General features: G+C 42.8%; 3 protein-coding genes across 3 annotated transcripts in view; 1 reads left to right on the top strand and 2 right to left on the bottom strand.

Annotated features, from left to right (window-relative positions):
• Positions 1-24897: 24897 nt before the first annotated feature.
• On the bottom strand, positions 24898-40773 carry LOC308321899 (uncharacterized protein; the record flags this gene model as incomplete). Its single annotated transcript, XM_080772994.1, has 7 exons — positions 40683-40773; positions 39142-39209; positions 38033-38215; positions 34617-34976; positions 25844-26015; positions 25609-25757; positions 24898-25085 (listed from the first exon to the last, which is right to left on the bottom strand). Exons 2-7 carry the CDS (start codon positions 39173-39175, stop codon positions 24898-24900), a joined length of 1086 nt encoding a protein of 361 aa, XP_080629120.1. The 5' UTR covers positions 39176-39209; positions 40683-40773.
• Positions 40774-44720: 3947 nt separating this feature from the next.
• Positions 44721-67161, bottom strand: spint2 (serine peptidase inhibitor, Kunitz type, 2). The gene is made up of 13 exons (XM_080772993.1): positions 66923-67161; positions 64679-64849; positions 62210-62570; positions 55734-55904; positions 51994-52077; positions 51773-51841; positions 50421-50477; positions 49563-49724; positions 49054-49122; positions 48057-48217; positions 46479-46590; positions 45682-45799; positions 44721-44819 (listed from the first exon to the last, which is right to left on the bottom strand). Exons 1-13 carry the CDS (start codon positions 66986-66988, stop codon positions 44729-44731), a joined length of 1692 nt encoding a protein of 563 aa, XP_080629119.1. The 5' UTR covers positions 66989-67161; the 3' UTR covers positions 44721-44728.
• Positions 67162-69861: 2700 nt separating this feature from the next.
• The window catches only part of ppp1r14ab (protein phosphatase 1, regulatory (inhibitor) subunit 14Ab), a gene marked incomplete at its 3' end in the record, with an annotated part of 13363 nt that continues 11135 nt past the window's right edge, over positions 69862-72089 (top strand). Inside the window, exon 1 of the mRNA XM_080772992.1 lies at positions 69862-70138. Coding sequence (XP_080629118.1) covers positions 70066-70138 — 73 coding nt within the window. The 5' untranslated portion in view covers positions 69862-70065. The remainder of the gene's footprint in view (positions 70139-72089) is intronic.

Genomic DNA, 72089 nt, shown 5'->3' with positions numbered 1-72089 from the left:
GAACCGAACCGTGGGCTAAGTGAACCGTTGCACCCCTAATCAAAACCGATCGCATCGCGCCACAGGCTGGCAGCCTCCTATTTTAGCCGACAAGACAAAAAAAATCTTAAAACATGAATAACTCTTGATCTAAAATCATTCCGTCCAATTCTAAGCAAAGAGTACGTGTTAAATAATGGATTAAATAAACCCCCCGGGCGTTCGGGGTTATTTGATTTCTGAAGCAAACTGTATTGCTAAATGCATTATCCTCATCCGATTGGTTTCCTGAGTCTGACTCATCAGACAATCTTCTTTTCTTTTTTCCGGCCCTGTTAAACGGTTAAACAGTTGAGTATGAGTAAATAACTCCATCCGTGCCCACGGAGTGGCCCACGGGCTACCAAATTAGGCTACCAATAATCGCCTGCAGCTGGCGCTGATTGTTTGATTGAATTAGCACTTTATTAGAGAGTTTGCAACTTTGCACGGACAGTCCCAAAGTAGCCTGCCGCTGCGCCGCTCCACGCCGTGTGGATTAAATATTGGCAATGCAGAATTTGCGATGTCAAATCAATCATCAATGCTTGTGTGTGTGTGTGTGTGTGTGTGTGTGTGTGTGTGTGTGTTGTGACGTGCGGTGCGCTGTGTTATACTGTCAGCGTAGTAGTAGGCTATAGATATAAAATGGTCCCATTTCATGGTAATTTACAAGACACAACAGTGTGGTGTCTAAACGTAACCGTCAGGCAAGGCAAGCTGTACATTATAACAATAACATGCTTGCTGTCAGTGCCTTCCTCAAAGAAAAATGATTGGGGGAAGCGTCTGGGTCGGGCACATATATTAATAATTAACACATTCTGGGCGGGAACCCCTTTTGGTGTTAGCATTATGTTATGCTTTGGCTATGAGCTTGTAGGTCTGCTATTTTTGAAAAATCAAAGAACGACTGACATAGAAATAGCTCTTTCAGAAAACTGTCAGGATGTGGAAGACATTTTTTAAAATCTGATCTCAGGTCAAAATGGGTTACGGTCGGGCCTTGTGCAGAAGGGTGAAATCAGCCCTCAACCGCTTCTGCCAGAAATATGGGGAGGGGGATGCCTTGCTCCGTAGTGTGAGGCTTCCCCTCCCCTATACTGGGCTTGGAATCCGGTGCTGGTGGGTCTCCCTCAGTGTCGGACAGTGCTGTTTTTGGCAGCAAATTTCTATTTTAGTTTTAGTCATAGTCTCTTGAAGAGTTTCCATTTAGTTTTAGTCACCCGGAATGTTTTAGTGTTAGTCTAGTTTTAGTCGACTAAATGTCATAAGATTTTAGTGGGCCTTGATGCCGTCGTAATGACTGATTTTACACTTGCTGAAAATAGCCGATCTACAAGCTCACAACACAAGATCGGCTATTTTTCAGCATGCAACCAAGTGTAAAATGACTCGTACTGGATCTCTTCTCCACTAGACCCTTCCTAGCATTTTAGTCTAGTTGACGAAATTGTCAATATATTTAGTCTTATTTTATAGCTTTAGTTTTCATTTAGTTTCCATTTGGTTTTTGTCATTGGAAAAATTAAGGTAGTCGACGAACATTTTTCGTCTTAGTTTTAGTCGACAAAAACAACACTGGCTCTGTGAGGCAACACTGGTCTCTCGCTCAGTATCTGATTGAGGGTGATGTAAGAACTGATCATTTACAAACCTACTTTAGGCCTAACAAATGTACTAAATTGCAAGCATTAGTAGTACAAATGCTACAAGCTACACATTTACTCCAAACTATAGAGCGTCACAGTCCCTCCCCCTTTCAGAACGACGAGTGGCCCAGGAAATGAATCGCAATGCATTTTTCTTAAAGTATTTATTTAAAGACGGTTACGCCGCGGACAAAGCCAACTCGGATCGTGACAAATCATGACAATGAACACAATGGGCCGATCAAATCATTAGAAAGAAGAAAATAAAGGCAGGAGACAACACCATTTGTTTTGTTTTTTTCTTCTTATAAATTATTTGATCGGCCCAAAACATTGTGTTCATTGTCATGATTTGTCACGATCCGAGTTGGCTTTTGTTGTGAGGACAGACTTCTTTCTCCCTCGCTGCCAATAGAAATGTGGGCAGGGACTTTAAGAGAATGTGAGAACACAGCAGATCTCCAAGCCAGCAAGCTTGCGTCATGGTGCGACATCATGATCTTGTAGATCTGTCATTTTTGGTGAACGAAACCATCAAACGAAACCGTTAAATTAACACTTCTGTAGCCAGCTAATAATTACTTGCGCAAGCAGAGCGCGCAAGTAATCATTTCGCTTGGTCTCTTCGAAGTGAAGCCAAGTTTTTTTCAACCGTAAGTCTGTGCCTGGTTTGCTGGGACCAGTTACAACATTACGTCATCGCTGAGAACTGGGACCGTATGTAACTGGTCCCAGTTCTCAGCGATGACGTAATGTTGTAACTGGTCCCAGCAAGACTTACGGTTGAAAAAAACTTGGCTTCACTTTTTGGAACCAAGTAACCACAGTATACTGCTAATCAAATTACAACTACATACTCTGTATGTAGTTGTAATGTGATTTGTAATTTGTAAATCTGTGCCTGGTCTGCTGGGACCAGACTACACAGATGACCATATCTCTTACGTCATCACTGAGAGCTAGTCATACATATACACACCGTGTACTCTGGTCCCAGCTCTCAACGATGACGTAATGTGGTATCTGGTGGGACCAGATTACACAGCTGACCATTTCTCTTACGTCATCACTGAGATACAAATCCAACTACAGATTTCGGAAGTATTTTAGATCATGTATATTTCAACAAATTTGAAAGTATTATTACAGAAATTGAAGTTAGAGACACATATTACTCTGATCATGATTTAGTATTAATATCACTATAGTACAAAATGAAATACATTTAAAACAATTGACAATTTACAATAAGTAATAAAATAATTATACTGTATAATATATTTTAATTCAGTTTATATACCTTTTCTTTTTCATCACATATCAATGATTCATTTTTCCGTAAAAAAGTAGTTAGGTAGCAAATAGTTACACGTAATGATTATACATTTCAAACGTTCCTTCACAGAGATACTGAGATGTGATAGTTTCCAGCGGTCGAAAGTACTTGCGCGCTCTGCTTGCGCACTAGTAGGCCATTTATGGCCTACTAGTGTGCAACAAGCAAGTATGCACTCGGCAGAGTGCAGTTCTAGTTAATTAACTATTTTAGCCTCTGCCTTATGCCTTCCATTCTGAGCGGTTTTGCTTGAGGCAAAAATGACCCCTGGTCTGTGAACCGAAATTGAACGCCACCAACGTTAAATGTATCTGATCTCATATCTAAGTCATCCAAAACATAAACTTTGACTGCGAGGTGGCCCAAATAAGCCGTAAAAAACCCCAGCTTGTTTTAACCCAATTGTGCCCAAGACGTCTCCAGACGTCCTTGGAATTAACCCATTCTGACCTGAGATCAGATTCTAAAAATGTCTTCTACATCCTGACAGTTTTCCATTCTGACCTGAGATCAGATTCTCAAAATGTCTTCTATGTCAGTCGCTCTTCGATTAAAAAAAAATAGCAGACCTACAAGCTCCTATATGACCTATGAGCTTGTAGATCTGCTATTTTTAAATAGCTAAAGCATAACGTAATGCTAACACCAAAAGGGGTTCCCGCCTAAAATGGGTTAACTTGACCCCCGCTACCACAAAGGTCCATTTGGTTCCATTTCTACACTTGCATGTAGATAGGTAGGTCTATATTAAAGGAAAACATAGCTCACTGTATTATCCACAAAGGGCTCAACTGTTAAATAAAAAGGAGAATATATTACTCTATTCATAATTGACTAAGGCTTAAAAGACTAAAGTAAAGCTTTTTGTCTTACTATGAGACCTAGCAGATCATGTCTGTCTGTTTGTGTGTCTGTGTGTCTGTCTGTCCCGCTATCCAAATATGGAGTGTGTTGCATCAGCAATCACTCAGCTCCATATATGGGCACAAAAGGGGCCAGGTCCACATTGTAACGGTTTCCCAGTTGGATGGTTATTTGTCTTAGGGGTGCCAGGTAGATTTAGTCTACCAGAGAAGTGTTTCTCCTTTTCTTATGAGTTCTTCCTCATCTGGGTTAACCACTGGTGAAACCGACACAGGACTTACATATTAAAATGTAAACCCTTATACCAAGAAATAACACACAACACACTTTGTCAACTCAGTTTCAAGTTATTATATTGAATTTCACCAAACCCAAACACACACAGTTCATCAGTTCATGAAACATTTAAGACCCAATAGTTTGCAATGTTTGTAAATAAACCAAAATAGCCAAAAACAGGTAGTCAGCAACTTAAAGTACCATCCATGGTTACACACGTAACCTACGCTCGAAACCACCCGTCAATTCATTGCGTCTCACACTCTCAGTTAATAAATAAATAAACGGTGTATTGTTCCAGATCCACGCAACGCCGACGCAACGTGAATGTTAGTAAACAAAAGTATAGTCCGTCTGTCCGAGCAGCACGGCTCTTTAATCGTCTCCAAAACAACAAAATAACAAACAAAAGAGGCTTGAAATAATAAAGGGGGAAATACCACTGCTCCGTGTGTGATAGGTGACAGGGACAGAGACAGGTCAAGATGCGGGGATCGTTGTAGTTGGCCGTTGATCGTCCGTGGGAATGGTTGTTTGTAGCTCTGCAGGTTGGTTCACGCCCGAGGCTACGCCACTTTACGGAGCAAAACGACACGGAACACACTCGAATCGAGGGACTAACTTCCTCGTTCACGATTCACATGACAGGTCCACCGCAGACGGGTTTTTCTCTCACACTGCCTGTCTGCCTCCACACTCGCTCGCGCACCGGCGCAATCAACGTGGCATTTTAGAATAGGTGGTTCCCAGGGGTGAGTGACAGGTGTCACGAACAGACGGCTCGGGGACCATTTCGGGCCGTCACACACCTCCCCCCCTGAAAAAAGTAAGGTCCTATCCTTACGTCCATTTACTTCCCATATCGTTTTGGGCTCCTTTTCCTCAACTGGTAACGACCAGTAAGGGCTTTAGTCTCCAGCAAACTTTCCTCCTCATCCTCCTCTTCCTCTGTCGTCACAGGGTTCTCTGAGGGGAGAGAGATTTTAGTTGGGGAGACTTCAGAGTCCGGAAAACCAAGGAAGGTCTCCTCGTCGCTTTCCTCCTCCAGGATATCCAGAACTTTACGGCGCTCCAGTTCCTCCATTTCCTCTGCCGAGGGGTAACAGGCCTTAAGGCGTGAGACATGGACAACACGCATGTCTTCACCTGTTTCTTCCTTAACCGCTCGATAGTTCAGAGGGCCCAGCTGCTCCACAATCCTATATGGACCTTGCCATTTTGGGGCTAGCTTGGCTGTGAAGGATTTTTCCTTCTTTGAATACGGGTGGGTCCTTAACCACACCCGGTCACGAACGTGGAATTGAACTTCCCGTCTCTTCTTGTCGTAGTTCCTCTTCTGTTTCACTCTGGCTTTTGTCAGATTCTCATTGACAAGAGCTTTCAAGTCGTGAAGCTGAACTACCTGGTCGTAGCATGCAGAGTCTGGCGTAGCGTTCTGAGGTTGAAGAGCCTGGTCCAAGGGTCCACGAAGAGGACGACTTAGGTTCAACTCTGCAGGCGTCACTCCAATAGACTCTTGCACGGCTGAATTAAGAGCAAAGCGGAACTCATGAAGGTGCTGATCCCAGTGCTTATGCTGGGTCCCTACGTAAGAGGCAATCATCGTCTTCAGAGTTCGATTCACTCTCTCTGTGAGATTTGTTTGAGGGTGATAAGCTGTGGTCAGTTTATGCTTCAAGTTCCACCGTTGGCAGGTCTCCTCGAAGAGGTCTGAGACAAACTGAGAACCTCTGTCTGATAGGATGAAGTCTGGTACTCCCCAGCGCGTCAAGATCTCCCTTGTGAGAATGTTGGAGACAGTCTTTGCAGTGGCCTGACGAAGACCAAAGAGCTCTACCCACTTGGAGTAGTAGTCAACAAAAACGAGTAGATACTCATTTTGTTTGGAGCTCCTTGGGAATGGACCCATTATGTCCACTCCTAACATTTCCCACGGTTGGGAGACAATGGTTTGCTGCAACATACCAGCAGTCTTCCGGCCTTCAGGCTTGTACACTTGGCAAACTGGACAGTTTTTGGTGTGGGTCTTGACATCCAAGCTGAGGTTTGGCCAGTACAGTACTGACTGAAGTCGTTTGTATGTTTTGAATCTGCCTAGATGACCTGCTATTGGGTGTTCATGGAAGTGTTGTAAGAGTGATAGACGGAAAGGTTGTGGAATGTATACTTGGTAGAGGGTTCGGTGGGGCAACTCCAAGATACGGTAGACTTTGTCCTCGATGATGGTCAACTTTGTGGTAGGGTTGATGACCTGTTCTCCCTCATCCAGAATTTTCTGGTAGATGATCTGTGTTTCAGGATCTTCCTGCTGTGCTTTCCAGATAGTCTCGTCTGAGAGAGGGAAGTCATCCGTAGGCGAGTCTCGATGGCTGGACAAGACTGTGGCACAAGTGGGTTTAGAGTGGTCAACAGGATCTACCGGAGCTCTTGAGAGTGCATCCGGGACTGTGTTGTACTTCCCCTTCCTGTACTCCACTGCGAAGGTGAATTCTTGTAAGCGGAGTGCCCACCTGATAAGTCTGGTACTGGGGTTGTGCGTTTTGAACACCCACACAAGTGACGAATGGTCAGTGACGACAGTGAAGAACCTGCCTTCAAGATAGTATCGCCACTTTTCCAGAGCCCACACAACAGCAAGACATTCCTGCTCGGTGGTTGAATAGTTGCGTTCAGCTCTGTTAAGGGTTCTACTGGCGAATGCCAGCACGTCTTCAGTACCCAGTCCAGTCCGTTGCGCGAGTACTGCTCCTACACCGACATCGCTGGCATCGGTGTATACCACAAAGGGTAAGTCAAAGTTTGGGTGTCCAAGTATTGGAGGGGTGACAAGATGGTGTTTCAGGGTGTCGAAGGCAGTCTGACACGCAGCCGTCCATTTAAACTTTGCCCCTTTCCGCTTCAAGGCATTCAGAGGATCGGCTGTGTGCGAGAAGTTGGGTACATACCGGTGGTACCAGCCGGCCATGCCCAAAAATCTCTGTAGAGCCTTGAGGTTTGTTGGTACAGGAAAGTCCTGGACTGCGCTGGTCTTTCCGGGATCCACCTCGATTCCTTGTGCTGACACAATGTGTCCAAGGAACTTCAGTGAAGTCTGGCAGAAGTTGCTTTTTTTAATGTTGACAGTTAAGCCTGCTTCCCAAAGTTTGTTCAACACTTCCTGGAGGTCCTGGAAATGTTGTTCTCTGTCCTGGGAATAGATTATTATATCATCAAGATATACAAAGCAGTTTTTTCCCTTCAGCTCACCCAATGCGGTCTCCATGAGTCTTTGGAAGGTGGCTGGCGCGTTCTTCAATCCAAACGGCATAACTTTGAAGCGGTAAAGGCCTTCCGCACAGACAAAGGCAGTCATGTCACGGCTAGGTGGATCCATTTCAACCTGCCAATATCCACTGTTAAGGTCAAGAGTGGTGAAGATGACAGAGCCAGACAAGGACTCCAAGATCTCGTTGATGGTAGGCAGAGGGTACGCATCATTTTGGGTGACGCTGTTTAGCTTTCTGTAGTCCACGCAGTACCTGTAATCTCCTGTCTTCTTGGGGATAAGGACAACAGGAGAAGCCCAGGGAGACATGGACCGTTCAATTATGTCTTTGGCCAGCATATCCTGCAGAAGTTCATGTTGGATGCTGTACTTGGCTGGAGACAACCGATAGGGCTTTTGTTTGATGGGCACAGTTTCTTGTGCAAGATGAATTTTGTGCTTCAAGAGCCCAGTGCGTCCCAGCAGTGATGTACATACATCAGAATTTCGGCGTAGCTGTGCCAGCAGTTTGAACTCTTCAGACTGTTCCAGCTGAGCTCTTTTTACTGCGAGTTCAAGTAGATCCTCAACTGGGTTGTCATGGGTGGGCAGAAAGGGAGGGACAGCAGAAAAGAATGCGACAGTAGCACGCCAATCCTGCAGCTTTGCTCCTTCTGACGAGAAAGAGTACTTCTTACCGGGGTTATGAGGGAACCAGTAAGAGTTGTGGGTGACATTCATCTGGATACCGCTGATGTACATGAAGTCAAGTCCCAACACAGCAGGGAAAGCAAGAGTTTCGGGAGGTAGAATGACTGAAGGGATCGTGTAACACTGATCATGCAGTCGAAGCTCAACCTCACTCCATCCAAGTGGTTGCTTGGCTCCACCATCAGCCAGATACAAAGGACCTTCAACCCAAGGGTGAAGTTTTTGGTTTTTGGTCTTCACTTCGGTCCACAGCTGCTCATTGAGTAAGGTGTAGGATGATCCAGTGTCCAGAATGGCTTTTCCTGTCCCCAGCCCAACAGACAGAGGTAAGACCAGCTGACGTGGTATTGGTCGATGGGGAGGGACTATGGAAGGATGGACATAAGAGTTTTCTCTGGGTCTTTCTGGTTGTGTTAAAGCACTGAGTGTCGGTTGGTTTGTCTGTTGCTGAGAGTGAGGATTGGATGATTGGTTTTTATTTGAGGACCTGTTCCGGTTTTTGGGGTGATCAGGTGGTAGCAGAGAGTAACAAGAGTCCGGCGCATGTCCCTTCTTATTACATCTCCAACAGAATAGTCCAACATTGGATGTGGACTCTGACTGAGAGGGTTGGCTTTGGTTGGTTTGGTTGGGTTGTTTGTTTGTCTGCTTGTTTGAGGGTCTGGTGCGCAGGTCGTATTGTTGTTGACATTCTCTGTCCTTTTCGAACTGCTGCCCCAGCCGAACAAGTGAGTCAACCGTAGTTGCTCTCTCTCTGAGCTGGCTAGCAAGAAGAGGGTTGATATTTTTGAGAATCATCTTGATGACCTCATCCTCCTGTATGTCTGGATTCCAGCGTTTGCACAGCGAGTAGTAGCTGTAAGCAAAGTCCCTGATACTCTCCTTCTCGCCTTGAACACGGTTTCTGACTCTGTCGGCTAACTCATCCGTGTAGTCTTCAGACAAGAAAGCAGAAGAGAACTTGGTCTCAAAGTCAGCCCACGAGTGCGTGTTCAAGCGTGCCACGTTCCACCAATCCCTAGCAGTTCCATCAAGCACATTGCGTAATGTGGCAAGCAATTCGTCATCTGCTAGAGGATTGAGAGCAAGGAAATCACGACACCTTTCAAGGTAAAGGAGTGGATCAGAACTGTCATCCTTTTTCCCAAAAGTAGGAAATTCCAACTTAATTGGCAGTTTCCCTACAGGGCGTCGATACATATCTGTATGAGCAGACGTATGATCAGGAGAGCAAGAATGATGGGTAGAGGTGATAGGTGAAGTGTCAATGAGACCATGATTCTGAGGGCAAGGATGCATAGTAGAGTGCATCTGGGAGGGTGTGGCATGACCTGTAGCCAATGGGTTGGAGAAGGTGGCTTGTTTTTCAGGGGGTGGCAGAGTGGAGGATACCACAGAAGCGGTGTGTAGTGACTGTTGTTTGAGAGTGGTCATGTCAACAGACATGTCCTTTAACATTTTGCTACATTGTGAAAGCTCCATTTGTAAGTGGGTTATTGAATTCATTAGAGGAGTAGTGATTGCGTTTACTTCTTTGAGAAGCTCCTGGTGGTGGATCTGTAAGCGCCACTGAACGCCAGTGATGAGTTGTGTTCTGTGATAATCAAACTGTTTGTCAATAACAATATTCATGTCCCCTTTGTCCTTATCATGTAGTTGTGTTATGTGGTTAGACAGTGTGTCAATGGCATATTTGAGCTCCAATGTGTCTCTTTCCTGTTTCTCTCTGAGTTGTGTGATTTGGTCATGAATGAGATTCTGAGATCTTTGTTGGTTCTGACGCAGACAGAGTACATCTCCTTGCATTTGGAGTAACGGAGGTGGGAAAAGAGGTGGAGGTGGCCTTCGGCCTTGTGCAGGTGGAAGATCAAAGTGTGTTAAGTCAATGAGATCCATATCAAGAATTGAATGGCTGGTGTGGCATCCTTCCTCCTGAACATTGTGAGCTCCACTGATTGGTTGATTGACCGGTTGATTGGCAGCATTAAGCAATTGATTGATTGGTTGGGGGGCAGCACCAAGTGACTGATTGACTGGTTGGTGGGCGGCATCAAGTGACTGATCAGCTGAATTGATTGGTTGATTGAGAACATCAGGTGCCTGGTTGACTGAATCATTGGACTGATTGACTGAATTGTTTGTTTGGTTGACATCCATGTTTGTTTTATTATACTCAGTGTTTTAGAAGTCCCATCTGGGGTGCCACTTTTATGTAACGGTTTCCCAGTTGGATGGTTATTTGTCTTAGGGGTGCCAGGTAGATTTAGTCTACCAGAGAAGTGTTTCTCCTTTTCTTATGAGTTCTTCCTCATCTGGGTTAACCACTGGTGAAACCGACACAGGACTTACATATTAAAATGTAAACCCTTATACCAAGAAATAACACACAACACACTTTGTCAACTCAGTTTCAAGTTATTATATTGAATTTCACCAAACCCAAACACACACAGTTCATCAGTTCATGAAACAATTAAGACCCAATAGTTTGCAATGTTTGTAAATAAACCAAAATAGCCAAAAACAGGTAGTCAGCAACTTAAAGTACCATCCATGGTTACACACGTAACCTACGCTCGAAACCACCCGTCAATTCATTGCGTCTCACACTCTCAGTTCATAAATAAATAAACGGTGTATTGTTCCAGATCCACGCAACGCCGACGCAACGTGAATGTTAGTAAACAAAAGTATAGTCCGTCTGTCCGAGCAGCACGGCTCTTTAATCGTCTCCAAAACAACAAAATAACAAACAAAAGAGGCTTGAAATAATAAAGGGGGAAATACCACTGCTCCGTGTGTGATAGGTGACAGGGACAGAGACAGGTCAAGATGCGGGGATCGTTGTAGTTGGCCGTTGATCGTCCGTGGGAATGGTTGTTTGTAGCTCTGCAGGTTGGTTCACGCCCGAGGCTACGCCACTTTACGGAGCAAAACGACACGGAACACACTCGAATCGAGGGACTAACTTCCTCGTTCACGATTCACATGACAGGTCCACCGCAGACGGGTTTTTCTCTCACACTGCCTGTCTGCCTCCACACTCGCTCGCGCACCGGCGCAATCAACGTGGCATTTTAGAATAGGTGGTTCCCAGGGGTGAGTGACAGGTGTCACGAACAGACGGCTCGGGGACCATTTCGGGCCGTCACAACATATACAGTAACAGCGGGACAGACACACAGACAGACAGACATGATCTGCAGGGTCTCAGCTGCGTTCGCTTCCCGCGTTTGCAAGTCTTACTGGTGTTAAACACTTTACCTCTTATTTAACTGAGACCCTATTGGCTGTGCCCTTTGTACATTAGCTATGATAGACCCTACTGTGTGGAACAAGCTTCTAAAATGGTCTTATCTCTGAAAAGGCATCACCATATTGCCCACCTCTACTGTGAGCCTGGATCTCCACTGTAGGTCAATCTCTTACCCCCCTTTTGTACTCCGTATCACTGAATACTGTGATTGCCAAGTTATTTGTTTTTACAATTTTGGAGCCTAAATCGTGAAACGTTAGGAAGCGGGGTCGATAAGCGGAACCAGAATCACTATCAGACTCATAACAATCCTTTTTCTTCTTTTTTTTCCTTTTTAAGTGGTGCAAACCACTTCAACATCCAGCTTACAGCTCCGTGTACCGTGGTACGTACGTACGTACGTACGTACGTACATACAATGAGCATGGGTGGTGTGCGCATGTGTGTGTAGTGCCATGCATGTGCGCGTGCGCCACTGGTGCCTGTGAGGCTGCGCACGCAGCACAGAAACAGCAACATGTTGTTGCTTTTTATCCCACGATTTTGTAACCCATTTTTCACCCCTGTGTCAATCATCTAATGTGATCCTGGGCTCTACACACCCTCCACCAACCTAGTCCCCATATATGGGGGACAAGGGGAGAGCAACGGCCTTAACTCATGCTTCCTTCATGCCTGAGTGTCCAAGTTGCTCCTTTACACCTGACAGGGGGGAGTTTCCCTGGTTGGACGTAGCGCGTGGTAGGAACACGTTATTCCAACCAGTTCCTTTCCCCTCCATCAGGCGCCCCGGCTGGCCAGGGGGAGGCAGTTTAGTGACCAGGATTACTGCATGTTTTTTGTGAGGGTACCTACCCTAGGGGACACGGGGAGAACATGAAAACTCCACACAGAAAAGATAACAATCCTAATGATACCCATCCCTAGTAGTAACGAGTCCAAAACAGTACAGAAATGGACTACAAAACTACAAGCAGATGTTTACGCATTCCCGGCTTCAGCGATAAAGTCTTAAAAGGGAAATTAAAGTAACGTGGCCGGTCTAAATGGGTTAATAGAACAATGTTAAATTCAAACTAATTGGTTTTCTCTCACTTTCATCTTTTTGTCTAGACTCCCTGCACTTCCCCGTGTGTAAAGAGGTTGCCCCTGAACAGCAGGAGAGGAGCCCCAGTCTGGTCCAGGTGGAAGCAGAGCCTTCACGGATTAAAGACGAACAGGAGGAGCTACTTCGAAGACCAGAGGAGGCTGATATGATAACATTACTAACAGTGAAAAGTGAAGATGATGATGAAGACATAGACCCTGTAGCCGGCACCTCGACTGAACACATGAAAACACAAGCTTATATAGACTACTGGGTACAGACTAGTGATGACCAGCTCGCCTCTTCACACCGTCCCGAATCCGATGCCGAATACAGTGACGAGTGGGAGACCGGGGAAGACCAGTCGGCGGACCAGCTCCCCTCTTCGCAATGTTCTGAATCCGACACCGAAGACGCGGGGGGCAAAAGCTTTAGCTGCACGGAGTGTGGCAAGATTTTCAGTCGGAAGGGGAATCTGAAGAGGCACACGATGATTCATAAGGGGGAGAGGCCCTTTACTTGTAAGGTGTGTGGCAAAGCGTTTGGTCACCTGGATCATCTGAAACGACACATGAGGTCGCATACAGGGGAAAAGCCCTTTACTTGTACAGTTTGTGGCAAAGCCTGCAGTCAAAAGAGTGATCTGAAAACACACATGAGGACTCACACGGGCGAAAAGCACTTTACTTGTGCAATCTGTGGTAAAGGTTGTAGTCACTTGGGCCATCTTAAAACGCACATGAGGACTCATACAGGGGAGAAGCCTTTTACCTGTACAGTTTGTGGCAAAGGCTGTGTTCAAAGGAGCGATCTAAAAAGACACATGAGGACTCATAACCGGGCTAACGACTAACAGCGTTCATCCCCGGCACATACAAATCTGTATTTGGGCCGAAAATGTGTCGCCCCTGCGACACATCCGGGGAACAAAAATAAGTGTTCGGAACTGACGCACATTGCACATCATACTGTCACTGTGTGACCTCATGGCACGAGACCAATGTACGAGATGCACAAATAATGTTTACATTGCATTCATGCATAACATGCGGTGCTATTTGGAGAGGCTAGACACGTGGAGAATGGATATACTGTCAAGCTGGTAATTGTGTAAACCCTATATTGCCGAAAATGTGATCTACAAGAGAGACCTTGCCATCTGTGTCTGCTTTCCATGGAGCAACACCTTGCATCTCTGTGTTCACCAAAACATTGCTGTAAAGAGTAATTGACTCTTATCATAGGATTTGGATCATGATATTATAGATAAGATAATAATGTTAAATGGAACCTAGTATGACATTGCCACACATACTTAAAGTGAAATGCCGTTTGAATAGAGGACACGTTGTTTACACATTAAGTGATTCTTTTAATGTCTACCTCCGTTTAAAACGCATAGCTAAGCCCAAATACAAGCTATTGTGTTTTCTTTACAGCCAGCCAGCCATCCATGCTGTTATTCATTTGGAACTCTGTGCTGTGTCGGCATATTTACTCCCAACAATGTGTTTTTGTTGTATTTTAAACTCATTCAAAGGCAGACTAAATAATAATTTGATTCACCCAATGCCACAATCTTTTCTTTCCGGGCGAAAATCTCCCGGGCCGTGATGTGAAAAACGGCTATCTATGTTATTGTCCCACGATATATATATTTTTAATTCACCCGAAATATACATTTTGAACCGTGACAGCGACTCTTTAGTTATCGGCCGTGAATAAAGCTTGTTCTTATTAACAGCATAATCTGGGAAAATAATCTGAGATAAAAGCATTTGAAAAAATGTACAACAATTTTTATCTGTCCAAACTAGCAGAGCCAGAACGGGTTTGGTCTCTTGAACATAGAATGAAGTGCTGGTGGTAAACGTGTAACTATCTCCTCCATGTATTATTTGTACTCATCTGGAACATTTACATAATGTATCTGTCACTGTTATTGTTTTAATTTTTTAATTTAATTTGTTTTCTTCTCGTTTTATACTGCTTATTTATTTATATTCCTCTGTGTCATCAGTGCCTCATTGGAATAACAATGAGTTACTGTAATAAAAGAAAGAAAGAAAATGCTGTAAAGTAAGCATGATTTGTAAATGAATGGTACATCATTATCAGACCTGAATCTACCCTTAAAAAAATATTGTTTATGCCCAAAAATGTCTGGCCAACCACAAGTAGCAAATCCAATTTGTATCATATTAGGCCTTAAATTGCATCTGAACATATTAAGGCCTATATCCCCCTCCATTTCTAAAATAAATACAAAATTGACAAATACAATGAGGGACCAAGAAGTCCTTTCGGGCTTGGTCTAATCCCCCTCCAAGTCCCAAGCAGCGGTGGTCAAACGGTTTGCGGAGCGGTCTTGATATCGGGAAGGTCGCTAGTTCGTATCCCCGGACCGGCACGTTACAATTACCACCGCTGAAGTGCCCTTGGACTAGAGGTGGTTATCGCCAGGTACCTGGCGAATGGCGATGCGATTACACATCGTTTCCGAGGGTCACGATTAGATTAATCCCGATTAATTGGGCTACGTTACGATTCGATTAATCCCGATTAATCACTCACTGTTAATCACTCAGTCTCAGTGTGACTAATAAACAAAGTGCTTTATAATGGTCCATAAAACAAAAGGAAAAGATGTGTCACTCAATTGAGGTTTTATTTGACAATAATTGCACAAACTGAACAGTGAAATCAGTGCAAAATCTTTGAATACATTCTTTCACTGCGAACAATTTTAACCCAGTCTTTGTCCATACAAAAAGAGGTAGGAGTTGGGTGTGTGTGTACTTCTTTCACAGTAGAGCAAACATTTTTTACTTGTCTTTGCTTCCGGTTGGTCCTTGGAACAAAATATATATACTGTGGCCAAATACAGAACAAGTGAATAAACCAGAGAACAACTTCACAGTTCAACAGTCAGCAGCTGACTTGTCTGCCTTATTCAAAATGAGCAGCTACATTTGGGTGCGTGCGTGGCCTGTGGTTAAAAATACAGAACAGCAATAAAGTGCATAAACATTAAACAACAACCACTCTGGCCAGCAACTTAACCCATTCTGACCTGAGATAAGATTCTAAAAATGTCTTCTACATCCTGACAGTTTTCCATTCTGACCTGAGATCAGATTCTAAAAATGTCTTCTGTCAGTCACTCTTCGATTTTTCAAAAATAGCTGATCTACAAGCTCATAGCGCGCGCTACGAGCTTGTAGATCTGCTATATTTCAATAGCTAAAGCACGACATGATGCTAACACCAAAATGGGTTCCTGCTCAGAATGGGTTAATGTGTACGATACAAAAAAAAGTGCAACATGTATTCTGACTATTCTCAAGAACTGACTTCCTTTTTTAAATATTTTTTATCCCACGATTTTGTAACCCATTTTTCACCCCTGTGTCAATTATCTAATGTGATCCTATGCTCTACACACCCTCCACCAACCTAGTCCCCCATATACGGACTTGAACTCATGCTTCCTAATGTAACTGAAGTCTACTGCAGGTTCTTGTGGATGAACAGAAGCTGGTCCAGATGTTGTGGCTTCAGAGTGCTCCGCTTAGCTGTAAGAATGTCTCCTGCTGTTGAGAACACTCTCTCTGCAGAGACACTTGTGCCTGGTATGCACAAGTATCTCTTTGCCAACTTGGACAGAAGAGGAAATGCCTCTTCATTCTTCTTCCACCATTCCAGTGGGTTTTCGTTTATAGGGAGTGATTTAGCTACTCTATACCTGGCCACTTCCTCCTCAGCCCTTCCATATGTGGACATAGGCTGCTGCGCAGCTGGAGCTCCATTGTAGGCAGGCCCCAGGACATCCTCCAGCAGAGACCTTTTGAGAGCAGGGCCTGGGTGTAGCTCTTCACTCTGGGTGTCTTCTTCCATCCCCGGGTCATCCTCCTCTTCCTCAACTCTCACCACTTGTTGTAGGTAAACACAATGAGAAGAACAGGTAAACTCCATGAAAATAGGTAAACACAAAAGCCTCAATTTCATTTTAATTAATGTCAATATGTTCAATAAACCATTTTATTAACACAAGATTTGTTTTCTACATTTGGATAAATTAAATAATATGCTTTATACATTTATATATAGTGTTAGATAAAATTACCTCAAGAGATGCGACCTCAGCAATCACTCTTCTGTATGTATCCTCTCCTCCTCAGACAGGAAAGTCAGTTGGTTGAAACGAGGGTCAACAGCAGAGGACGTGTGAAGAGTGTCTCTCAGTGTCAGTGGTGTACCTCTTCACGAGATCTGCATGCACAGCCTGCTTAACCAGGGTTGATTTTTTTCCCGGTTTCATGCATGCTCTTGAGGATCATAGCATGCAAAGGAGCAATCAAGGAGATGGTGGGGTTTTTCTCCTCAGACATGATGGTAGTAATGTCTTTCATTGGCTTCATGGCCTTGACAAACACCTCTGCATTAGTGATGTCGGCTGTGCTGAATGTGTCGATGTCCTCCTCCTTTTTTCTCACCTCAGGAGACAGCATGGCAGCAGTGATTGAAGGCTGTAGCAACAGGAACCTTTCAACCATCTCGTGAGCACTGTTCCACCTGGTGCACACGTCTGTCTTCAGCTTCATTATTTTCTTGAGGCCAGGTTGTGTCTTCTGCTTTTCATCAAACACCTTCTTTGCATTGGCGCTGCGGTGGAAAAACGCACAGACACGTCTGATGCTCCCCAACAGCTTCAAAACGACAGGGAGCTTGAGTGCTTTCTGAGCTGCCAGGTTTAATGTGTGGGCATAGCATTTGACATGCAGGAATCCTCCCAGTTGAGCAGCAAGAATCATGTTAGAAGCGTTATCACTTGTTAGCACCAAATCTTCGGTACGAATGTGCCATTCTTCTGCTGCATTCTTTAGGAGCTGCATTACATTTTTACCCGTGTGCTGCTCGGTCATTCTCCTTGTCTGTAGAACGGTAGAAATCAGCTGCCATTCATCGTTGATGAAGTGGGCAGTTACAGTGACATAAAATTCTGTAGCAATCGATGTCCACGCATCAGTCGTCACTGCAACCCGGCTACTACCCGCTTGTTGAAGTGACGTCTCAACTTAAATTTTCGCCTCCGCGTACAGACTGGGGATGACTACGTGTGTAAAAGTATGCCGAGATGGGACTACGTACCGTGGCTCCAAAGTGCGTAACATACGCTTGAATCCGTCGTTCTCCACAACGGAATAAGGAAGTAAGTCCTTCGCAATGAACACGCCGATTGACGCGGTAATTCTTGCTGCCCTTTGTGAGTGCGCGGCCAGCGTTGACAGTGTGTTCGGGATGGTGCTCTGGTTGGAAGTAGAACTCTCAGCATCAACGGGTTTCCCTTTATTTTCCACCAACTCTGGATGCCAGCGGGCAAGATGGTCTCTCATGTTTGTCGTGTTCCCGCTGTATTTCTTTCTTTCTTTGCACAACTTTCACACGGTGTAAGTTTTGTCCAGTGTCGATGTCCCCTCAACATCATGAAAACCAAAATGTTGCCACACACTGGCTTTTAAACCCTAGTATACTAAGTTGACCCCCCCCCTCAAAATAAGCCCAATTGAATGACTTCTATGTAAACCAAGATTCATTGCCCCCCCCCTCTAAATAGCCAGCACCCCCAGTCACAATTTTCTGGAGCCATCGCTGTTGGGATGACTAGGGAAAGAAGCAAGCTCTTATGTCGAAGTTTATCGTTACGTTTCAGGAAATGGGCGAGAGGAAAAGGTGTTCCGGCGCATCCAATTTATTGCTAGTCGCAAGCTCTTGTTCATATTTTTTCATTGGTTATGAATGTACTTTCTCTTTCATAATTTGGGGAATTGGGAATAATAAAAAAAAAAAGCCGATCTACAAGGTCAGAACGCAGTGCGTCGTGACACATTGTGAGCTTGCATATCGGATCATTTTGATACTTTTGCACGACAGGCCTGTACGCCGAAAGAAGTGCAACCGTTTACGGAAAAAACAGGACAAACGTCATATGAATCGCGATACTAGGTGTCACATTCCAAAGACGGACACACACTGATAAAAATCTGCCACTGAGCTTCAGACGATGTCCCCACAATGCTGCACTGATGTCTCACTGCATTGTCTTAACCCATTCTGACCCAAGATCAGATTCTAAAAATGTCTTCTACACACTGACAGTTTTCTGAAAAAGCTATGTTTCTATGTCAGTCGTTCTTCGATTTTTCAAAAATAGCAGATCTCCAAGCTCATAGCGCGCCACTCGGTGGCGCGCTATGAGCTTGTAGATCTGCTATTTTTAAATAGCTATGCATAACATAATGCTAACACTAAAATGGAATGCAATTTTATATATATATATATATATATATATATATATATATATATATATATATATATATATATAAAAAGAAAAGACATTCTCAAAAAGCATGGAAAAATCTGGAATTAAACAAAATCACCAAAAAAATCCATGAAATAAAAAACAAAATAATGTTTAAGTAGTGGAAGTAGCTGATCTACAAGCTCACAACGTGAAGCAAAGTGACGCGTTGTGAGCTTGTAGATCTGCTATTTTCACTAGTTTGGGTCCTGGGAGAGGGGGACGTCTAATCTCTCTTTTTAGGTCACGGCGTGAAACGTTTTGGAACCACTGTCTTAAAGAATATCGTTGCTGTTGGGCAGAAACAGCTCATCTCCATGTATCTTCGCATATCAAGGCCCAATATTTATTCGCCATTTGAGCCACGGTCCACCATTTAATGACATTTAGCCTCCCAGACCCAAAATATGTGAGCTTGTAGCTTGGTTACACACTTCAGCACCATGGATAGCTCCTACATTGTTACTTCAGCACCATGGACAGCTCATACAGTGTTACTTCAATACCATGGATAGCTCGTGCACAGTGTTACACATTTCAGCACCATGGATAGCTCCTACATTGTTACACACTTCAGCACCATGGATAGCTCCTACAGTGTTACACACTTCAACACCATGGATAGCTCCTACACAGTGTTACTGCAGCACCATGGCTTCTTCTCTTGCCTCTTGAAGAGGGCGGACGCTTTTATTTTCACTCTCTCCCCCCCTGTCTGTACTCCCTGCTCAGAGTGTCTATTCTACACGGTCTCTTCGAAAACCCTGAAACTATCAAAACATGGAATTAATCATGGAATTAGTGTGCTGGTCTCTGTACGTGATGGACAACATTTTTTTCATGTAAATTGGGTTCTGGAGAGCCCGCTCAATACCCTGATGGATCTTCCCCCGACTATCAGCGTAGAAGAGGCATCTATTTGGATTATGGTTACAGGATTTCTGCTGATTGGGCTGTGCATTGGTCTTGTTTACCAAAGAATTGGAAAATGGCAACGCTGAACGGAGCCCCTATGCTGCCTGCCATGCCGAGCTGGGCAGGGCACTTGGGGAGATGCATCAGAAGATGGACACGATCTTGGAACAGGCCAGCCCTGCAGATGCATCAGAAGATGGACACGATCTTGGAACAGGTCAGCGCCCGAGAGCCATGACGGACAGAGAGCCATAACGGACATAGAGGTGAAATAGCCATATTGCTATACCTCGCTCTAAACATGAATCTGGATTCCCCCCCCCAATTGACAATCTCCACAAGAAGAGACAGCGAAGAAAGGATCCTCTGCCCCCCCCCCCCCCACCTCAACCCCCACCCTCCCTGACACCTGTTGTTGTGTCTTCAGACTATGGGCCGTGTTCGTTTCCACTGAACTCGCCATGATAACGCAGGACTTTGAGGCAACGTGACATGACCTTGGGGAGATATGCCAGGAACACACACTTACACAAACACATGGGAAATGAACTTTCCACCGAACTGTTCTCATGGACACACATGTCTTACACACAACCGCCTTCTACCCCCCCCCCCCCCCCCCCCCCGGCAGCTAGGTATCTTTTTTTTCCTCCCCCCGCGCAGCCCATCCCTTCGATGGCTTGCGTAGGAAGAGAGCTTTTTTGTGCCTGGCCCAAGCCCCCGACCCTAAACAAACCCCCCACCCAAGCTTCCGTGCCTACACAATGCAACTGTATGTGTTATGATGTCTTCATCCCCCCCCCCCTCCATCTGCTTCCCCCCCCATCCCCCATTCTCTCTTTCTTTCTTTTTTTCCATGATGCAAGAAAGATGTATTTGGCGCTGCACTGCGGCGACATGGACTAGGGCTACGCTTGCATGCGGGCCCTTTGTCTAAGACAAATTTCTTCCTCGGGAGACTAATAAAGTATACAATACAATACAATGGATAGCTCCTACAGTATTACACACTTCAGCACCATGAATAGCTCCTACAGTATTACACTTCAACACCATGGATAGCTCCTACACAGTGTTACTGCAGCACCATGTATAGCTCCTACAGTGTTACACACTTCAGCACCATGGATAGCTCCTACACAGTGTTACTGCAGCACCATGTATAGCTCCTACAGTGTTACACACTTCAGAACCATGGATAGCTCCTACAGTGTTACACACTTCAGAACCATGGATAGCTCCTACAGTGTTACACACTTCAGCACCATGGATAGCTCCTACACAGTGTTACTGCAGCACCATGGATAGCTCTTACAGTATTACACACTTCAGCACCATGGATAGCTCCTACAGTGTTACACACTTCAGCACCAGGGATAGCTCTTACAGTATTACACACTTCAGCACCATGGATAGCTCCTACACAGTGTTACTGCAGCACCATGGATAGCTCCTACACAGTGTTACACACTTCAGCGCCATGGATAGCTCCTACAGTGTTACTGCAGCACCTTGGCTGGCCCAGACAACGAGGCGGGACTTCCCCCCCCCTTACTCTCCGTTGGTTTTTATTTTGACTGAACAGGGGGTGGCTCCCGTTCATAGACTGTAACGGTAGCCACGCCCCTCAGAACATACGCGACTTGTCATTTTTTTTATAAATGGGACCATAATTTTCCAAAAATAATATTATGACATGAGAAATGAGACTTTAAACTAGTGACTGGAAGCAGAAAGTATTCATGACCATGTTTATTAAGGTAATACAGTCTAGGTGAAGTTGGGCCCAAATACATGGGCCTCTATGGGTTTTTTTGGGCCCAATGACAGCGCCACAACAGGCCATTATATGAACATTCAGGAAGTCCCAATTTCCTTAGTGGCTTCACGAAATATCTGTCTGACCGCCCCCCTGGCCCAGACCCAGCTGACCGCAAAGAGAGGGACCTGTGTGGGGAACAATGTCGGAGAGAGGCTGGCAGTTGAGATGTCTGCTCCCGATGGATTCCATGCATGTCCGGCTGACCATGATTACATGTAGGTTTGTGCCGATGAGACATGTTGGCCGATATCCGATTTAATTAATTGCCGTCATGGCCAATAACCGATATCTTATACACACAAGTGTACAACAAAATTAATATGTTGGCATCAATCCAAATGCAATACAAAAAAGGCAATCATAGAAGTTGTTAGTAGTGGCAAGAGTAAAAGCAGTAAGAAAAATACAGTTCATGTACAGTTATTGACGGTAGAAAAATAATGTTGCTCTACTCAAATAACTGAAACTGATTCATTAACGGCAGCGATGCGTCCCCAGTGACTTTCATTAGCCTTGTTTAAGTCTTTCTGTAATCATGTTTTTGTATTTATATTGTGAGAGATGTATTTTTTTGTAAAATGTATTACATTGTTGACAGATACGTTATGATCAATCCCAGCCTGTAATCACCCCTCAGGTGTGCTGTGGTGATGATCAACGGTGATTATATTATGCACCTGCACACTGGCATCACTCCTTTAAAGCGCAACTAACATGCATATATATATTTTTTTTAAATACTTATTATCATATTGTATATGTCCCTCAAGCTTATTTCTAGTGGTTTTAGCCTCAATCACCACTCATATAATCAGTCCATGACATTTATTTTTGTACTTCTGAAGCTGTTTTAGTTGCAGTACCACTATGTCCTCAATTGCGCCCCCGGTGTCATGCAAATGAGTATGCAAATTATTTTCCTAGCCACACCCTCATCCCAGGTACTCCCCTCCCACACCTTGACTCATTATAATATTTCTCCTTGGCAACAGCACAGCAGCATCAGAGATTGGCGAAGCTTCTTTACTAATAGCTTTCCACTGCTGGTCGACGTCTTATTTTGTTTGTCGCCAAACTTTGTTTACTTTTTCCAACGATGGCGGAAGATGCATTTTTATTCGACCCACAATCGGACTCTGAGCCGGATTTATCGGATTCCTCCGACGATGAAGCTGTTGTTCAGCCTGCTTTGAGATCTGCACAACCACTCGGATCTGTACCATCATGGTAAAGTTAGAATACTAATAATATTATATTTGTTGATTTTTGGCTAATGATCGTTTCTATGCAAGTAATACAAATAGAATACATTATATTTCAATTCATCTGTGTTGGAGATAGCATAAACGTCGCATCACTCTCTTAAATTTACATTGAGATTGAGCTGGTCATTACGCACTGGCGAATTGGCGACGTGATATATTCGTGCGAATAATTCGCATTTAAAAAAAAAACAATTGAAGTCCGTGCAAGCTTCCACATCAGTGGCGAATGTGCGAAAATGCGACCGTTTTCGCTCTTTATTTGTTCGCTGACTGGTGTCGTATTTTGCAGAGATTAGCAGGCGAACTGCAACATGCAATATTTCGCATTTTCAGATCGCTTATTCGCTGCTAGCCCTACTGTAGCAAGCACTGGACCAGGGCTAGCCCTACTGTCCGTCTTTGGCTCTATGGTCTCCTGTCCTGGGTAAATACAGTCGCATATAGGCTACTATATGGCTTATGCATAAGCTCCAAAACTGACGACGTTAATAAATCAACATAACGCTGTTTTACCATTCATAGAGAAAGCATTCATGTTGCTGGCTTTATTCTCCTTCTTTCATTCCTGTTCGTTATTCTCGCCTTTATTTTAGAGAGGCCATGTCTTGCCTTGGTGAAGAACAGTTGCTGGGTGAAAAATTGTAAAATAATACAATTACAAAAGTGCCGTGATTTTATGCTCTCTAAGTCCAGTGCTTCATGTGTTTTCATGTGGAACCAAATGTACCCGTTAGGGTCCATTTGGTTCCATTTGTACACTATCATTTAGCTGGGAACGTTGTGAACCACTGCTCTAGTCTATACTCATAATTGTATTACAATAGAAATATACCAGTGATCAGATCGTCTTGTGCAATTGTTGGTTCATCTTCATCGTAGAAGCCCAAATCATGCATTTTAATCTAATTTATCCATATACTAAACCTACATGTTAATTCAGTACGTTTTTTAGTCATTCTGTAACATGAGTAGGCCTAGGCCTAGTAGGCCTATATGATGTTTTCTCTTTTCACTCACACACATAGTATAGACTAGTCTTTGTATTCCTATCCTATGTATATTTAAATAAAGGTTTTTTTTTAGGTGCCAATGTGGTGATAGGTGTCGAACCATGGCGTTAGAGGTGGAGAACAGATGCTGCCAGGAAATACCAAAGGTAATGTGTATAGGCTAGTTACAACTTAAAAAAATGTTTTATGGGGGCGCATATACATAGTTTAGACTAGTCATTGGTTAGACATGGGTTAAGGTTAGGTTTAGGTGTGCTGCCCCGTGGGAGGTTAGGTTTAGGGTGAGGGTTTGAGATAGGTTGCAGTTGTAGGACTATAATGACTGGTCTAAACCAAATACTGCACCCGTTTTATGATCATTATAATTTCAACCATAAAACTGTGAAATGTCCCATAGGTCAGAGCACGTATGAGGCATCTTGACAACAGACCTTTGCCAGACTGCATCACCATACACCCTGGGATGGAACCTGTGTGTTTCAATGTCTTTGTACTGCAACATGCATTGAATGTCTACACAGCAGATTATGGTCCTCTACTTACACGAGGACGGTTGCACAAGTAAGTATTTTAGATGTGTACTTATATACAAATATACTGACATTTGAAATGAGAACGTAAACTTCATTCCAACATACATATTATGTAGCTCTGAAATGTAAACATTATCCAGTAATCAGTGATTCCAGTAAATCTAATTATACCATACCATAAGAGTCAAGTCAATGACAATAACCAATTATTACTATAAAGTTTTATTATCTACTCAATTTAAAATACAAGACAAGGAATCACAAACAACATATATATATATATATAGTATAAATGTGCACAGTCAGTCAGCAGCAATGTTTAATCCCTCAGTATAGGTATTATACTGATACATGCATACAAAATAAAAATAAGTCCCTTTTTCCCCATTCTGTCGTTACAGGCGTTACAGGTATCTGGCATATCGAATGTTTGTGAGTTGGGTTTTCGGCTTATTGGGACGTGGAGTTCGAGTGCCTCTGCCTTCCTGTGCCGTCACCCGCATCCGAAATGAATACCCCGATGACCAGGGCGAGTATGTAGGGTTCAGAGCGCATGCCCTCGATTAAACCTCGACACATAGGCGTCGATGACCTCCTGCCTGTCTGGGTGGTCATATGCAGCATTCAGGTCTTCAGGTATGACAATTTCCCTCACTGCTTCCACATAAGGATTTGGCTCTGGCTGCAGAAGGACCGTGTCAAAGATGAGGTCCATCAAGCCTGTCACATAACCTGTATGGGGAGAAATAAATACAAGTTTGTAAGGCCATTCTTGTTCATATTTGTATGCCCTGCTGCTGAGTCAAAAGGAATTTGTTTATTACTTTGTTTTATTTTTGTTATTTGAGTTTCTTGACACTGTACAAGTTTGTAATGCCATTTTTCTTGTGTGCTAGTCGAAATAATTTTGTTTACATTTCATGGTGTTACTTTCATTCACTCAAGTTCGTAACAACTTGTAGTTGACCTTGCACGGCAAGTGCTGCTAGTGGAGTGCAGTGTAATAGTTTTATTTTTTCCTCTTATGACAGCACTGTAAATTTTATTTTTTTATATGTCATGCTGCTTGAGTCCAAAGGATTTTGTTTACATTTCTTCAAGTTTGTAACCACTTGTAGTTGACCTTGCACGGCAAGTGCTGCTAGTGTGTAGTTCAGTGTAATATATTTTTTTTTTTAAGCACTGTACTGTATGTTCGAGTTGCACTTTATTGTACTTTTTTATAAATAATTATATTTGGAATAAAAATTCGTACCAAATGTGGCATCAACCTTGATTGGCCTCGCTCTGCATTCTCCTTTCCTGGCCTTGGGGAAGGCCAGCTTCCATTGGGGCTTTCCATTTTGACCAATCTTCTGAGGCCGGCCAGAATTTTCATTATAATGAAGTCCAGCAAGGTAGAGTCTGTAAGCAGATTTGAGATTCAAAGTAAAACATAGGTCAGATAAAAAAAATAGGTTCCCTATTTTTATTTTTCCACATCAATTTACCTGCAAAGCATTCCGATGTATTTGAATGCGACGCTCTTGGGTGCAAATTTGATGACGACACTGTGGTAACTTTCCAGAGAAGAGGTCTGGTGGTGTGGGCTTAGTTTCTCCACGTCCTTCATCAGTCTCTTGCTGTACAACAGTTTGTCCAGTTTGTAGACAAGTGGACTCCCTAAAATTGATGAACATAACATAAGAAATTTCATTATTCCAATCAAACATTTTAAAATGACATAATAAGCTTGATTATGTTTAATTATCTGCAGAAGTTTTTATCCATAATATTATAAACACACCTGCTGTAAGCCATTTCTTCTTGTCCCTTGAAAGACGTGGGGGATGCTGGCACTTTGGGAAAAGTGGTTCATTCTTGTGTGTGTGTATGTTACAAGCATGATTCACCATGGCCCGCCATTTCGCTGCTCTAATTTCTGCCGTGTCCGATGTCTTTGCAGTCCAGTACATGTGTCTGCGTATGCTTTGGAGCCAGGGACGTAATTTTACAAACTCCTTTTTTTTGCACATCGGCTCCAGTTTCTTTGATAGACCTAAAATGTAGAATAGTCACATGAGCGTCACATATTATTACGTAGCTATTTAGATCTGTTATTTTACTGGTTTTAGTTTCAATCAGTAAAAGCAAATACTGGTGTGTATATATAAAGGTTTTAGTTCTTCATAAAATGATTGCACAATTATAAGAAGACATTTATACATCATAGGGAAATATACCTTTCTCCACATGCCACACATCATAGAATTGCGTGATTTCGGCTTCCTCCCTCAGGTACTTTTGGATCTGAGGGTGACGATCAGTAACAATGCAGTTCACTGTCATCCCACGATCGTCTAAGAATTGTAGACTTCTCTTCAGGCCTTCTAGCTCCATGTGATAGCTCCCCCCAACTTCATTGCTCTATATACAAATTAAGAGGTTGATTTCAATGAATGGTATAACATTTATGGAAGAGAAGTATAACATACCGGGAGGTCATTCTTTTACACTCACCTGAACTAGTTGGAGATCTATGATTTTGTCTTTATCCAAATCCATCATGGTGTAGCTGCCATATTTTGCACAATGGCCTATGAAAAAAGCAAATCATGTATGAATGCATTGTTAATGTAATAAAAAAACTATTAATTTTTAGTTTTTCAAATACAGTGCTATTTATAGCCACAGAAAAGACCACAAACATTGCAATGTCAAAAGGTTATGTTACCGGGACTGTCAGCCCTCATGTCTCCTCCTAGTATGACGCCACTTTCTGGCCTCTGTTCCTGGAGCAGGTCATTCTGGGAGTTTCTCCAGGTGTGTACAATGGCTGGCTCAATCATCCCTTTTGCATGGCGCCGAAAGGTCATGTATGTGTGAATCTGCAAATTCATTGCTTTACAGATCTGTAGGACACAAATTAATCAAAATGTAGTTCCGCAAATGTCAAAGCCAAATGATGTACTAACGTAGTTTAACACATTACAGGCACGGTACACAACCCCCCCCCCCCCCCCTCACCAACCTAAACAAACCTTCCTAGAGAAGGAAGGGAGGGGGCTGAACCAGGACCACTAAGTAATGTGAGTTTTATTGCCCATTGGAATGCAGGATGCTGATAAGTGATCGGCATGACACAAAGGGGAGACCCTCAATATCAGAGTTGGCCTCTCTGATACTATCCAATGGAAAGCGAACAATTTGAATAAAACTGCTCACGTATTATGTCTTTGAACCACGCATACCGGTATATATATTTGTAGACTATGTATTGGGGTTCAACCATATATATATATTGTGTTGAAATAATGTGATGTGTGTCTGTAAATAATTATATTATGACTTGCCTGACTTCTAATTGACATACAGCTGTACAGTTTGATATCTCCACATGTGTAAAATCCTGCTGATTCCAAATATTCAGTCAGATAGGAGTCATAGGAGTTCCCTAAGACTGTTTAATGCAGAAGTAGTACTTTGGGCTACTTTGGGGGGGGGGGGGGGGGGTTGTGTACCGTGCCTGTAATGTGTCCACAAAATACATCTGTGTGACAAAGTTTTGTTACCTTTTCCAGCTTCACATACGATGCTCCAGACAGGTACACTGCTGCAGACAGTTGGACATTTCCGGCTGGAGTTGATCCAATCATTGGCTGACTCTCCCATGAATTTTTTGAGTCACAGTAGCTGCACTCATAGGAAACTTTCAGTAGGGTCCCTTTGTTTCTCAAAGAAACCACCAATGCCCCCGGCACACAGAACAAGTCTGGAACAGCTCCATAAGTTTGGACTCAAAAATGATGTATTTCTTTTCCTTGTGAGCTGGAATGGGCTATACATCTCTGAAGAAAGAAAAGACAATAAACATGTTTATAGGCCATTAAATTACTGTTCACACTCAGTCATACCAGTAATGTCCCTATCAATTACACATTTGTCCACATCCAAACCTTAGAAATTACCTTTGATCATTGAATTAATTCAACTATTTTGTCAAGGTTAAAAAAATAAGCACATCTTCAAGCTCACAACAAGTTGCTTGACGCTTGATAGTTTTGAAATGGCTAGCCTTAGTCTTTTGTATTCATGGTTTGGTCATGGAATAAAAAAAATGCCTTCACCTACATTTCAATTTAGGCTCTTAATCCAGTGCGATTTACAGAAAGCCAGAACAAAAACATGGTAATACATCGAATACAGCTGCATACATAAGGTGTACCTTTTAGGTATAAATACTTGTTATTATTGTTTTGTTCAGTACACATGTTTCTCTCCTATTTAGATATGGCAGCTGCTGTTTAGAAACATTTGATGCCTATATGTTACTCACAACACATCTTGGCTATCTTGCAAGAACTGTAGGGACTCGTCAGGGTTGTATTCAGAACCAGACTCTTCAACCACCATACTAGCAGACTCAATTGTGTCCTCATCATCTTCTTCCACAGGATCTAATCTACGCCTCTTACATGGCGTTGACCGGAAATGTGGTGGTGAGATGCTGCCTGTCTGGTCTGTGTTCACACCACATTCCACTGTGTTGGGAGGAGGTGATGGAGACCAACCAGAATCTGTCTGTGTAGCTGAAAGACACAATCAAATAAATTTGTACTATCAAATATAGATCATAGCCCTAGGCTCAACGACCATACAAGAAAGATATACAACGACTAAAATGTAATGTAGACCACTGGTTCCCAAAAGGACCCCCAAATTGACACTAATTAGCTCACTGACCCCATTTGAAAAGATATGCCATGGACCCCCATAAGAGAAGATTTGTATGGCTCTAGCAGTTATTCTCAACCCGTTTAATTTCAAGGACCCCCAGTTTGACATGCATTAGTCTACGGACCCCAGAGATAGCATTTCTATCTAATTTATATAGTAAAAGCAATGCTAATTTAACTCTGACCCATTATGGGGTCTGTAACTCAGTGTGCACAAATGGAACCAAATGCACCCTAACGGGTCCATTACCCCTGGGGGTCCCCGGACCCCACTTTGGGAACCACTGATGTAGACAACATGTTATGTACCTGCCATCCTATAGTAGGTAGTTCCCATCTTATTTATATGCATTTGATGCATTACCTAGTGTTGTCCTTACTGTAAAACAACCTGAATTGCGTCTGTGTATTGCCTACATTGAATTGCAGATGATATAATGGTAACCTACCAATGCTGCGAAAATTTGGTTTCCTCAATGACAGCTGTGTGCCATATGTCCGTGTGTCAGGCTTAGTCTGTGAACTAAAGTTTTCCATTCTTCTCAGCAATGCACCTGATGTGGGTGGCTGAGACTCCTGTGATATTGTTGCCACCTGTAGTATAAAAATACACAACAGCCAATAATGTATGTGTATTTATGGGAATAAAAAAACGAATATATACGGAGTAACTAAAATATATTAGACGTATGTGGGACAATTGCTAAAATAGTTTCTATGTAAAAAAAAGAATGCAGATTAGGGTGCACAGGGTGCCACACTAGCACTTTGAGGAGAGATTAAAGACAATAGCAAGGAATGCACATGGGGTGATCAGGCTTTACCGTCATGCTTTGAAGCAATGACTTCGTGTGTTTACACTTTACATTTCCAAAGAAGAAAGAAATGAATAATCACGGTGACAGTGCTATATACTATCCTGTAGTCGGTCTGAAAGACAGACCAGACCCAGGACAGGAGACCATAGAGCCAAAGACGGACAGTAGGGCTAGCCCTGGTCCAGTGCTTGCTACAGTAGGGCTAGCAGCGAATAAGCGATCTGAAAATGCGAAATATTGCATGTTGCAGTTCGCCTGCTAATCTCTGCAAAATACGACACCAGTCAGCGAACAAATAAAGAGCGAAAACGGTCGCATTTTCGCACATTCGCCACTGATGTGGAAGCTTGCACGGACTTCAATTGTTTTTTTTTTAAATGCGAATTATTCGCACGAATATATCACGTCGCCAATTCGCCAGTGCGTAATGACCAGCTCAATCTCAATGTAAGTTTAAGAGAGTGATGCGACGTTTATGCCATCTCCAACACAGACGGACATAGCCCTGGTACAGTCCCAGTCTCTCTGTAAGCACTGGACCAGGGCTAAGACGGACACAAAACAGTGTCGAATTTTCACTACAAAACATCACACAAAGTTAACATAGGAAATATTATAAAGTACTTACATTTAAATGGCGGATTGTTGGTATTGATCCCCGCTTCAAACGCCTGGTTGCTGCGAAACCAGCCGCATGCATCCCCAAATTTTCATAAGAATCCACCGTAAAGTGATTTTGACACACAAAAAGATTGGGCTTGATGTCGGAAGGAACGCTTCCATTAAAAATAAAATTAAGCCATACCGCTTTTGTGTCTTCTTGGGAAGGAATTGTATGCGTGTTAATGCTTGGGTTGATACAGTCTATAACTGCACATTTATGAATCCTTACAGATGATTTACTCTTAGGTTTAGACATGTTTTAGTCGCGTACATCCAGGCACAGGCAGTAATGGCGCAGTTCAACAACAAAACTTTTTCTCAGGCACAGAGCTGAGGGGCGGGGGAGTTCTGAAGAGGGGCGGGGATTATGCAAAACAAGGCTGCATTCGTGACGTAAATATGAGGGCCGAAACAGACGAGCCGTCTATACATGCAATTTACATAAAATCCCATGTAGGTTGAGAATGACTAATTGTTCAAAAATTAGTCTTTGTGGAGATAGAAAATACATAGGGGAGCCAAAAAAACACTAAAAATTTTAAAAAAGTTGAATTTTATGTTATAGCTCCTTTAACCCATTTAGACCGGAGTTAAAAACATTCACTTTGAAAGAATATATATTCAAAGATTTGCGTAACATTTTTTACGATTTTTCAAAAAATAGCAGACCTACAAGCTCGTAGCGCGCCACTCGGTGGCGCGCTATGAGCTTGTAGATCTGCTATTTTTCAATAGCTAAATGATGACAATGTTTAAAACACCAAAAAGGGTTCCTGCCCACTGATGAAGGCTGGATAGCATGAACGTCTGTCATTCAAACGCAGTCTTGGTGTCTGCGACCCATTACCCTTTATTATTAGGCCTACCCGTTTTGGGGCTAAATCTTTGATACTGTAAATTAATGATGGGGTAAATAAATACACCTTTTAAATGATACAAGACACACAAAAGGAACCGTAGTGGTGAAACCTTTATTAAATGAAGAATGACACCCGTGTGAAGTGAGGGGCACTCTTATCATTTTACGTCATTCAATAAGAAGAAATTAAATTAAATCATGATACAATGTTTAAAAATATTCAATGTATTTAATGTTAATATAAAATAAAATCTTTAAAAAAAAATATATATATGTGTAAACACAACACAAAAACAGTTTCACTGTGTATTAAAAAAAGCCGACTTGTGACTTTCAATGGCATTTAGTGTTTGTGTTGACACAATAAGCTGATTTGTTCAGTCACATGACGTAAATTCTCCTTTCATTGTCAATGGCAAATGTGTACATAAGAGGGGCTAGCTCCCCTCAAAAAAGAGGATTATACCAGAAGATGTTTCTGCCTTTACAAAACAAAACAATTAAAACAAATATTAGATGTAGAATACATAAACTCCAAAGTAATTTACTGCCAACTCTTTTCAGAGGCAGCTTTTATTTTGAAGACCAAAAAACTCATTGGCCTAGAACCGGTAAAGTAAAAAATCGGCTAGGCTATTTTAGCCGCAATCTTTTTTTATAATTCACCCCGAAACATACTTTTTGTAAACGCGACCAGCAACGCTTTAGTTATGAGCCGTGAACACCGCTATTTAACCCATTGTGCGGGAACCCGTTATTCTTTAGCTATTGAAAAATAGCAGATCTACAAGCTCATAGGGCGCCACCGAGTGGCGCGCTACGAGCTTGCAGGTCTGCTATTTTTGAAAAATCGACTGACGACTGACATAGAAACATAGCTTTTTCAGAAGACTGTCAGGATGTAGAAGACATTTTTAGAATCTGATCTCAGGTCAGAATGGGCCTCGAACACCGCCATTTGTCAAAAAACTCAATCTGGGAAAATAATCAGAGATAAAGGGATCTACATTTTCAGTTACCATTGAGGGGAACTTTTTCACCGACAGACCCATTTCCTGTTTAGCGATCGCCTAGCGACGGAGACACTGCTAGACGACGGTGGTCTGGACAGTGATTTCACTGAATCAATTAAAAACTCAATAAAGCTGTTAGTCATATTTGGCAGTAAATGAGTTTGAGTATAATAATGAATCACTTGGTGAACACATTTATTATTACCTATGAGATGCAGGCAATAAAACCACTAGCTTTTGATATTTAATCATGGTGAATGTACAGTATGCGCTCAAATATCTTTCTTTCTATTCACCTTTTTCTTACAGCCCATAGTGCATTGCGTTTGCATAAGTTCCTCTTTCTCTTGCTGTGTTGCCAGTTTTGCAAGAGAAACAAATGGCCAGGTCTATGAAAACAAGCGCAAATGAAAATAGCTGATCTACAAGCTCACAGCGACACATTGTGAGGTTGTACATTATTTAAAGGGATTGTGACATTAAGAAAAAGGTTTTGGAATTGTTCTTATTTTTTTTAGGTTTTCTAATCTCAATTGCACCCAAAAAACATGAACTTTTAACATTCAGTAGATTTTCTGTGATCTGGGGTTTTCTGGCTCAAACAGGTGCTCTGATTTGCCGGCAGTTTGTGATGTAAGAGCCTGCAAATCCCATGTATGTCAATGGGACTTGCCAGCAGATGTCACTGTTTTCACTGTAGCTCAAAAGGCTTCCAAACCCCAAAGAAAACTTCAGACCACAGAAAATCCACTGAATGTTCAAAGTTCAGGTTCTTTGGGTGTAATTGAGGTCATAAAACCTAAAAGAAAAAGAAAAATAAATGAAAATGAATGTCATAAAACCTTTAAAAACACATTGAGAATAAATCGAAATACTTTGAATAAAATGGCACAAAATATGTTCGTCTGTGGACAATTACATAGCCTATTAATCTTGGGAAGCCCAAATAAGCAACTACTATACACTTTAGAATATACAAACACACACAAGGAGCCCCTTGGCGGGGAAAAACGTGGATAACAGATTTCCCACATACTCCACTAGTGTTTTCAAATGACTAATGCGGTTGCAGCATTTGCCACAAACTGTACAAGTAAAGGGGTTTTCATGTGTGATTCTAGATGAACCTTTTGACTGTAGGCTTTGCCACACATTGCAAGTAAGGGCTTTTCCCTCTGTATGAGTCCTCATGTGTTTTCAGTTCACCCTTTAGACGACAACCTTTGTCACAAACTGTAGCACATATATATATATATATAATAGGGATTTTCACCTGTGCGTCCTCATGTGTGATTCTAGAGTTGCCTTTTTACTACAACCTTTGCCACAAACTGTACACGTAAAGGGCTTTTCACCGGTGTGAGTCCTCACGTGTGATTGTAGATTAACATTTTGACTGTAGGCTTTGCCACAAACTGTACAAGCAAAGGGCTTTTCACCTGTATGAGTCCTCATATGTGTTTTCAGTTCACCTGTTTGACTACAACCTTTGCCACAAACTGTACACGTGAAGGGCTTTTCGCCTGTATGAACCCTCATGTGTGACTTTAGTTCATCCCTTTGACTGCAGCCCTTGCCACAGACTGTACATGTAAAGGGCTTTTCGCCTGTATGAGTCCTCATGTGTGTTTGAAGATGTGCCTTTTTACTACAGGCTTTGCCACAAACTGTACACGTAAAAGGCTTTTCGCCGGTGTGAATTCTCATGTGCGTTTTTAGTTCGTCCTTCTCGCTGCAGCCTTTTCCACAAACCACACACGTAAAAGGCTTTTCACCGGTATGGGTCTTCATGTGTCTTTTTAAATGACTTGTGTGACTATAGCTTTTACCACAGAACGTACACGAAAAGGGCTTTTCCCCTGTATGAGTCCTCATGTGTATTTTAAGATTACTTGTTGTAATACACCCTTTGCCACAAACTGTACAAGTAAAGGGTTTTTCACCTGTATGAGTCCTCATGTGAACTTTTAGTACTCCCTTGTGACTACACACTTTGCCACAAACTGTACAAGTGAAGGGCTTTTCACCTGTGTGAGTCCTCATGTGTGTTTCTAGATGTGCCTTCTTACTACAGGCTTTGCCACAAACCTCACAAGTAAAGGTCTTTTTGACTGCGTGAGTCCTCATGTGTTTCTTTAAATTTCGATTTAGACTGCAGTCTTTGCCACAAATTGTACAAGTAAAAGGTTTTTCACCTGCAGTGCTTGTCTGATGTTGGTGTTCCCTGGTCTCCCAGTCATCACTGTTGTCAGTGTCAGAACAGTGTGAAGAGTCCTCGCTAGTTTGTGATGGTATCCAGTACTCTGTATAAGCTTGTGTTTTCATGTGTTCAGTAGATGTGCCGGCTATAAGTTCTGCTTCTCCATTTTCATCATCATCATCATCTTCACTTTTCACTGTTAGTGATGTTATCATATCAGCCTCCTCTGGTCTTTGGAGTAGCTCCTCCTGTTCATATTTAATCTGTGAAGGCTCTGCTTCCACCTGGACCAGACTGGGGCTCCTCTCATGCTGTTCAGGGGCAACCTCTTTACACACGGGGAGGTGCCGGGAGTCTAGACAAAAAGATAACATTCGATAAAATAATTGAATTTCTATGACTTTGTGTTTCTACTAGGCATGTAACGATACACTCAACACACCATACGTAGCACCATATGAGATTCACGATATGATTTTTCACGATATTGAAAAAATATATATTTTAAAGGTTTTATTTTATTTTATATAATTTATCTTCCCCGCTGAGATTTTCTATTTAACTACATTGCAAAAGAAGTAGCATTACTTTTGACAGTGCAGAGACATAATTGCCTTCCTTGATGAGCATCAACGACCATCATCACCTGGGCACAGTCACAGACACAATCGATTCATATCGTCGGGATATTATATCACGATATATGATATATCGTTACATGCCTAGTTTCTACAATTTTATAGCTGTGGTAGTTGGAAGAACATCCAGTGGAAAACACTACATTTGCTATTAGCTCCAACCATTCTAATTTACCAAATCAATACACGGTTGTGGAACTTTTGTCCTGTAATATTTTAAACTTGGCTGTCTATTCATAATACATGACCACCACTTTATTTACCAACGCTTCCCTAAACAGTGCCGGAGTCAATGGTGGCGGCCAATGAGTCATTCCACTGCTGAACAATATACAGGAGAGCTACATCATTTCACGGGAATCATTGACCAACAATTGTTCCCGCTGGGGAAATTCAGGCGTCAAAGACAGTACAGCAGAACTCGTTGACCGCCACAGATTTGTTTTATTGAACTCCCAGGGCGGCAAGAACGTCTTTAACGTGTTTTGGGGCTTTTTTATTAATATTTACCGTAAAGCAGAACGGTAAAGCTTGCCGTGTTTTGCCTGTAGCAAGATGGCCGCCCACACAATGCTATGGGAGCGCCGGTCTTTAGAGGAGTTTTTCTCTGAATTGAGGTTCAGAGTGAGGTGGATTGAACAAAGTGACGATGTTAGGAGCTCAAAGCTAAATTGTCGCTGCCTCGCAGTTAGATTATTAATGCAGGCTATATATCGTCGCTGTTGGGTGGAAACCTCGTATGTCCAAAACTGTATGTTTTTATTATTTAAAAATATTTATAAACCATTTAAGAGTGAAAATAGCCAAGATACAAGCTCACAACGTGAACTTTTCACTATTATAGTGTGATACTTTTGTATGAAGTGCATTCATTTATGAAAAGAAAACAAGTTGAAATATGGAGAGGTTTCTGCCAGCGATAATGTGATTTATTTTTTTCTTTCGCATTTATACATCAATCATCATTATTTACGTGCAATATTACACAAGAGGGTGTTCTTTATCGTCATTAATGCACACCTGCTGTGCCGCAGGAAATATATATATATATATATATATATATATATTTCTTTATAATTTTTAACCCACAATTTTGTAACCCATTTTTTCACCCAGTGTCAATTATCTAAATAAAAATAAATGTTTAATGACAGATGTAGCTACTACGACCACAAATGTCCCGAGAAACAAGCTAGCCTAGCCACCGAGTCTGCTGCGCTCTGAAAGAAAAGCACGGCCCCAATACCTTGTTTTGATTAGCCTTTTCTTATATCACGGTTTAAGCACGGCTAGAAATCTGTTTCAACCAATCAGATTGCTTCTTCGAAATGACCCGTTGCATAATTGTATTTATTCTCTTGCATTGTATTTTTAAAGTTGATTTGAAAAGGTTCTGTCAATATATCGGTCAAAACAGTAGGAATCGCATTGGACTCAAGAATCTGTTATCGGTCGGTCCAACAGTAAACAATGTTAGAGTAGGGATGTCCTATATTGGCATTTTTGACGAAATCCAATCTTTCGATATTGTCCCAACACAAAAATGTCCGATATTAACCGATACCGATTTATGCAGGCTTTTGTCACCAAAACTAACATCAGGTAACATCATCACATTATATCCTGTCGTGGAATTTAACACATTATACCTAATGGTACATTGTTTGATGCCCGACTGGATGCATTCAAATATGCAACAAGGTTTTCCAAAGCAATGTCTGTTTAATGACAAAACTCTGCACAAAAACAAAAAAATCAGAAACTTCACTTATTTCTCCACTTTAAACTCTTTCAGCGCCACCTGGTGGTCACCAGTTTAGGCTCTGAGTGCCAATTCTCCCATTATAAAGAAAGAAAGAATTTGTAATTCTATTATGCATGTAATGTGCATGTCATCACCTGTACACCAGATTAGAGGAATTTTCAAAGTATGGATGAAAATAAAACAAATAGACGTCTTGACGCCCGTGGCATCCATTACTTAGTAGGCAATTAGACGTCTTGACGTTTTTGGCTACTAAACAGTTTTAATAATACCTATTGGTATTGTTTTAATAGTTGATTAGTCACCTTTACAACGAGGTATAGCTTGTAAAGATTGGGTGTTCGTGGAATGAGCAACACAGCTAAAGGTATGGGTAGTGCCTCCAAAAACTAGTCGTGGATTGGATCACACAGTAATAATGAAAACACATAGGGATTTTGTGCTGAGTTAGATATATTTGTGAAAGGTTGTACAGTAGGTACAACAGAACAGAACTAGAAAAAGCACAGGTCTCCACCAGACCAGGTTGTGGCCTCCTGGTGGCGCTATAATAGGCCAATGTGAAAAGGGTGCCCTTTGTTCTTGTGCCTTCGATTTGGTAATATAAAAGTAATATAAAACAAGGTATTTTACCAAAGTCCATGGTGGAGCTATAAAAGGTCAAAGGTTATTCATTGGCCTCTAGGGAGTGTTCCCATGCAACGTCTGACGCAGATCGGTGCAGTTATAGGTAAAAAATGTCGAAAAGCTGCCTCATGGTGGCACTATAACAGGCCATCCTGGAATATTTGGGGCAGAGGTTCATCGTTGGCATCCAGGGAGTGTGTGTGTGCAAAGTTTGGCATCGACCGGGTTAAGGGTGCCAGAGTTTAGCTGGTAACAGACAGACAGACGGACACACACACACACACACACACACACACACAAACGGACGGAGTGCAAAACATACTCTCCCCCCTGCCTTCGGCCTGGTGGAGACAATAAAATAATAAAGAGCATGGAACTCACTGTGGTCTTCAGGTTCCAGTTGAACAGAAACCGTGCTGGTGTCCAGGTGGTCTTCCGGTTCCAGTTGAACATAAACCGTGCTGGTGTCCAGGTGGTCTTCTGGTTCCCGTTTAATAGAAACAGTGCTGTATGGTTCTGGAGAACTCATCTTCATCTGCAGAGTGCAGGACGCCACACACGGGTCTGGAATGAAGGGACAGAGTGAGGACTTTGATGTGACACGAGTCGTAATTTCAGTAATTATTATTTAGCTGGATATTAACCCATTCTGAACGGGAATCCTTTTGGTGTTTTTTTGTCAATGGTGTTTTTGTTTTTTTTAATATATGTTTATTGGTAATAGGTTTCAACAGTTTAGTACAGTTTGAAAATACTTTTTTTCTTTTTCATTTTCTCCCTCACCCCATCCCTCCCCCCACAGTTATCGTCATCATTAAAACAATAATATAAAATAACATTAATAATTGACTACAGACATACAAAAACAACCATGCATATTTGACATATGATATAAACAGTAGGATAGAAAAAATAATAATTTAAGCACAGATAACAAAAACAATATAAATAACAAAAAATAAAATAAAATAAAACAAAATAAATACAATTATGAGTTGGGTTACCATTTTGGTGTTTTTAAGCATTATGTTATAGGCTACTTTAGCTATTGAAAAATAGCAGATCTACAAGCTCATAGGGCGGAGGTCCTTGACATGAAACATTGAGAATCACTCATAAATAAACATTCAGAAAACTGTCAGGATTTAGAAGACTTTTTTTTTATTTCGACGTCAGGCCTAAATGGGTTAAGGTCATAACAAGATTAAGCCCACGCGTACATATTAACTAGACGCAATATCTACCGTGTGTATTGCGTTACAAATGGGGTAACTGAAATCTGACAAATTGACAAAGAAAAAAAAAGAAAAAACGCTGATGGAATGTCGACGACCAAAATCACTTTTTTTTATAATGTATGAGTTGCAGGTTAAAAAGTCTTTGCCCGACATTTGGAGAAGAATGTATTCCTGGTTCCGTTATCTTCTTCCCAACACTAGCAGCATCCCCTCCCAGTGTCAGACCATGCACATTTCCGTAATATTGTTTACCTTCTGTTGACATAGCAGGCAGCACTGGCATCATGTTTGGACTTTGAAGTGAGACGATGATCGGGAGCCTGCCAGACAAAATAGCAAAACGTCATGGTCATTCTTCAGTATATCAACCTTTCAGTCAGTCAGTGACACACACACACACACACACACACACACACACACACACACACACACACACACACACACACACACACACGAGACTGATGGTAGTGTACTGTAATATTCTAAATCAGTGCTTTCCAACTTTTTTCAGGTTAATGCCCATTTAGGCCTGACGTCGAAATAAAAAACAAGTCTTCTGAAAGAATATATATATTCAAAGATGTGCCGCATTTTCACAATTTTTCAAAAATAGCAGACCTACCAGCTCGTAGCGCTACGAGCTTGTAGATCTGCTATTTTTCAATAGCTAAAGTATAACATAATGATTAGTTAAACCACCAAAAGGGGTTCCCGCCCAGAATGGGTTAATGCCCATTATTTATTCAGCGTTTGAGCCAATTAAATTAAATAATATTTTGTTTATTGTTGGATTTCCACAATTCCATGCTGTATTGATCTGGCCATCTGACCATTCTTTTCTACATGCTAATTGTGTAGACATATTGAAAATAAGTAATGCAGATGTTTAACAATAATGCAATGCTTGAGAGCTTAGGCCTACAATGAAAACAAAGTAAGGGTCCATTTGGTTTTATTTTACACTCTCAAGAGTTAAAGATCTTTAAGGGTCCATTTGGTTACCAACTCTCCATCATTTAGCTGGGGTCTGGGGACCACCTGGAAGTCCCTCAACCACTGGTTGAAAAACACTGTTCTAAATCCTTGGTTCCCAAAGTGGGGTCTGGGGACCCCCTGGAACTCCCTCAAGGACCCCTAGGGGTACCCGGACCCCACTGTGGGAACCAATTATTTAGAACCGGACAGTTTGGAACCAAAATGGACCCTTATGGGTCTGTAACTCTGAGAGTGTGAACTATGGAACCAAATGGACCCGGGAGTTACCATTTGTACACTCTCTCAGAGTTAAATTAACATTGCTTTTACAATATAAATTGGGGTTCCAGTTGTTCGCAATTAAAATGCCATTAAATATAGGGGTCCGTACTCCGTAGCCTAATTAATGCACGTCCCTTAGCCCCATATGTGCCCTCTCCCTACGCTCAGTCTGTAGCTCAGAATGAGCGTAGGGAGAGGGCAGTATATGGGGCTAGTCCGACTGGGGGTGCTTGAAATTATAAACGGGTTGAGAATCACTGCTAGAGCTTCTCTCATGGGGGTCCCTGACTCCCTGGCATATCTTTTCAAATGGGGGTCCGCGGGCTAATGCATGTCGATATAGGGGTCCTCCTTGAGGGGTCCTCCTAAAAGTTTGGGAACCACGTACTGTTCTAAACGCATTCCACCAACAACAACAACAACAACAACACAACACACACGCTGTTATTGCTAGGACTAGCATTAGCAGCTGTGCTAGCACACAGTGAGAAAGTGAAGCTCCGTGCTACCAGTCAAATACTAACAGAGTGTTTTACCGTCAAGCCACGGATGTTGGCCGTCGAAGCGGGCCGTTTGTGTTGAGAATGTTCCCCGTTGTTGATCAATGAAGAGCCGTTTGTCTGACTGTCACTGGATCGATACAGCTCTATGGTCTGGGTGCGTTGCGAGAGTTTGTATGTGTGTGAGTGAGAGCTGTTGGACCACTAGATGTCGCTGTTGTAGCCTCTCAGACCAGAGCAGACTTTCATTCCAACACAGCGGAGTTTAATAGCGTAATTAAGAACCCGAAGCCGAAGATAAAACCATGCAAGCCACACGCACACGCACACGCACACGCACACACACACACACACACACACACACACACACACACACACACACACACACACACACACACACACACACACACACGCAGTGTCTGTGTGCCTTCTTCCATTTATAGGTGAAAGAGACATTGTGTGTGTCATTGTTTTAATGAATTGAACAAGGGTAATGCTTTGGGTGACGGGTCGTCCACTCACAGTTAACAGTCTTTTTATTGAGTTGTGCTTGAAATGTACTGTAATTCTGAAAACTGTTATTTCAATCGTGTGTGTGTGTGTGTGTGTGTGTGTGTGTGTGTGTGTGTGTGTGTGTGTGTGTGTGCTTCGCTGTAGGCAATTAAACTAGGCGGCCCTAAGACTAAAGACACTAAAGACTAAACATTAAACAATCATGGTGCCTTCCCCCCCCCTAAAAATAATGAATATTTAGCTTTCCAATCCCTTCTGGCCCCTATACAATGTAGGGGGCATTGGCTTTAGACAGTCAGGGGACTGAAGAGTGAAGTACAGTTAGACAGGTACATGCATAATGAGGTGTAGTGTCGACCAGGCCCATTGGAAGATCTTCTACCTTGAGCCATCCTACCCTAATGGCATGAGCAGCAGGGGTTTTGTGCCCGGGTGCCCCTAAAAATATCCAACATGGGGCCTCATTGAGTCTAATTAATTAATTAATAATTAATTAATTGTTCAATAAAAAGCAAAATGTTCTGTTTTCAACTATGCGCCGGTTTAGGGTGCATTATTTTTTCCGATCGTTCCTACTCTCACCTATGGTCCTGAAGTGTGGGTCATGACCGAAAGAAAAGCTCACGAATTACAAGCAGGCGGAATGAGTTTTCTCCGACAGGTGGCTGGCATCTCCCTTAGCGATAGGGTGAGAAGTTCAGTCACACGAGAGAGACTCGGAGTAGAGCCGCTGCTGGAAAGGAGCCAGCTTAGGTGGTTCGGGCACCTGGTTAGGATGCCTCTCAAATCTTGCTGCTGTGTTTGCACATTGTTGTACTTCGCCCAGCAGATATGGGAGTTTTTTGTCATTGGTCATGTTTTCAAAATCTCCGTGTGTGGTTGTAATCTGTGGGAAGTATGTGTCTCTGATGTCTTGGTACAATGGACAGATGGTTAGGAAGTGTAGCTCGGTTTCCACTTCGTTTAGTGTGCAGTGGGTGCATAGTCTGTCTTCTCTCGGGATACAGGTCTGCCTATGACGGCCTTTCTCGATCGCGAGACTGTGCTCACTGAGTCTGTACCTAGTTAAGATTTTTCTTTGTTTTGGGTCGGTCACGGTGCTCAGGTATTCTGCCACTGTGTATTCTCTGTTTAGGGCCAGATAGCATTCTAGTTTACTCTGCTTTTGTGTTCTTTCCAATGTGTCAGACTCACTGTCCTTGGAACAGGATCCCCCCCAGGAGGAAGTCACTAATGTTGCTCTGGAGAGGGAAGTCTGGAGCTGTTGCCCCGCGACCCGACTACGGATAAGCAGTTGAAAATGGATGGATGGATGAAAACATGTGAAATGGGACATAAAATAAGCACTTTAGCTTTAGGTACTAATACAGATTAGTGATCTAGTAGTTATTAAATGAGTTAGTTAAAAAAGAAAAGAAAATACACACATACACACACACACGTTTTCTTGATTTTATTGATGATTTTGTCATAAACTATCACTTCAGTAGTGCAACATCTCACGATACAAAGAAGGGTAAAGCCAAACTGAATTTTATTTGTTTTCGTTCATGTTCCAATGCTCGATGCTAAAGGAAGGCGTTAATCGTTAACTTAACCCATTTTGGGCGGGAACCCCTTTTTGTGTTTTAAACATTGTTATAATTTAGCTTTTGAAAAATAGCAGATCTAAAAGCTCATAGCACGCCACTCGGTGGTGCGCTACGAGCTTGTAGGTCTGCTATTCTTTTTTAAATCTTGACATTTTATAAATTGAGGTCAGGCCAAAATGGGTTAAATGTCTCTCTCTCTCTCTCTCTCTCTCTGACTTACAGTGTAAAATATAGTGAGATTAAAAAACAAAAACAGCCTTCACCTGGAGGAGTGGAACATTAAATACATAAAAAGAGACAGTAACTAGGTAGACATTTACATGAATGCCCTTATTCATCAACGTCTTTGACCGAAAACTGGTAACACAATATAAATCACCTACATTTGGTCGGAGTGTTTTGGGTTCTCAACACGCGGGGCTTTGTGTGACACTAAATTATCCAGGGTGTGCAAAATGGAACCGCGATTTAAATGTAAAAAGAAAAAACGTACAGATTATCTCTCGTATGGCGGGAATTGAACGGTCAAAATGTTTTAAGATTTAACAGCGAACTGAATGATGACATTGCGGTTCACTAGCTCCCACGCCTCGGTATAAGTCATTTTACACTTGGTTGTATGCTGAAAATAGCAGATCTACAAGCTCACAACGTGTTGTGACGCGTTGTGAGCTTGTATATCGGTTATTTATTTAAGTGTAAAAATCAGTCATTACGACGGCATCAAAACACATTTTTAAAGTTTTTAAAAAGTTTACATAAATGTAACTGTGAAACGGCTGGGTGGACAAAATTAAAACAATCAAAAAGTATAAAACAATGCTTAAGTGATTAAAACAATTATGCCGTTTACACTTATCACAGCATTACGATACCTGGCCTCATATCAAGCTATCAATATAATATCAATGTGTTTATTTGTTCATTTATGATCAGCTACAAATCTAGTGTGCTTAACCCCTTCAACCTTTTATTGCATAAATCAGTGGTATTGAACACGTATATTGTGTGTTGGTTAAAACAATATCGAACCAATGAACAGTAGTAAAAAGCACTTCGGACAAAACCTCTCAACTCCATTGGACCCTCAGTTTGCCTGCTAAAGCAGCCAACTCCACCACCTCTCCCTCTATCATGGAAGTAATTGACAATATAAAAAGTCACAACACCAACTTTGATGAGGCAGTGTTGCATCGTTTTAAAATAAGGTTTTCTTCATTTCCTTAAAAAAAAATAAGAAAAAAAAAATTGCTGTCAAAATCAACAGATGCATGTCTCTTACAGGTAAAAGTAGTCTTTACAAAACAAAGAGTTTAGAGGACTCAACAGTTGAGTTATGGTCCAGGAACATACAGTATTTCAAATGAAGGAGTGACCACACTCTGCTTAAATCGTAGCCAACATTCTAAATCACCCAATCCTCCCTAAAAGTTAATTCACAACACGTCCGGGCAGATCACACAAATCACACCCTCGTGGCCTCGCGTAAAAGAAAAGAAAATAGCCCATCTCCGCACTCACGGAGATTTGGCACAACGCGGGCGTCGTTTTTCGTGCGGTTACTTCGTGCCCAAAAATACCTAATTGTTTTGTGTGTGTGTGTGTGTGTGTGTGTGTGTGGGAGTTACGAGTACACCCACATAAGAACAGTGACATTAAAACACGCCGCAAATAAAAACCTCAGAATCTGCGATGGGAACGTGTGAAATATTCATGCCTCTAGACTAGTGTGGAAAAAAAAAAAAAAATGAACCCATTTAGACCCGAAGTCGCCATAGCATTTAACCACTTTAACAAATTATTCTAAAAAAACTTTAGCTGTTGAAAAATAGCAGATCTACAAGCCCATAGTGCTTGGTGCAGCTTGTAGATCTGCTATTTTTGAGAGAAAAGAAAACGGCCAAATACAGATAATGACATTTTGTAGAATCCGGGCTCAGGTCTAAATGGGGTAAACTGGAGGGGGGGGTCAGGAGTTTAGGCCTTGCCCATCACGGGGCTCCCAGGGGCCGAAATCGACTCCATGGAGGACTGCTCATCTGACTCCGGGATCAACTCCTCCTTATCACTGTGTGTGTGTGTGTGAGGAGAGAGAGAGGGGGGGAGGGAGAGGGGTTATTCATTTGTGGGGGGAAAAAGAGCATTTGTTGGCATTTCAAAGTGAACATTTGTTCTGTGTGCGCACATACGTGTATGGCGCGACAGTCCTACAGTCATGAGTTCCGACACCTTACCCCCAAAACCCAACTCTAAACCTAGTTGAGACTGAGGTTAGGGTTAGGAAACCCAACTCTAAACCTAAAGACAGGCCGGTTGAGAGTACTGAGGTTAGGGTTAGGAAACCCAACTCTAAACCTAAAGACAGGCCCGGTTGAGACCGAGGTTAGGGTTATAGGAAACCCAACTCTAAACCTAAAGACAGGCCGGTTGAGACCGAGGTTAGGGTTATAGGAAACCCAACTCTAAACCTAAAGACAGGCCCGGTTGAGACCGAGGTTAGGGTTATAGGAAACCCAACTCTAAACCTAAAGACAGGCCCGGTTGAGACTGAGGTTAGAGTTATAGGAAACCCAACTCTAAACCTAAAGACAGGCCGGTTGAGACTGAGGTTAGGGTTAGGAAACCCAACTCTAAACCTAAAGACAGGCCGGTTGAGAGTACTGAGGTTAGGGTTAGGAAACCCAACTCTAAACCTAAAGACAGGCCGGTTGAGAGTACTGAGGTTAGGCTTAGGAAACCCAACTCTAAACCTAAAGACAGGCCGGTTGAGAGTACTGAGGTTAGGGTTAGGAAACCCAACTCTAAAAGAACGACTGACGTAGAAGACATTTTTTTTAGAATCTGATCTCAGGTCAGAATGAAAACTGTCAGGATGTAGAAGACATTTTCACAATCTGATCTCAGGTCAGAAATACCCCTCAAGGTTTTACCTGACGGTGGAGGCGCGGCGGGGCAGGGCAGTGTAGCGGGAGCGTCTCAGGGTGATCACCACCAGGACGGCCAGCAGCAGAGCAGACATCACCGCCAGGGTGGCGACCAGAAAGAACGCTGTGGAGACACCAGGGGGGGCAGTCAGACAGATATTTGGTGAAGCCACTAAGGAAATCGGGACTTCCTGAAAGTTCATATAATGGCCTGTTGTGGCGCTGTCATTGGGCCCAAAAAACCCCCCATAGCTCCATAGAGGTCCATGTATTTGGGCCCAACTTCACAAGTCTCATTTCTCATGTCATAATATTCTTTTTGGAAAAGTATGGTCCCATTTAATAAAAAAATGACCATAAAGTCGCGTATGTTCTGAGGGGCGTGGCTACCGGTACAGTCTATGATCGGGAGCCACCCCCCGTTGGAGTCAAAATAAAAACCAACTAAGAAGAAGGGGGGGGAGGGGAAGTCCCGCCTCGTTGGCTGGGCCAGCCAATGGCTCAGCTGGGCCCAAACGGGTGGTCACCCCCAAAATGACACTAATTAGCCCGCGGACCCGCATTTGAAAATATATGCCAAGGAACCCCCATAAGAGAAGATTGTTACGGCTCTAGCAGTGATTCTCAAACATTTTCATTTCAAGGACCCCCCCCAGGTTTGACCTGAATTAGGCTACGGTCCTCTATGTAATGGCATTTCTGTCTCGGGAACCCTCAATGTATATTGTAAAATCAAAGTTATTTTAACTCTGAGAGTGTACAAATGGACCCCACTGCCTTAGTTTACATTGTAATACTTGTACCTGCTGTGCCTCTGTTGCGTTGCCTGGGAAGTCCTCGCTCGCCTGGAGACAAACGAGACACGATGTCGGTAAACAATACGTTTAAGCCACAGTTTAAGTTTAAGCCACAGTTCTAAAATATATTTTTTATCCCACGATTTTTGTAACCCATTTTTCACCCCTGTGTCAATCATCTAATGTGATCCTGGGCTCTACACACCCTCCACCAACCTAGTCCCCATATATGGGGGACAAGGGAAGAGCAACGGACTTGAACTCATGCTTCCTTCATGCCTGAGTGTCCAATTTGCTCCTTTACACCTGACAGGGGGGAGTTTCCCTGGTTGGACGTATAGCACGTGGAAGGAACACGTTATTCCAACCAGTTCCTTTCCCCCTCCATCAGGCGCCCCGGCTGGCCAGGGGGAGGCAGTTTATAGTGACCAGGATTACTGCATGTTTTTAGTGAGGGTACCTACCCTATAGGGGACACGGGGAGAACATGCAAACTCCACACAGAAAGGCCCTTTCACCAACCCCGCCTTCGGGTATGGGCACTGATGACGCGGAGGAAACACGCCGCCAGCACCCACAGCGTCCCGAGCGGGAATCGAACCCAGGACCTTCTAGCTGTGAGGCGACAGCACTACCAACTGTGCCACCGTGCCCCAAGAGCGCCACAGTTCACCCAGACATGGGTGGGCAACTTTGACGATGGAGAGGGCCACTATTTCCACACTCACTCCAGAGGGGCCACATTGCATAGTACTGTCGTAGCAAAAATAGCCGATCTATTGTTTTTATATTTGAATTGAAATCCTGAATAATCTTTTTGCTATTTTTTTAATAGCAAAAAATGGCATTTTTCAAATGCATTTACAAAATGCAAAATACAAAAAATACATTGAAATCAATAATGTATCAGTATTCTGATATTAACCGGAGGGCCGCATTAAGTGAAGGTGGGGGCCACATGTGGCCCTCGGGCCGCCAGTTGCCCATGTATGACTCAGAGCCATCTAATAGAAGAGTTGCGACATTGAGGGGGCAGAAAACAGCCCGGTCACGTGGTGGTCCATGTACTCGCACGAGCCCATAGACTCCAGTCAGTGCATTCCGTAAACTTCCGGTTGCATCCCCATTCAATACCTCCGGTTGTCCCCGTTCAATAGAAGTCTATGTAGAAGAAGCCGCGCCATTGGGACCGAAGCCCCATGAAGTGAGCGGAGTTTTGCGTAACTCCGTCTTACTCTATTACAGCCAAATTCCAATACCCAAAACCTGGGCCACTCACTCGCTCACTCACACTGGCACGCTGAAATTGGTGACCTGCCGAAACATGTGACCAATCTTGTGGACTTCACACAACTTACATGGCGGTCTTTAACCCATTTTGGGGCGGGAACCCCTTTTGGTGTTAGCAATTATGTTATGCTTTAGCTATTGAAAAATAGCAGATCTACAAGCTCATAGCGCGCCACCGGGTGGCGCGCTACGAGCTTGCAGGTCTGCTATTTTTGAAAAAAACGAAGAACCACCGACATAGAAACATAGCTTTTTCAGGAAACATATTTCAAGTTAACGGGCACTCTTACCGACGGCGCAGCGGTCCATGCACTCCTCCGAGGTCAGGTAGCGGTTGTTGTTGCCGCGGCAGCCGCCGTAGACGAAGGGTCGGCACGACCCGGAGTCTGCGTGGAAGTAGAACTGAGGGAAGTACGCCCGGCACGGGCCGGAGTCGGACGCACTGAGGCAGAACTCTGAGAGAGAGAGAGAGAGAGACAGAGACAGAGACATCAGACGAGGGCTTTTCAGAGTAAAATCTGCACTCTAGCGCCTTTATTCTGAATAATTCCCCGGCAGACAATTTGTTAAAGGGACACTTCACCCTTTTTGCAAAAAAATATATGTTAATGACGTTTAGAAGCTTTAGAACACTTCCCTGGGGGTCTTTATGTGTGTAATATGTGGTTTTAGATATTTTAGATTGTAGCAGTGAGCCTGTTGTCTCTGATGTCATGGACACTGGGCTCACTTCCTTCCTGGACTACATGTTGTCTCAGTAAGACAGCTCTCCCCCCTATCAACAAGGAGGAGCAGTGCACCAAAGAATTATGGGAATTGTAGTCCAGGAAGGTAGTGAGACCAGTGTCCATGACATCAGAGACAACAGGCTCACTGCTACAATCTAAAATATCTAAAACCACATATTACACACATAAATACCCCCAGGAAAGTGATCTAAAGCTTCTAAACGTCATTAACATATTTTTTTTTTTGCAAAAAGGGTGAAGTGTCCCTTTAAGTAAATGGTGTATTTATAGGACGCCTTCATCCAATGCGCTTTACATAGATTGTGCATTACATTCACCCAGTCACACACACATTCATACACCGATGGCGACAGAAACCATGCAAGGCACCAACCCAGCACATCGGGAGCAATTAGGAGGTTCAGAGTCTTGCTCAAGGACATTTCGACACGAACTCTGGGGGGAGCCCACTGCAGGGTTCGAACTGGGAACCTTGCGGTTACCATTCCACCGCCCCGGTAAGTGAAACATTTGAGGGGGGGTTTTTTTCCCCCACCACTGACCTGCATAGCTGCCAGCATCCACCTCGACTCGGGGGGGTAGGACCTTTCTGGAGGAAGGAACCACTGTCACTGGAGGAGAGGAGAGGAGAGGAGAGGAGAGGAGAGGAGGAGGAGAAATATTAAATCCCCCAAAAAAGAATCAATATATATATTATTTTCTCCAGTAATTTCATGAAGAAATCAAAGAAAAATCAATACATTTCTTACATTTGAAAAAATATATAATAATGGGGTATAGTGAAAAGATAGGCTAGGCAGGCAGACAGACCTGTACAGACAGACAGACCTGTGCAGCAGACAGACAGACCTGTGCAGCAGACAGACAGACCTGTGCAGCCAGACAGACAGACAGACCTGTGCAGACAGACCTGTGCAGACAGACAGACAGACAGACCTGTGCAGACAGACAGACAGACAGACCTGTACAGACAGACGGACAGACCTGTACAGACAGACAGACCTGTGCAGACAGACAGACCTGTGCAGACAGACAGACAGACAGACAGTACCTGTGCAGGTAGCCGTGCAGCTCTCCTGGCTAGCGTGGTTGTTCTCGTTGCCGCGGCAGCCGCCGTAGACGAACACCTGACAGGCGCCGGCGCTGGGGCTGTAGAACCAGCGCTTCATGGAGGCGCGGCACGGACCCGCCACTGGCGCCGCCTCGCAGCGATCTGATTGGACCACACAGTTCAAGTTGGTTCGTCATTTACATCAGTGGTTCCCAAACGTTGTCACGTCATTGACACGTCATTGACACCAATTAGCCCCGACACTAAAAAGCCCAAACAGACTCATAAGGGTCTGTAACTCTATTATATTATACAAATAATAGGTCATCAAGCTCACGTGCCACATATATCATTTTATTAATTGTATCGCCCAGGAGGAAGAAATTGTACTTATTCCAGTTGTTGCAGGACTAAAGCTTTAAGAACAAAGCCTCGTCAAAGTTGGTGTTGTGACTTTAGATGGTGTCAATTACTTGCATGAGAGGCAGTTTGAGGATCCAATGGAGTTAGGAGGTTTTGTCCGATGCGATTCTTACTACTTTTCATTGAATCAATGTTTTCGAAACAACACACAGACGTAAACGGTGTTCAATACCACTGATTTATGCAAAATATTTTTTTTTAAATCAAATTAGTTTTCCTCCCGACAGCAACGATATATTTCAAAAGATTAAAAAAAAATTAAATGTAACAAATCAAACAGACAAAGCTCAGAAATTCCATAAATAATAAGGAAAAGCTCGCAACGCAGTGCGAAGCGACGCGTTTGCGAGCTTGTAGATCTGCTATATCTTTGTCTCCTCTTTGTCTCCTATGCTCAAAATGTCCAACGTAGCAGTGAGCTGTGGTGATGCCTACCTGCAAAGTCCTCCTGGGACATCTCTGGGAGAGAGACCTTCTGATCCACTGTCACACCTAGAGAGAAAGAGAGAGAGATGATTTCCTGTTTTATAGGAGTGTATATTTGTACATCTCTAAGCGTTCTGATGAATTGAACATGGTGGACCCTGTCGTAAACAAGTGTAATGTTTTATCACGGTGTCGTCCATCAGTAACAGTTTTTGTATCGACTTGCGTTTGTTTGAAATGCACCCATTCTGCATACTGTGAAATAAAACAATAATTCAATCCTTTTCAATCACGTAAGCAGAATAAATGGTGCAGTGCCTGTTGTCAACCACTAGGTGTCCTACCAGACCACGGGATCTGCATGTCCCCCCCCTTTTCCCCTCACTGTATACGTTTATTTCCCCTTTTTACCTCCTTTTATGATGATTCCTGTTCTGTTCTTTGGCTATATAGAAGTGTCTATTTGTACGTCTCTAAATGTTTTGATGAATTGAACATGGTGGACCCTCTTGTAAACAAGTGTAATGCTTAATTGGGTCGTCCACTCACAGTTAACAGTCTTTGTATTGAGTTTGTGCTTGAAATGTACTGTAATTCTACAAACTGTTAATAAATATTTCAATCAATCAAAAAGCATAGACCACCGTTTCCTACATTTTCAGCATGCAACCAGTGTTGTTTTTGACAGCAAATTTGTATTTGTCCTCTCCTCCGTGTCATCAGTGCCCATGCCCAACATATTTATTATATGTTCCATGGTTGTTTTGTCTGTACAGTATGTATGTATGCGTATAGTTTCATGTTACAAAGTGGACCACAATGGAAACAAGCGAAGGCTTTTTTGTGTCTAAGTCCATTTGGCGTTTTTTTAAATGATGTCATTTTCTGTAATTTTCTTAAACTGCCAATAAAGTATTCTATCTATCTATCTATACCCGAGGAGGGGTTGGCGAAAGGGCCTTTCTGTGTGGAGTTTGCATGTTCTCCCCGTGTCCCCCTAGCGTAGGTACCCTCACATGTTCTATTGTTCTCCCCGTGTCCCCTAGGGTAGGTACCCTCACATGTTCTATTGTTCTCCCCGTGTCCCCTAGGGTAGGTACCCTCACATGTTCTATTGTTCTCCCCGTGTCCCCTAGGGTAGGTACCCTCACAAAACCATGCCGTAATCCTGGTCTCTAAACTGCCTCCCCCTGGCCAGCCTGATGTGACGCCTGATGGAGGGGAAAGGAACTGGTCGGAATAACGTGTTCCTTCCACGCGCTGCGTTCGGCCGGGGAAACCGTCCCGTGTCGGGTGAAAAGAAGCAGCTTGGACTCCGCATGCATAGAAGGAAGCATGAGGTCAGTCCGCTGCCCGCTTACCTGTGGTTTGGGGTTCCTCTGCATGCTCCTCCATCTCCCTGGCCTCTGCTTCCACAGCATTCTCCAACGCTAGAGAGAACAGACGTGTAAACACAGCAGAAAGATGTCTGAGCAGCGCGGCACGACATCGCAAGCTTGTAGATCTGACATTTTCAGTGAAGCAGAACACTGCTTTATATGGTCTATACTACAGTGTAGAAGGAGTGAGGTAGGTGTTGTACTTTGGAAGCTGAAGGGGTCCAATGCCATGCGGCGTCCTGCTTTGGCCACAACCTCTGCTGGGGTTTCCTCCTCGATGACACTTCCTGGGAACGAACACACTTAAACCTTTAACAACCTGGCCTCTCTATTCTGGCCGTGTCTTTGCAGGCAAACATTTCACGCGCACACACACAAGAAAACATTAATTTGAGACATTACTACAAATGTGAAATATAAAAAATAAAAAACAGTTGAAATGTGTGAGCGTGTAGATTGTAGAAGATATTGGTCACACACACACACACACACACACACTAGAGAATGGTAGCTTCTCCTCTGCCTTCATTCATGCATGCACTTTATTATATCATATCCAGTACAATCTACGGTGTTCTCGTGGTGACATTGTATTGCTGCGTGCGTGCGTGCGTTGTTAGGACAGTCTAGACACCCATCAATATTTAATTGTCGTCGCTGTATATGAGTCACAAAGCCTCCCATTTCCGTCTACTCAACTCCGAGTCTCATTGGTGGGCTGTGGACCAATCAGTGTCCTGCCCTATACCAGTACAGTGGCATCATCGATGGGCATTCCAAGCTAACAGACACCGCAGCCTCTCTCTTCCTGGAACTAACAGACACCGCAGCCTCTCTCTTCCTGGAACTAACAGACACCGCAGCCTCTCTCTTCCTGGAACTAACAGACACAGCAGCCTCTCTCTTCCTGGAACTAACAGACACTGCAGCCTCTGTCTTCCTGGAACTAACAGACACCGCAGCCTCTCTCTTCCTGGAACTAAGAGACACTGCAGCCTCTCTCTTCCTGGAACTAACAGACACCGCAGCCTCTCTCTTCCTGGAACTAACAGACACCGCAGCCTCTCTCTTCCTGGAACTAACAGACACCGCAGCCTCTCTCTTCCTGGAACTAACAGACACCGCAGCCTCTCTCTTCCTGGAACTAACAGACACCGCAGCCTCTCTCTTCCTGGAACTAACAGACACTGCAGCCTCTCTCTTCCTGGAACTAACAGACACTGCAGCCTCTCTCTTCCTGGAACTAACAGACACCGCAGCCTCTCTCTTCCTGGAACTAACAGACACCGCAGCCTCTCTCTTCCTGGAACTAACAGACACTGCAGCCTCTCTCTTCCTGGAACTTTAGCGTGCCGAGCAGAAATAGACTTTTGTGTTCCGGCATTCATTTACAAACCCACACAGATGTTGTGAGCTTTAGCTAGCGAGAACATTTGAGTTATATGGAGGGGGTGAAAAAAGACAATTTTCCTTTGTTCCATTCTGGACGGGAACCTCTTTTGGCGTTTAAAATCATTATGTTATACTTTAGCTAAAAATCACACCCGTGTGAACCGAGTGGTGCAACTCCCCTCTCCCCCTGCCTCTCTCTCTCTCTCTCTCTCTGTAATTAGCAGGGAACATTGCAACACTATCTCTCTCTATCCGTTTCAGCGCCACTTTTGCTGTTCCTTGGAGTGGTTGCACCACTCAAAAATAGAAGATCTACAAGCTCATAGTGCGGTGCCATGCTATGAGCACTCTGTATTCTTTATTCGTGTTTGCTGTGCTTGTTCTGTTTTAGTTGTTTAGAATTTTTGTTGTTTTGAATGTTACGCTATCTGTGCTGCTGCATTGTCTGTAAGGAAGTAAATAAAAACTAAAAATAAGTTTTACGGGTGCAGTACTTAGTTTAGACAGTTTTTGGTTTAGAGTAGTCATTGGTTAGACCAGTCATTAGTCCTACAACTACAACCTATCTCAAACCCTCACCCTAACCCTAACCTCCCACGGGAGGCAGCACACCTAAACCTAACCTTAACCCATGTCTAACCAATGACTAGTCTAAACCTAACCTCCCACGGGGCAGCACACCTAAACCTAAGATGAACCCATGTCTAACCAATGACTAGTCTAAACCTAACCTCCCACGGGGCAGCACACCTAAACCTAACCTTAACCCATGTCTAACCAATGACTAGTCTAAACCTAACCTCCCACGGGGCAGCACACCTAAACCTAACCTTAACCCATGTCTAACCAATGACTAGTATAAACTAAGTATGCACCCTAAACCTAACCTCCCACGGGGCAGCACACCTAAACCTAAGATGAACCCATGTCTAACCAATGACTAGTCTAAACCTAACCTCCCACGGGGCAGCACACCTAAACCTAACCTTAACCCATGTCTAACCAATGACTAGTCTAACCCTAACCTCCCACGGGGCAGCACACCTAAACCTAACCTTAACCCATGTCTAACCAATGACTAGTCTAAACCTAACCTCCCACGGGTCAGCACACCTCCTAAACCTAACCTTAACCCATGTCTAACCAATGACTAGTATAAACTAATTATGCACCCTAAACCTAACCTCCCACGGGGCAGCACACCTAAACCTAACCTTAACCCATGTCTAACCAATGACTAGTCTAAACCTAACCTCCCACGGGGCAGCACAAGTATATGACTCTTATGTACCTGTCCTGTACACAGCATGTAACCATAAAGTACAACCTTGAACACTGTACTCTGGGAACATTTTTAATAGAGGACTCAAACAGGAGCATCTTCTCTATACACGGCTGTATTGATACTTGGTACTAATTTACTCTCAAGTATTACGTGAGAGTACTTGTTCCAGCACAGGTGGAGTGTGTTATTGTTTTGATGCAGAGCTACAGATCACCTGACACTACAGAAATATGAAACCATACAGGTGTGTGCGCACACACACACACACACACACACACACACACACACACAAGAGGACGGCTGTCATTTTTTACGATGTCTTTGCCATTTGAATCTGAAATGAATTTAACCTGAATATAGCAGATCTACATGGGCAGCGTCCACTGCAACGTGGCGTGTTGCGTGCTTGTAGATCTGCTAATTGTGGCTCATGACACCCAAGTAAGTATATAAATCAGAACAAATACTCCAAACCCAACCCTTGAATCCTAACCTGAGTCTGTTCCAAACTGGGCATCTAACTCTAAACATAGTTTTTTACAGGATACAACAACAATATTGTCTTGTGAGAACCCGGAAAATGGTTCATCACAATATTATACTATACTTGTGGGGACTTTACGGCCTATACAAGCTAATACAAGCGACACACACACACACAGTGGTTGAGCCATGAGTAATGGCACTATTTAGGGCCAGCTATTGGTGTGTGTGTGTGTGTGCTCTGCTAGAATTACACGCCTCGTCGACACAAAGGCATTCGACAGCTTAGCTTTGTGCTTGTACACGGAAGTGACATCTGTGTGTGTGTGTGTGCGCGCGCGTATGTGTGTGGTGCATTCATAGGGCCAACTGCCAGCCAATGTCAACAGGTGGCTCTGTGGCGCAATGGATAGCGCATTGGACTTCTAGTAAAGGCTGTAGCAATTCAAAGGTTGTGGGTTCGAGTCCCACCAGAGTCGCGTTTTGACAAACGGCACACGTTGCAAAATGGATGATTGTAATGACAGAATAATGCAAATGGTTGATTGTAATGACAGAATAATATCCCATAGCTGATCGGGAGAAATACAAACAATGTGAAATACAGTACAACAATGTGCTGGGTTGAGGACTTTTAAGAGCGATTTGTTAAATGCCTGTATTGTAATAGTAAGACCCTTTTAATACGTTAAAGAAAAATATGTGCGTGCGTGCATGACATGCGTGTGTGCGTGAATGTGTGTGTGACTGTGTGTGACTGTGTGTGTGTGTGCGTGCGCGTACCAGTGACTCCGCTGCAGGCGGCCTCGCACTCCTCCCGCGTTTCAAAGTTGTTCCCATTGGCTCCGCAGCCTCCGTAGACGAACTCGCGGCAGCTCCGATTGGCCACGTCATAGTAGAACTTGGGGAAGGCGGCGCGGCACACGCCCACCTTCATTGGCGCGCGGCAACGACCTGACGGAACAGAGACACAGACAGACATTTTGTTTTTTAAATGTATTATTATTATTATATCAAAACGGGAAAAACGGTGGGCGCCCGCTGCTGGCCTAGCGGTCCAGGCGCATGTACACATATAGGCTCTTGGCCTGACAGCGCGTCGCGTGTTCGAGTCCCGTTCATGACGACCTTTGCTGCATGTCTCTCCCCCCTTCTCTCACTCGCTCTTTCCTGTCTGTAATCACTAACTATCAATAAAAAAAAGACACAAAAGCCAAAAACAAAATCTTTAAAAAACAGGAAAATCTTCATAAATTCATTTTTTTCTCCCCGTAATTTTCTTGAAAAAGAAAATCTAAGAAAAATTCCAACAATCAGAAAACAAATGTTTCAGAAGTAGTGAATATAGCCTCTGGTATAGTGAAAATACTCGTTTGCTTGTAGATCTGCTTTTTTCACTAATCCAAGGCAAACGTCTAATGCCATTTTGTGTGCCTGATAAATAACAACATTGTTTGGGAACGACAGACAGACAGACAGACAGACAGAGGGAGGTAGTGTTCTGTATTAGTCAGCAGGAATAAGAGGCCAGAGCCACAGAGACAGGCAGAAGAAAGCAGGGCTTTAAGTTTCCATAATGTTAATGTGTAAACAACACTGTCTGACCAGTCTAACATGTTTACGTGCACGGCACGCGTGTCTCACACACACACACACACACAAACACACACACACACACACACAAAATATACCTTTAGCTCTTGTCTGATCGCTTGTTGATTCTATACTAAATCTAACCCAGACGATACCATTGGTCAATATTGATCTGGATTCATTGGAGGTAAAGTACAGCAACGTATTGACACAGGGTGACATGTATGACTCTCTTATCTGGTTGTTGCTTATGTGTTCACTTAACCCCTTTTGGTGTTAGCATTATGTCATGCTTTAGCCGTTGAAAAATAGCAGATCTACAAGCTTTTTAGAATCTGATCTCAGGTCAGAATGGGTTTTAACCCATTCTGAACGGGAACCCATTTTGGTGTTAGCATCATGTCATGCTTTAGCCATTGAAAAATAGCAGATCTGAGCTTGTAGGTCTGCTATTTTTTTTGAAAAATCGAAGAACGACTGACTGACATAGAAACATTAGCTTTTTCAGAAAACCGTCAGGATGTAGAAGACATTTTTTTTAGAATCTGATCTCAGGTCAGAATGGGTTTTAACCCATTCTGAACGGGAACCCATTTTGGTGTTAGCATCATGTTATGCTTTAGCTATTGAAAAACAGCAGATCTACAAGCTCATAGCACGCCACCGAGTGGCGCGCTACGAGCTTGTAGATCTGCTATTTTTGAAAAATCAAAGAACGACTGACATTTTTAGAATCTGATCTCAGGTCAGAATGGGTTAATCAGACCAGTGTGTGTCCAGTGGAAACCTCGTATGAATCTGATCTCAGGTCAGAATGGGATAATGCCCATCCGTCAGCGCTGTCACCATGAGTCAGTGCTGTTGTTTTGGAGGGACTGAGTGGACATTCCATCAGGGCCGGGCCGGGTGGGGGAAAAAGGACACATGAATGGAAAACTACAATACATCACAACAGTACTATAGAGCGTCGCAGTCCCTCCCCCTTTGGCCTTTCAGAACAACGAGCGGCCCAGGAAATGAATCCCAGTGCATTTTTCCCCATATAGGCATTTCAAAAACGTATTTATTTAAAGACCCTTTTAAGCGTCGTACGAAGCCAACTCTCGTCGTGACAAATCATGACGACAACACACAATATTTTGGACCAAACAAATAATTACAAAGAAGAAAAACAACAAAAAGAAGTGTTGTATAACCTGCCGTTTTTTTTCTACTTTCTAATTCTTTGTTTGGTCCGAAAAATTGGTTCGAAAAATTGTTGTTTGTTGTCATGATTTGTCACAACAAGAATTGGCTTTGTCCGCGCGGCGTAAACGTCTTTAAATGAATACTTTCTGAAAAGTCCATGAGGAAAATGAACGGGGATTTCTTTTCCGGGTCTCTCGAGGGGGCGGGACTGCGACGCTCTATAGAGCACCAATGTCTGACGCAGTGTTGATTTTAACCCATTCTGACCCGAGATCAGATTCTAAAGATGTCTTCTACATCCTGACAGTTTTCTGAAAAAGCCATGTTTCTATGTCAGTCGTTCTTCGATTTTTTTTTAAATAGCAGACCTACAAGCTCTTAGCGCGCCACTCGGTGGCGCGCTAAGAGCTTGTAGATCTGCTATTTTTCAACAGCTAAAGCATAACATAATGCTCAAACACCAAAAGGGGTTCCCACCCCCCGAATGGGTTTTAACAGCAAATTTTGATTTTAGTTCTAGTCAAAGTCTCTTGAATAGTTTTCAGTTTGAGTCACCTGGAATGTTTTAGTGTTATAGTCTAGTTTCAGTCGACTACAATAATAATAATAATAACACTAACAGTCGACTACATATACCAGGGGTGCTCAAAAGGTAGAGCACGATCTACCAGTTAGATCACAAAGGATGTGCAGGTATAGACTACATGACATGGCCCCTAAAACATAAATAATTTAAATAAAAATATGTATAATTTGGCATCCGACACTTGAATTAAGGTGACTTGATTGATTGACATAAAGAAACGGCCTGTGTGAACAGAATACTTTGTTTTCAATAGTGTCGAGCACAATAGTGTATAGCATTAGGGCCGATTCATACTCCTATTTATATTATATATTATCACTGTTTCGGGGCTGTAGTGCCGAAATGATTTCGGCTCGTCAGAAATTTTCAGTAGCACCGAAGAGCCGACATTAGGACGGTACCCGCCCCCCCCCCCGAACCTCAAATGACGTCAAATTGTAGGCTCTACAGCGACTTTTATTCGGCTCTAAAATAGGAGTATGAATCGGCCCTTAGAAAGTGACATACAAAAACAAAAACTATTTCCATTTCCCCCCGCCCCCTATATTTCCCATTCCAAGTGTATTTGTCATGTTCTTTAAACTATTTTCAGCAATGATATCCTATTTTTTTGGGTGGGTAGATCTTGTTGCGCTGGTCATTTGAAAAAGCAGCTCTCAAGTCAAAAAAAAGTCTGGGCACCCCTGTGACATATATATACAGTTGATTTAGTCACCTAAAAAGTATTTTGCCTGATGGAGGGGAAAGGAACTGGTTGGAATAACGTGTTCCTTCCACGCGCTACGTCTAACCAGGGAAACCCCCCCCCTGTCAGGTGTAAAAGGAGCAACTTGGGACACTCATGCATGAAGGAAGCATGAGTTCAAGTCCGTTGCTCTCCCCTTGTCCCACCATATATGGGGACTAGGTTGGTGGAGGGTGTGTAGAGCCCAGGATATCACATTAGATGATTGACACAGGGGTGAAAAATGGGTTACAAAAATCGTGGGATAAGAAATATATTTAAACAAATATTTTGGCGGGCCGTGATTCCGTCGTAATGACGGATTTTACACTAAAATAGCCGATCTACAAGCTCACAGCGTGTCGCGCTGCGACGCAATGTTGTCATTATATTCAGATGCCTAAAATCACCAGAATACTTGCGATCCCTTGCTGGATAATTGTTAATCGGGCGATTATGTAATAATTGTTGACAGGCCTGTTGTGTCACCAGGAAGTAAAAATAGACATCAGAATGTCATTCCTTTGTCCTGGGTCACGCCTTGCTGCTGGCTGGGGACAAACACCTCGCTCAACCACTTTCTAACCATTCTGGGCAATGTTTTCTGCCAATTCACCTTTAGCTATACTTCCCACTTGGACACGTTTATTCCAATGTAAATATCACGTATTGTACACATTAAATACTGGTTCATTTCTGGAACCAGACCTTCAAAATCTCTTCCAAATCCGTCAACAAAAGGCCTGCCGTATATATGCACTGGAGAAATATGTGCGTGACATTTTTTTTTTCTTTTTTAAACAATGTTTTATCATATATAGGAAAACTATTGGCGGAGAGGTTTGTCTAAGCCACGTTATGCTTAGCTGTGATTGGACCATAGCAGTTTGGGGAGGGTCGGCTATAGGCCCGGCTATAGGTCAGCCCGCCAGCCCGGCATGTCAAGTAGCCAGTCCGGTTCTGGATAAGCATATCATCTGAATATCCTCCCAGGGTTTTGACCCGAGGACGATTCTACAAATGGCTTCTAAATCCCGACAGTTTCATGACATGTTTCTATGTCAGTGGTTCTCAAACATTTTCATGTCAAGGACCACCAAAAATATATGTAATTGGCCGCCGACCCCCCCATCTGAATGTTTGTTGTTCCAGGGACCCCCTCCCAGAAGCAAAGATTTGAGTTAAAAACGTTCACTCTGAAAGAATATTCAAAGATTTGCGACACATTTCCACGGTTTAATTTTTGAGTGGTGCAACCACTCCTACAATCAGCAATGTCCATGTACCTACCTGTGTGTACACCTGTGTGTATGAGCCTGAGTATGTTACTGATTTATACCAGTAGGGGGCGGCAGAAACAGAGGGAGGGGTAGTGCTGTGTAATGAGAGAGAGAGAGAGAGAGAGAGAGAGAGAGAGAGGGGGGGGGGGGGGGAATTGCACCACTCAGTTCACACGTGTGTGATTTTTTTTTTAGCAGAGCTCATAGCGCGGCACTATGAGCTTGTAGATCTGCTATTTTTCAATAGCTTAAAGTATAACATAAAAACACGAAAAGGGTTCAGAATGGATTAAGGCTCGTCCTGTTGTCCGGGACAACTAATGAAACTTTCTGGACACAATTTACAATTTAGGCATTTAGCAGACGCTCTTAATCCAGAGCGACTTACATTAAGCAAGAACAAAAAAGCATGGGAATACATCACATAAAAAGCATTTATCATGAAACATCCGTAAGCTAAAAAAGTAACAGTGGAATATCTATATAATGAAACTATACATATAAACGATATTATTAAAACTTGTCCGTTGGGACAAGTGATTCTTGGTTTCATGCTTGTAGATCTGCCATGTTACGCTAGTATTTGTCCCAGAACTAGATTGCTTTAAAGCAAGTGGTTGAGCTGATTTTTTTTTAAACTTGTTTATTGCCATTATAAAAAGGTAATTTACAGGAAATTTGTTTCATATTATAAGACATTTTCTCTCAGTTCATTTTTTTTAAAGTGTAAAAGTAAAATAAGTGACATTACAAGAAAAATAAATTACATAGCAATACATAGTAATATTATTTGCCTTGGGGGTGAACTTGGAACTTCTCACTATGATATGGGAGGTTTTCATTCAGGGTATCTGGGCAGCATTTGTAGAATCTGCTTCCAGATATTCTGCCACTAACTCCCATCTCCTTTTGAAGTTAGGGAGCTTAATGTGTGGCCGAGTTGATTTTTAATGCAATATTCACCGGTTTTTGCTTGGGACCTCCTCATGGGACCACACTGTGAGAACCACTGGTTCTAAATTATACAACAGTCTATATAATAAATAATTCAACGTTAGTTTAGCATTAGCGTCGGGTTACTCACTGTAACCATCACCAGACAGTGTAGCGACAACATGTTTTTCCAGCCATGCATGGAAGAAAAAAAAAACAATGCATTCACTTCTTAACAAAACTGGTTCGGCAAGACATTCTGCACTGTAAAATGCTGTGTTCATTTAACTCCAAGGTGTACACATGGAACCAAATGGACCCTTACAGGTCTGGAAGTGAACAGATGGGACCAAATGGAACCTTACAGGTCCATTTGGTTCCATGTCAGCTTAGATAATGGAACATTTTAGATGTTAGTCTATGACGAATTGTTTTGGTTAATACTTTTTTTTTTATTGATAACCTTATCAATCGATTAGGCGGATAAGCTGCGGCTATATTAAAAGAATAACTGAGACTCTTAATGTCCCTCAATGTCCAACATAAAAATCTACATTTTGCTGATAGAATAAAAAAGGCATATTATATTCCTTAATCAAACATGTATATGGCCTTGTGGTTAGAGTGTCTGCCCTGAAACTGGGAGGTCGTGGGGGGGGGGGGGGGGGTCAAACCAACTAATCAAATGATTTCCCGAGCGCGGCGCACGCTGCGACTCACCGCTCCAAGAGACGGGTCCAATGCAGAGAACTACATTTCACTGCTCGGTAACATAATGTGTGACAAATCGTATGACATTCCCCGTTTCCAGACCTAAGTGGAAAACGGTTTTGTTTTTTTTCCATCCACCAGCTGTCTAAAACCCCGGTTTTTCGGCTGTCCGCAGCCGAAAACGTGCGCAGCTCTTTTGATAGTGTGGCCAGTACCCTTTGACAGAACAGAAGCCACGACCTACCTGTGTTGGCGCCGGTGGCGTTCTTCTCCTCATCTCCGTCACCCTGGGATGTTTTGGGGACATCGTTGTCACTCGGGGACTCGGAGGGGGGCACGAGGCCGTCGCTCTGGGACTCTGAGGGGGGCACGAGAGCGTCGGAGGTGGGCACAAGGTTTTCGCTCGGGGACTCGGAGGGGGGTACGAGGCCGTCGCTCTGGGACTCGGAGGGGGGCACCAGGCCGTCGCTCTGGGACTCGGAGGGGCGGACATGGTTGTCCTGCAGCGCCCTTCGGTAGGTCTGGAACTGTGTGTCGGGCTGGAGGACACAGTGGTCTCCGGCGCCACAGCCCCCCACCAGCACACACTGCGGGGTGCCGTCGTCCTGTTGGGGGGGGAGGAGCAGGTCACAATTGTCAGTTGTTTTTTTTTTTAGATCATCTCCATTTTCTTCATCAAAAACGTTTCCATGTACCCATTAAAGGAGAATTCCATACTAAAATTCAGATTCAGATACCTTTATTTGCCATTGTGTAAAACACATAGGAATTTGCTTTGACATTTGACATGTGTGCATTTCTTATCTTTTTTCACATAAAACGAAAAAACAACAACACGAAATACAACACCGTGCAGGAAGTATAAATATAAAGTGCAGAGTTTATGGATAGTGCAAAACATGACCGGTGACACTCCCTAGGGGGCAGGGGTGGGAGGGAAACCAGAGTCATTTAGCAGCCTGGCGGCTGAGGAAAAAAGGCTTTCTTACCTTTCTTTGTAGTCGTTACGTCCCCACCAAAGAGGTCCAGGTGTTATTTTGTGCAAAAGCTCCTTATTGGCTATTTCCCCTATACCATAAGCCCTAAATGAATTGCATTGAATGGGAATTGAATGGGGCTATGGGGTGTTGTGCTAATTCGCTTATTTTCATCACTCAAAATTATTATTTGTTTGTATATATATATATATATCCCTTCATAATGTAAATAATATCCCAAGAGGCACACTTTACTACTTATTTTGATGGAAATAAGCGAATTAGCACAACACCCCATAGCCCCATGCAATTCAATGCAATTCATTGAGGGCTTATGGTAGGGGGAATAGCCAATAAAATAACACCTGGACCTCTTTGGTGGGGACGCAACAACTACAAAGAAAGGTAAGAAAAGCATGGAATTATCCTTTAAGATTAAGACCCGAGACCAGATTCTACAGATTTCTGAAAACCCCGTGTTTCTGTATCAGTGGTGCTCAAACTATTGCATGTCAAAGGACCCCAAAAGTTATCAAAAAGTGACCATATGTTGCTGCTGTTCCACATACAGCCAACCAGTGGAGGTTTTAACCTTCGCTTTTATTATATCTCTGAGAGCACTCCATTTTTATGAAAAGATGCTTCTAGGCATGTTTTCTATTGCTAGTTTTATCTAAAAAAAAAATGAATAACCGAAAATACTAGCCTATCTACAAGCTCACAACACGTCGGACACGTGAGTGTCCGCTATTCTAGATCATCGCCATTTCTTCACCATAACCATTTCCTTCCATGTTCAAAGAAATGTCATATATTCAAAAATCCTGGTCTGCGCATTTCCACTATTTTAAAAGCATTTTGACAGTATCAAAATATTCATTACAGCCCGTTTTCGTGCCACGGTGTAGATTTTGGATTACCGCAGTCATGTATTTGTATAATGGAAGTTATTTTGCGTGTCTGCCATTATGAGTAATCGTGGTTTAAAAATGCAAAAAGGCAAACCGATATGTACAAACAACATAGCGCGCCACTCGGTTTGTAGAGCTTGTAGATCTGCTGTTTTTTGAAAAATCGAAGAACGACATTAGTCCAGTAATAATGTAATTTGACCTCAAACTAATTGCAAAAAAAAAAAAAACTCAGCTGATTTTGTATCTTACATATGTCCTGAATAACATACAAAAAGTTGCTCCTTGGGCTAATAAATAACGGCCATAGCCATAGCCGTCATCACAAATGTGATGAGGTCAGCACATTTGGTGGCAAGTGGCTATGGCCGTTATTAGCCCAAGGAGTATTTTTATGCAAAACTAATGCTTGGAATGGACTCAGCATCATGAAAACACCCTAGTTTGACATGTCACATGCTACTTAAAGCAAAAGGAAAATTTGAAATGATTTGCCTTATATAGGATGTCTATGGTGGCCATACTGTACAGGCCATTTTCAACACTTTCCCCTCAGACAATTTCAGGCAACTTTTTGTATGTTATTCAGGACATATGTAAGATACAAAATCAGCTGAGTTTGGGTTTTTTGCAATTAGTTGGAGGTTGACCCATTTTTCCCATATAATGCCTGTACTACATAGAAACATAGCTTTTTCAGAAAACTGTCAGGATGTAGAAGACATTTATAGAATCTGATCTCAGGTCAGAATGGGTTTTTTTTTTTTTTAAACAGTAATGTGTCACTGTCATCACAACGATGGTGAGAGAGATGGTCGGACTGACCTGGGGGGTCCCGATCAGGGCGAGGTCACACTGGGGGTCTGCGCAGCAGGCCCGCTGACAGGCGGCGGTCACATCGCTGTCGTTGGCAGTGAGGGGGGCCAGGAAACGAGCCCCCGAGTCCAGGGAGATGGGGTTCAGACCCTGGTCCGCTGAGAGGTCCCACAGGCACACCTGGGGAGGGAAGGAGGGAGGGAGGGAGGGGACAGGGGAGGGGACGGTTAGTCTACAATTCAGTCGTTCCCGAAACCTCTCAGCACGCGACCCAAAACAGAAATTATAAGTGATGTGTCGTAAGTTAAAAGGACAACTTCAGTTATTTTCAACCAAGGTTCACGTTTAGAGAAAGTAAAAGATGTGAGTGTTACATTTTTCTTAGTTTGCTGCTTTCTTTCGTTTTAAGGATTTTAGCGGTTTTTGACAGGTGGGGCTGCAGGGGCATTCGAGCATGGGTCTAAATATATAGATTACTAGATTTTATAGTGATTCTTTTTTTATTTTTTATTTACTATAGTCCTACTAGACGCCAAGAAATTACATGTGGCCACAAAAGATCACGAGATCTACTGAATGTGTCAAACTGACATATTGAGGCTATGACAGACAGTGTGGCTTCCCCCCAGTAGGCTACCTTCACATTCAGTAGATCCTGTGATCTTTTGTGGCCAGATGTAATTTCCTGGGGTATATTAGGAGTACTATAGTAAATAATAAATAAAAAAATCGTCATAATATTTTGTAAAGAAATACATATTTAGCCCCCTGTTCGAATGCCCCCGCACCCTGTCAAAAACAGCTAAAATCCCTAAAACGAAAGAAAGCAGCAAATGAAGAAAAATTTACACTCATCTTTTACATTCTCTAATAACAACCTAAAACATGAACCGTGGTTGAAAAAGACAAATTAAAGTTGTCCTTTAACAGAGCATTTCAAAATGCAAAGTAGGCTACTTTTATTTACTTTTTATTTCCACTACTGAAAGTAACTAACTACAATTGATTTACCCTGGACAGTCTATACTGACATATGCATTACAATATATTCAAGATAGCCTAATCAAGAGTGATTTACTTAAATAAGCATTCATAATGAGTTATTATGCTTATTTTAATTTGGTCCTGAAAGTAGACATATTTCTTTCAGAATGCAACGGGGTTTTTTTTTTTTTACGTTGAATTCTGAAAGAATATATATTGAAAGATTTGTGCCACATTTTCACGATTAAAAATAAATAAATAGGAGATCTACAAGCTCATAGAGCGGCACTCTGTTGCCGCGCTATGAGCTTGTATATCTGCAATGTTTTTGGAAAAATCTGCTATTTTTCAATAGCTAAAGTATAACATAATCCTTAAAACACCAAAAGGGGTTCCTGTCCTGAATGGGTTAAGAATTTTCCCTGAGTACAGGTAAAGATGTATTGGAAATTTGGCATCAACATATACAATGAATATGGCTACTTTCAGGACCAAAACATTGGTCCCAAATGTCAACTTAAGAAGTCAGAAGAATTTTGATAAGACCCAGAGTGGGGTCCGGGGACCCCCAGGGAGTTCCAGGGGGTCCCCAGCTAAATGATAGTTTGGAACCAAATGGACCCTTATGGGTCTGTAACTCTGAGAGTGTACAAATGGAACCATATGGGTCTGTAACTCTGAGAGTGTACAAATGGAACCATTAGCTACAGTTTGGAACCAAATTAGCTCTGGTCCAAGAGCTAGAACCAAAAAACAAAAAAATTGTACACTCTCAAGAGTTAAATTAACATTGTTTTTCACAATATAAATTGGGGCTAGAAATTCCATTAAATGGGGGTCCGTCCGTAGACAAATGCATTGTCTACAGATGTAAATTAGCTTATGGCTAACTCAGGCCCATTTAGAATGGATGTGAAAACTGACATGTTGATTAATGAGCATTGTCTCTGTCAAATAAATAAACAAACTGGCTGAGAATCACTGCCAGAGGCGTAAAAAAAACCTTCTCTTATGGGAGGTCCCTGGCGTTATCTTTTCTAATGGGGGTCCGCGGGCTTAATATGGGGGTCCACTGATATAATAAGACTATATAGCTCCGTTTGGAAACTATGTTTAAAGGGCCACAATACATCAGCAGAAAGATGAAACACAAACAATTACAACTCTAAGAAAAGGATTGAGTTTAACTCAAGAGATGATAATTCACATATAAACGAAGTGTGTGTGTTGCGTTTGTTGTCGTGTAGTTTAGTTATTATAGTATCCTACCTGGGCTGATCCATGGCTCAGAGCGAGGAGCAGACACACACACACCAACACCACACTCCTTAACATGGTTGTGTTGGACACGCAAATAAACTTATTATCTAAAACAATGTCGGTCGGTTCGGTTGTTGTTTTTTTTAAGTTGTGAGAGTTGAATCCGTCGAGCGTCGCGTCGCTTTCAGAGTCAGTGAGTTAGTGGAGAGAATAAAAACAAAACACTTCCTCCTTCAGGACTCTTTTGTGTAGATCATTCTCTGACGAGGAAACCAAACAGACCGGAATTACCTGATGAGGTGTCTGTGCTGAGGACACGCCTCCTCCACTCATTGTGTGCGTGTGTGTGTGCGTGTGTGTGTGTGTGCGTGTGTGTGTGCGTGTGTGTGTGTGTGTGTGTGTGTGTGTGTGTGCGTGCGAGTGGGTGTGTGTGTGTGTGTGTGTGTGCGTGTGTGCGTGCGTGTGTGTGTGTGTGTGTGTGTGTGTGTGTGTGTGTGTGTGTTTCAATTCAATTCAATAGGCTTTATTGGCATGATATTTTACAAGTGTTGCCAAAGCACAATGACAGATATGACAAACAACAACATAACAACATCTCTATCTCTCTCTCTCTCTCTCTCTCTCTCTCTCTCTCTCTCTCTCTCTCTCTCTCAATCTCTCTCTCTCTCTCTCTCTCTCTCTCTCTCTCTCTCTCTCTCAATCTCAATCTCTCTCTCTCAATCTCTCTCTCTCTCTCTCAATCTCTCTCTCTCTCTCTCTCTCTCTCTCTCTCTCTCTCTCTCTCTCTCTCTCTCTCTCTCTCTCTCTCTCTCTCTCTCTCTCTCTCTCTCAATTTCAATTCAAAGGAGCTTTATTGGCATGAGAAAACGTGCATTGCCCAAGCAGAAATGTAACGAGACAATCAAAAAATAAAGGTGTAAACAGAGCAGTGTTACATTAACACTTTGGGTAATACTAATTATTTTTGTGGCTTTCGCCTTCATCTTATATGGAGGGACAGACAGTATAGGCTGACAGGAAATGGGGAGACATGCAGTGAAGGCTGTTGGGATTGGGAGTCGAACCCGCGGCACACTGCCAGGCTGGATAAACAGCCAAGGTGCCTGGACCGCTGAGCCACGGCCCAGGTCGGGGTAATACTATCTTGTGAAACTATACGTTTGTATAAATACATCGAAGATGCGAATGTAGAATCCATTGAAGCCTAGGCCTGGAAGAGAGGTCATCAGGTGGTCTCAAACCTTCTTAGAGTGTTTCAACCCTCAGCCACTACACTCTCCAGTTGGCGGGTCAGCAGTGATTGGGCAAGTCACTGGCCCTTTCCTCCAGGCTTCCAGCTATATAGACAAGCCCACGGAGGGGCGCCCCGCTCGCAGCCTTCACCGAGGCACAGCCAGCACCGGGAGAGAGGGCCACACAACTGGCCAACAGGGAAGTGAGAAGCCTGCCGACCAGTGCTAATAATAACAATAATTTGTATTTGTTGCTTTAATAGCCTATATCAAGCTTCTAATTTAGACTTTGGTTTATCAACCAAGATGTAATATTTGACATGTTACATCTTCCTGCATGGCTTCTGACCCCAATGTGAGAAATGATGGGGTGATGGGTTGAGCTGTATAATGTGTTGTTGTGCTGTTATGTTGTCACCAGAAGATGGCACTGTTGCACTGCATCCATCTATCTATCTATCTATCTATCTATCTATCTATCTATCTATCTATCTATCTATCTATCTATCTATCTATCTATCTATCTATCTATCTATCTATCTATCTATCTATCTATCTATCTATCTATCTACCTACATACATTGTTATTTGTATTTATTTCATTTAATTTCTATTTTGTAAATGTTATAAAACGGGCCATTTATCGCGAAAAAAGAGTTGAACAAAAATATATACACAATGCGAGAAATGAAAGTTGTATCATCTAGCATGAGTACTTTAGAATGTACACGCTCAACCACCTCATTTACTCTGTGTTGGTGCAGTCCAGGATCACTGGAACTATCTAGAATTTTCAAAAATCTGCCTGTTGGTGGCGCTGTAACTGGCCAATGTGAAAAGGGTGGGATATATTCCTCAGCCTAGTATTATGATGAATGTGAAAGATTCCACGTAAATTGCACACTGCTGCCGTAAATATCCACCTGTTGGTGGCGCTCAAGGTTCCCAGCTAAATCTTTAACTCTAACAAGTAGGCCTACTGTACTTTTAGGCAGACATATAGTACAACAACAATTAATTTCAGTAATGGAGGAACAGAACACGTACCTTTCCAGAATGGAATTTCAAGTAGGCTACTGTACTTTTATAGGCAGACATAGCAGAATATAGTAGGCCTACTGATTTGATTGATTGATTGAAATATCTATTAACAGTTTGCAGAATTACAGTATACATTTCAAGCACAAACTCAATACAAAGACTGTTAACTGTGAGTGGACGACCCCAATTAAGCGTTACACTTGTTTACAAGAGGGTCCACCATGTTCAATTCATCAAAACATTTAGAGACGCATACAAATACAATCTGAATACAAATTCAGATTTTGCGGGGGCCAGTTTAGAGGTTCTAAATGTTCTCCTTTGACAAACAACATTGATTCTAAATGTTCTAATATGATAAATAATGAAGGTAAAATAAACATGAAATAAACATGGGGCGAGATATCCGTGCTTTGGGACGAGATATCCACACTGTGGGGCGAGATATATCCACGCTTTGGGGGCGAGTTGACAAAGGGGCGAGATGACCTGTTACCATTAAGGAATGGGTCCGTGGGACCGTGACCCAAAAAGGGTCCCGATCCTATGTTTGGGAAACAGCTGTGGGCTAGACTACCCCCCCCCCCCCCCCTCTCTCTCTCTTAATCTCTCTCTCTCAGCCTCACCCGGTCCCACATGCACACAGAGAGCACACACAGAGCACACGCCGCCACCCATTCCGTGTGTGTAGGTCTATTTTCTCTCCGTTACGGTTTTAGGATGATATACTATATGTTATAGCCAATTACTGAATGTCTGGCGTCTCTTCCTATTACACTGTATAGGCTATCAATTATTATAATATAGAATATATATTAGATCGGGGCCGGGGGGCGCGCGTTTTCCAAAAGCATAAATAAAGTGAGCGGTCGGATCATCATGTCAGCGAACCGGGTGGGGAGACGAGTGAACAAGCTGCATTCTCCCAGTTCTCCCAGGAGCCACCACGGAGGTAAGACAAATACAATACATATAGCCAATAAGTTGAATATGGATTCCTCCTATTATGAATTGAATATGAAGAAGGGTACCCGGCCGTAACCCCAATGGAAACAAGCCTTTATAGGCTTTAAGAAGTCCTTGTATTGAATTGCCCGCATGTGCTTTTTTACTGCAAAAGTGTAGGCTACAATAAAAGGCACGTGTATGCCCGCTTGGCTATATATAGCGACAATTTGGACTTATTTTTTCAATACAGTTGCTTGTAAAATATTATATAGGTAGTGCGGGTTCACGGGTTGCCTTTTTTGCAGGGGCTGCCGCTAAAGTGTAGGCATATATTGCTTAAATTTGGGCTTTATTTTTATTTATTTTACCAGTGGTTGTCAAATTATGTTCTTGTCATGATGATATGGACGCGCCCACATTAATTTGTCCCTATATAGGTCCACCGTCCCATCATGTTTTCAAAAATCTTCCAAATATTCCGACTTTGTAATTGTAGCAGCATGTGCAGGTTACAGCAGATGAGACCATGCATGATTTCCCAGAAAAGACCCCCTAGCTGACAGTTGACACAACTGAAAGTGAAAGTTTACAGCTGTGTCGTGCGTGCGCTTGCGTGCCTGTGCGTGTGTGTGTGTGTGTGTGTGTGTGTGTGTGTGTGTGTGTGTGTGTGTATACATACATACTGTACATTGTGTTAGTTCATCTCATACAGTCTGTCTCTATAATGAGTACATACTGTACATTGTGTTAGTTCATCTCATACAGTCTGTCTCTATGATGACTACATTGTCTCATTCAATTCACTTCCTTACACTGACTGTACATGATGAAAGTACATTAAACATGTTTAGGATTATACTGTATGTATATTACATGTGACATGAATACGGTAAACTCCAGTTGTGTGTTTTGGGGCTTTGTAAAAAAAACCTGCACAGGGCAGACAAACAGCATAATACATATATACTGTAGCTGCCGGGCTATATATGTCTCCATATTCACACTGTTTTTTATTTAATTTTTTTCAGTAATAAAGTGAACAAAGACCCGTCTAATCTTTGTGCACTTCACAGTATGTGCATTTTTCTGAATTTCTTTCCCAGTAAAAATGAACGTCCTACTTGAACATATACCACAACGTCACACAAATACATCAAAACGTATAGCAGACCTATACATGCTCAGTGTGGTTCCCATTTATTACCAATCACTCTAGCAGTGATTCTCAACCTGTTTAATTTCAGGGACCCCCCAGTTTGACATGCATTAGGCTACGGACACCCCATTTAATGGCATTTCTCTATATATCTCTGCAGTGACCCCCAATTTATATAGTCAAATCTTGGTTCCATCTGTACACTCTCAGAGTTATACGGACCCATAAGGGTCCATTTGGTTCCAAACCATCATGCATAGCTGCGGACCCCCAATGGAACTCCCTCAAGGACCCCTGGGGGTCCACCACCACGGACCCCCTCTCTTTGAGAACCACTGCTCTATCCACACTTTTCCTGGGCTGTGTGTGCTCCAGTTCCTGTTGATTTCATTGGATATCATTGGTCATCTGACCAGTTTCATTGGCTTTCATTGGATCAAATCGACAGGAACTGGAGCACACACAGCCCAGGAAAAGTGTGGATAGATCTATACAAGCTTGTGGATCTAGAGATGGCGAGATAACCACACTGTGGGGCGAGATATCCACGCTTTGATTTGATCTGCTGCTTTTGTGTTCTTGTTGAATTTGAACAGTGAAGACAGTGTTGGACGTGATGATCAGGTTTCCAGATGACAGAGAAGATATAATACAAGCTTGTAGATCTTAGATGGCGAGATAACCACACTGTGGGGCGAGATATCCACGCTTTGATTAGATCTGCTACTTTTGTGTTCTTGTTGAATTTGAACAGTGAAGACAGTGTTGGACATGATGATCAGGTTTCCAGATGACAGAG

The sequence above is a fragment of the Protomyctophum bolini genome (assembly GCF_963924005.1).
Source record: "Protomyctophum bolini genome assembly, chromosome: 9".
NCBI classification, from domain to species: Eukaryota; Metazoa; Chordata; class Actinopteri; order Myctophiformes; family Myctophidae; genus Protomyctophum; species Protomyctophum bolini.
This window is presented reverse-complemented; position numbering and strand designations above follow the sequence as displayed.

What these genes read in the sequence shown, in the direction of transcription:
- spint2 (XM_080772993.1), bottom strand. Translation starts at nt 66,988, where the DNA reads ATGTTAAGGAGTGTGGTGTTGGTGTGTGTGTGTCTGCTCCTCGCTCTG. An exon ending in CCCTGATCGGGACCCCCCAG is followed by an intron (nt 62,571 to 64,678) that starts GTCAGTCCGACC and finishes CCCCCCCAACAG; the next exon opens with GACGACGGCACCCCGCAGTG. An exon ending in CGCCTGCAGCGGAGTCACTG is followed by an intron (nt 52,078 to 55,733) that starts GTACGCGCACGC and finishes GTTCGTTCCCAG; the next exon opens with GAAGTGTCATCGAGGAGGAA.